This window comes from Numenius arquata, chromosome 2 (genome assembly GCF_964106895.1).
Source record: "Numenius arquata chromosome 2, bNumArq3.hap1.1, whole genome shotgun sequence".
Lineage (NCBI taxonomy): Eukaryota > Metazoa > Chordata > Aves > Charadriiformes > Scolopacidae > Numenius > Numenius arquata.
Window position 1 is genome coordinate 98,458,764 of NC_133577.1, and position 72,089 is coordinate 98,530,852.

The 72,089-nt window shown below is 41.4% G+C and overlaps 1 protein-coding gene across 1 annotated transcript; it reads left to right on the plus strand.

The window, feature by feature from the left end:
* Positions 1-29,563: 29,563 nt before the first annotated feature.
* Positions 29,564-45,736, plus strand: SLC38A4 (solute carrier family 38 member 4). The gene is made up of 15 exons (XM_074144617.1): positions 29,564-29,699; positions 30,610-30,700; positions 31,985-32,100; positions 34,962-35,035; positions 35,166-35,258; positions 36,704-36,785; positions 36,872-36,954; positions 37,063-37,121; positions 37,512-37,790; positions 37,909-37,988; positions 39,098-39,198; positions 40,193-40,317; positions 42,990-43,134; positions 44,102-44,199; positions 45,635-45,736. Exons 1-15 carry the CDS (start codon positions 29,581-29,583, stop codon positions 45,734-45,736), a joined length of 1,647 nt encoding a protein of 548 aa, XP_074000718.1. The 5' UTR covers positions 29,564-29,580.
* The last annotated feature ends 26,353 nt before the right edge of the window (positions 45,737-72,089 follow it).

The following is a 72,089-nucleotide window of genomic DNA, read 5'->3' on the forward strand; positions in this document are numbered from 1 at the left end:
GCTTGCAGGGGACAGCCACCTGGAGAGGAGGGCAGTGCTGGGCAGCTGACAATCTCTGCATCAGCAGCTCACCGGGAACTTTACAAGGTCATTTTCCTGCCTTCTACACATTTCCCGAAGAACCAACAGAACCTTAGCCAAATATTTCCCAGAGTTTGAGTTTGGGATTTTGTGGTCCACAGCCTGAAAGAGCTCCAGGGGCAGAAGCCTTTGTTATGCATCATTACCTTTTCTCTACCCGCTTTAATAAATGAGAAATAAAACACAATGAATTACATGATTAAGCAGCTGAAAGTGGATTCTGCCAAGAGCGCTGAGACCCACTGCAGCCTGAGAAGTGCCTTTGAATACAATCCTGTCTTTGCCCAGCCTCCCCTGTTAGCATTTTCCTAAGAGCCTAGTTCTCACCTGTCAAGTTCCCCAGCCCTCCCAGTTGGCAGCAGGAATAATTGCAGCTTCTGAAAATGACTACAGCAGTCTCTGCTTCCATCTTTTTTGACTGTTGTCAGGCACTGCTCCCTCTCTGCTCTACCCACACTTCTCTGCCCTGTGTAAACTCCTGTTCTCAGCAAGGAGGGAGTCCTTCTCTCATGATGGGCTCCATGGCAGGAGGGCACTAGGTCCCCGAGTCTGAGTGTATGCGGGTGCCTGAGCCCCACAGAGACACCCAGATCGCAAAGGAATCTAGGCACCCCAGAGTTAAGTCTTCATGCTTCATCCCAAAGCACTGCACTTCCATCAGACTCTCACTGCAAAGATATATTTGCCAACTCCTACATGGAAGGCTGACTTTCAGAAACACAAATTTTGGAAGGTTTTGTAGCTAAGTGCAAAGAACTGTCTATATGTTCCACTTTGACCAGGATTGGGGAAAAATAATTAGGAAACTGCCTTCCCTAGATTTCATTTGATGTCCTACAAATACAGCAAGTACAGAAGCAGAAGGCTGAGCATATAGTCCTGACGGCGCAACTGTTTACAGAGCTGTCTTAGTACCTGGCTCAGAAGAGGTGAGCCGGGGACTTCCACAAAAATCCATTCCAGCTGATGCACAGAGCAGTCCCAGTTCCAACATGAGTGCAGGGGTACAATCAGTTAGGAGAGGGCAGAAAAAGCTGAGTCCAGCACTGCTACCAGGGAAAACGGCTGTGCAACAGATGCCTCAAACACCTCAGCTTCATTGATCTGCAAGCTGATCTGGAAAGATAAAAGGGAAGAAGGGAAGGAAGGTTGCAGAGGAGCATCAAGCAATGAGACGTCAAACCCCAGCTCTGCTACAAGTATTTGTTTCAAACAACAGCTGTTTTCCATGAAGCTGACTTGAAAATTGGTATCTTCCTACTTCTGAGAGAATTTGTTCACTTCATCTTTTTACTGGCAAAAGTACTGTTATTGCTTTTCATTCCTGCCAGCCCTGCAGAGCCACCTCAGTGCTGGGGAGGTGAACTGGAGTCTATTTTGGCATAAAGCAGAAAGAACACAGCTTGAGCTCAGATCCCAGGGTGAATTTTCAGTGCTGGCACTCAAGAAAGTTATGGTTTTATTTGTAAATTAAAAGAGAGGTCAACAGGAAAGTCATTGGGGAAAAAAAAAAGAAAAAAGCAAATATGGGACCCTACCATGCCATTTATAGTCTCTTTATAGATGAGAGCACAGTTTATGTAATGTAATTTGAGTTATAAATAATATTATTGTTTGTTTCAGCCAAAAAGCTGTAGCTCATTTAATTAAGAGAATGGATGTGTTTGTGTTGTGTTACTCATTACTTTACTGTAAAATATATCTGTAATGATAATCTATGGAAAAGGCATGGCAGTGGCAGAGAAAAAGATAGTAAAGGAACTTACTCAAAGTATTTCCAGTAAGAAAAAAACCTGATGATTATCGGATCTCTTTGTTCCTTTGAATCAAAGAGCTGAAAAAAAAAAACAAATTCTAAAGAGAAAGAAATAAGGAAGAAATGTGATTTGACAGATTTAGTTTTGGAGTGCAATGTTACAAAGGGACCATTTGTACCAATAAGTCTGTGAGAGAGGCTTAGTCATTTTCTAAATGTGTGCAACACTCCGGGTGTCCCATTCCCTTGGCTGGTGTGCAGTGCATACTCAGCAGTAAGCCATACAATATTATATCAGTCTTTAATGTTCACTTATTTCAAGCACCATTGATGAGGAATTACTATGTGACGTGAAACAGAAATGTTCATTGCAAAAGAGAAAGAAACATTCATTTTCAAATATTGTAAATTGAAAACAACACGCAAAAACTCTTATATAGCAAAGAGTATGTCACACTGTCCAGAAATCTGAAATGGCAACAGCGGAAGATTTGTGGTACTTCTCTGAGCCACGTAAATGCTGACATTTAGTTTTTACAAATCTGATGTTAACTGCTTTTTTTTTCCAGAAAGAAAATAAGAAATGAGGTTTTAAGAAAAATAAAACGTTAAGCACTACAAAACAATAATGTATAACATCAGGTTGCAATACATGGAACAGATTGTTTCCATCAGGAGTAAGGCAGGTGGGGGAAAAGTGAAAAAGAAATACATTCTTGTGAGGCAAGGTTAATGAAGCAAGGGGATGTGATTTGATTTTTAATTAATGGATCCACGCAGTGAATAACTACAGCAACACATATAGCAGGATGTCATGAGCTATTTCCGTGGCTCCCTATCGTGGCTACCCCTTTGTGTGGGGAAGAGGCAAGGGATGGGAGACTGACAGGGCTTTCCCCTTTGGGTCCAGAGACCAAAGTCCAAGCTCTGGTCTGTACTGGTGCCAAGGGCCGTTTTGAATAAATCCAGTTATAAATAGAAACTCGTTGGTTGAAGCCAGGGACTCAAAGGCAACTGAATGTGATGCTGGCCACATCACACCCCTGGCTTTCACTAGTTACAGAAAATGGTATACTTCGGTCATGCTTGTTTGGAGAGCCACATAGGCAGACCTTTGACTCGTTTCAATACAGGTTGTGGAGGGTTTAGTGACCTGGATTTACATAAGCAGGGACAATTAATGTTATAGATATATCCCTGTGATAGTTAATCACAAGGATGTCAAGCTAATAAAAGAAAATCAAAGCCAAGGTGGCTAGGCTACTTCCATCATTTAAACTGAAGTAAATGTATAGACCTAGGTCTTGAAAATTAATCTAGATTGTTCTTATTTTATAATAAGATTTGGCCATTGTATTATTCCAGTCATCTGAGTACCACAGCCAGCAATTCCTAGTTGTGGGAGCTGGCAAACTTGTGGTGGATGTATGTTGGATCAATCAGCCAGGCTGAAACCAAGTCCAAGTGGTATCAAACATAAAAGGAAAACAAAAAAAAACCACACACACACCCCCAAAAAAAAAAAAAATTAAACAAAAAAAAACCACCACCAAAAAAAAAAAAAAACCCACAGAACTGTAGAGATATCATTGCTTGGGAAGAAGGGCTAGAGAAGTCAGGAAGCCACAGCACAGCTCGCGTACCCTATGACAAACTGTGTGTGCTGCCACAGGGTCACAATTTACGTTATCCCTATGTTGAGCAAAGGGGCAGTCAGAACTGAGCACAGCAAGCAGCTTAAAGAAAATTCTGAATGAGAATGAAGGTGTAAATCGTCACACAACTTCAGAGGCAGGCACTCTTTGACAGGGCTTCACCAGTGCCAGCTGAACCATCCATTCTCACCAGAGCAGCAGCACGTTTTGTACTGATGAGCAGTCATGGCAAGGGAGTAAAAATCAGAGATTAAATAGGACAGCACATCTGGGATGGAGGCCACCCATCCTGGTGGGGGTCTGGGCTGGAGCCTGCCAGGGAGTGGGCACCCATCCTGAGGAGAACGGAGCCAGGGTGGGGACTTCACCCAGCAGCACCCAGGCCCCAAGGAAAGATGTGCCCATGAGCCCCACTGCAGCCAGGGTTATCTGGGACCATGGCATGTCACCAACGCACAGCAACACTGGGGACCATCCATTAACTCACTGTGCATCGTCCCTTACCCCAAATATAAATAATCCTCTGTGAAAGCAAGGAAATAGAAAACCAGTGGGGAAAAGTTGCTGTAATAAAAATAAATTACATCTGAGATGGATGTGCTTCATCAGTAGATTTCTACATCATTTTTTTAAACATCTTCACTGAAGAAACAGGTTAGTTCATAAGAAAAAACCACTTCCATCTGATGAAATGGAGACATGCTGACTGATGATGAGGCTTATTGAAATACTTCAAGGCTTTAACGGAATCTCTGCCTCTGCTACCAAAAATATGACAATATGCTTGAGGTTTTTGCATTTCTGTACCACAGAGAGAAGACCTACCTGAACCATCTAATTTTGGAATAGCGTGAATTCTCAGGACCAATGAAGGGAGCATGCCAAGGTAATAAATCGTTCACTACTTAGCAAAGAGGAAGAATTTGGGGACTCTGGCATGGCAGCAGAGACTTTATAGAATTCAGCAGGAGTTTTAACCTTTCAACTTGACTGGAGTGGGCAGTTTCTGAGAGCCCTTGAGGGGTACCTAAGAAAAGCTTTTGTCAGTAGGATCAAATTCACTGCAGAGAATCCTTACTTATTCAAAATTCATTAAAAGTCTGCAAATTTAAAATAGTTTAAAACTGTTGGCATAATAAGCCAGTAGTAAATGTGAGCAAATCAGGTAAAAAAGAAGAAATGAAACTCATTAATGTAATTTCCAGAAGAAATAGCACAGTTTAAAACAAAGGATAACATAAAGATTACAACACATATTTATTTTTATTCTAAAAGTTGCTGATTATTTCTGCTACAAAATATGCAAAAACTCATTTGTTCTGAATGATGAATGCAAAAACAGTGTGTATAATATTGCTCTGGTCTGTGTTAATTGATCTTTTGTACTCAACATCCCACTAGCTTAGATTTCCATAGTCATCCTAACCATGAACTTCTGTATTTTTGACAAGTCTTTAGGGTCTGTATACACATTTTTAAATTAGTTAGTTCAGCACAATTGCTATGAAAACCAAACAGAACGATATGACATACTCCGAGATTGACTAGTTTAAGGCTGAGGAAGACCTGTAAGGTATATCATTAATCAAACAAGTTTAGATCTTTAGTGAATGAATGTGTTGAGCAACATTGAATACATTCAAGTGATCATATGTCTGGGGAGGTATACTGTGTTTATAGTGTAAGAACACTCTTTGAAAGATTTATACCCAAATCCTGTTGGTTGACTGGAGCTGCTCCAACATTTAAAGGCAGGGAAGGCAGTAGATGATTCCCCTGTGGCCTGAAACAGTGCAGCAGAATGGACACCACAGGTCAAAAACCAACAAACCACCTTATTATTACAGGGGAGTTTGCACACTTAAAGAATAGTATTTCATTAAAACTGCACCTACTTTATACCGCCTTGGCATATTTCCCTCTGTCTTTTGGTATTAACTGTAAGCTACATAACATGTATTTATAAAAAGATGAGTGATAGTAGTTTGGGTCCTGCTAAAGCCACAAAGTTAATGGAATTGCTACTGCAACAGCAGGCGGGACAAGCTTGGGGAGAGAGGGAAAGGGAAAGGAAATGTTGGAACCTGCTCAGGGCTTTGGTGTGTTGGCATCCCCCATTAGCATGGTGAAAATAAGTTTTAGCCATGTAGAAGTTATCAAAGCTATATTCCTTGACATTATGCTCTTTTGTTCTCCAAATTCAGCCACGTAGGTCCAAAAATTCACGATTCTGAGTTTTCAAGGTTGAAAGAACACCACTTTTTGTATATCCAAAGAGAAATTGTATTATTTGAGCATGAAAGACAATGTATATTCAAAGACAGAAATTCCAGCAATTCAATGACAGTACCATTTTCAACTTGATCTGTGTCTGTTGGCATGTATTTCTCAGTAGTAGTGTGGACAGTGTAACCAAGGACATCCTGCTAGTCTTATTCCTGCTAATTCACTTCATCTCACGCTGCCAAACCAGAATCCCTAAGAATAATTTGAGCCCGTTCCAAACAAATCTTTTCCTGTCTCCTCTATTTATGAAGATCCCAATTTCTTTAAATCACATCCATATATTTTGAAAATATTACGAAAAAAAAAAAAACCAACCAGGTTACACTTCTTAATAGACTCATTGTAATAATTATTACAGAAAATACAATTTTTGCATTTTAATAAATGTATTAATTCTTCTGGTATTTCTTTATTTAGATCTATGCCATTGGAAGTGTTTCTGAGCACTACAATAGTCAATTGATTTCACATTCTTTTTCTGGCAAAAACACAAGTATTTTTTTAATTCTCAGTTGACATTTTAGCATATTTGTTTGTTTTCTTATAGCTCAGAATTTTTCACTCTTCGTACCTGAGACATGTATAATAATTCTAACACATAATTCAGAAAACTGAATGGAAGGATATCAATCTAGATTATATCTGAACTGTTGGATCTTCTCATTTCTCCTGCTTGGCCTTACTTCAGCATTTCAGAGAAATTTCATATATCGAAGGAACTTGAATATTTTGCAGTAACATCTTCTTTTCTCTCCTTATTAGTCCCAAGAATGTGGATTTCATTCATTTATTGTTTTGTTTAGGTGGCTGAATTCTTCGTGCAATTTATTCTGCTGAATTTTGGAAGGCTTGAAATATTATTAAAATGGAAATAACAATGGTAGGTGAACTCTTACGGTTCCCGTATGACTAAAAATAATGTTTGTCAGACCTGTTATTTTAGAAAAATAGCAACATTAAGTTATGTTATTTTAGCATAGCTGTGGACACAGGTCTATTAGGCTAGCCCAGGATTCAGTGTTTATTCTCTCATAAAAGCGGATAGGTGTTAGAGGGTGGCAAAGTCTTCTTAAGGGAAACACCTGTCTGTTGGTCTGGCTGATGTTGCAGGAGAGACACTTCTGAGGTATAAAAGAACGACCAAGTGTTGTTCATGTTTTGTGCAAAGTGCAGAGCTTTCTCTGTGAAATGTAGAAAGTAATTGTTATTGATGATTACACTGGATAACACTTCAGAGGTTTAGCAGGCAGCTGATTCAGTGGTGATCACATAATGATACTAAGTTCTGTTAGTTTTGTGGTATTCTGTATAAGAAATCTGTAGGCGTAAAGCCCTACCGTTTCCATAAACTATGAGCATCCAGGTGCATTATGGTTCAGCTTAGTAAAACGGCTCTAGACAAGCACAAATGTATATGTCAGTTTGCATCTAAGTTAACCACTATTTTCAACAACACTATGTCTATCACAGGAGACTTACTGAAAGGATGAAAACATTTTAGAAATAAAAAAAAAAAAAAAGCAGTGACTTTATAAATATGATGACATTTTGCATTTCATGCAAAAGATGGAAAGCCAGGCTGAATAAAGACAAATTAAAGGGACATATATTAGCTGATAAAATTCGTGATGAAAACTAGGAACATAGGAATAATGAAGAGGAAACAGTCATACCCCTAAAAGTGGGCTAGAAGGCAGTTCAGCAGTAAACCTACTTCCAATCTTAAATGTATTCACATACTTCTACTGAATGCCTTAATGGTGAGCAGTAGTATTTTTGCAAGATCTCAGGCCGTCAGAAGGAGGAAGCCTGAAAAGGACAGGTGAGTCTCCTGGATTAGTAGAGAGTGTAAGGATTCACATTTTGGAGGAGCTCAATAATGTATTTGCCACTATTTTTGTCACAGTGAGTTGGGGAGTTGTCTAAACTTACATTTCAAGGCAATAATCACAAGATGAAGTCCAGTAATACATTAATAATTCAAATAGCATCAAGTTATGCTCCTTTTTGCTGTACTGGAGAGAAAAGTATTTTCGAAACACAATTTGGAATTGATAGATGTTTACCTAATATTCATGTGTATTTCTTCAGAAACGTTTGCCGTATCTTAGAAGCAGCATATCCGCAATGTGATGCAGAGGTTGCTATGGTGAGTTCACATCTCTTATTTAATGCTGTACCTGAGTAAATACACAATGTAATAACCTCTGTTAGAGGTGCTATTAGTAAAGTTATGTCAGCAGTTCTATCAAAAATACTTGTTTTCCTGTTGCAACTTGGACAAAAGACAAAGAAAACCAAATCTACAGAAGTCTTTGCACTCTTCTAGTGTATCTTTTTCACAGCTTCAATTATTTTCTGAAGACCTCTGTCATAAAAAATCAAATAAAAAATCAGTGGATTTGTTTCTATTCTAGTAGCTAGTGATTTTGATGACAGTTATGGAGCTTTTCATTTAGAAAACTCTGTAGAAAAATTTGGGGGTTAGTTTTCATTTCACTGTTCCAGTCAGTGCCAGTGGGCATTCAGTCAGGCATTAATTGCATTACTTGTTTTACAGCCCTTCTGTACTGCCAGAGTGGTATAAAGACACTTTTGTGTAAAGGAGAACTAGGTCCTTAGTTCTTGTATTTAATAACTCAATTTAACTAAATGGCACCAGAAATTTAACTTGTAGACTCCAGTGTATTCTTTTTAAGCAATTATTTGAGTCACTCTCCAGGATAACACAGAAGAAAGGAGTGCATTGCTGGAAGTAATTGAATATGTTTATCTTTTTGGCACCTGTTTATTTTTCTAATCATTTACTTTGAAAAAGAGTAAGTAACTTTCTGAGAATATTTTCCTCTATGAGCTCCCTTGTGTATGTCAGGATAACTCTTGCATTATGCATTTGTATAAATTTGTAGGTTGACCTGATTAAATGTTTTTCTTTCATGAGGTGTGTTTTTTAACTAAAATAACTTTTGTAGGAAATGTCTATATTAGGCAAAACCCTTCTACAAAATAATAATATTTTTGAAACAAAACTGCTACAAAAGTATTCCTAAATACACATATTTTTGCTCAAAAATCGTGGGTTTTAAGGACCTGAGTGGGAAAGCCAAAATTTACAGTAAAAAAAAACCAAAGAACCTTTTCCAATTTGCCCATAAGGTCTGATTGTTATACTGGGACTTGCATATGTGCTTGTACGTTCACTTTATGAAGACTATATGTTTAAGTGGAATGGTTTCTTCTGTGCTTCATGTGAGCCAGTAAGAGAGGATACTCATTACTGAATTGGCTGAACAGTGAGGCTGAACAAACACATCTTTCCCATAAGTCGGGAAGAACACGGTTGAATGGAGAAACTCAAACAGATCATAAATGTACATCATTAGCTGGTAATGAGAAGGGAAGGCTATTTTTTGAGAATTTACTCCTATGGTCAGAAAGAGAGAGATGCGATGTGTTTCAGATACTAAATCTATAAACGCATATAAACTATAAAAGCTGGGTTTTTACACAGCATAAATCAAAGCTCTTCATGTTCAATTGAGTCATAGAGATCCTTGAAATAATTGTGGTAGTATTTGGGGGGCAACTCTTTTGAAGTGCTACAGTATTTGAATGTTACTGCCTAATTTGTTGCTCAGTTTCTGCAGTGCCATATAAGAGGATAGAACTCAAGCTCCATAAAATCAAGTATTAGAGCACTAGAAAATGAGAAACAGATCATGCACTTTCAACCTCCTGTTGTAAGGCCTTCTTTCCAAATACAAGCCAGCATCTAACATTGCAGCACTCAGGGCCAAAAGCTGCAACACTAAAAAATTTAGAAAATACTGTCCGGTAATATAAATAAAGGAATAATAGAACATAATGAATTCTACAGGTCTTATGGCACTTACCTCTGAACACATTATGACTAAACACCAGCCTATCCACTTTTCAATAGAATTATCAGCATGAAGCACTAGTAATTCATCTTTTTATCCCATTAAATTCCTGTATTGTTATTTTGCGTACCAGTTGTCTTCAGTCTTATTCATCAACGTGCAAAGAAATCCTTCTAAGACAGCAAGTCAGCACATTTTTTCTTTCTATCTCTTTCCTTCACTTGTGCATATAAAACTGGGGTAAGGAGGACTGGAAGAAGAGGGCTAAGTTCTACATTTAAGGGTCTTCATCAGAAAACAGTTTTCAGATCTCAAGGGTGAATACCCATATAATATCAGCTGAGTAAACCACTGAAGCTCGTTCAATCTTTTGCATGATAAGACACAAATAAGTGGATCCTACAATGTAGCATTTGAGCTGTCTTTAAAAAAACAGCAGAAAACAGTGCGTGATGCATCAGGGCAACGTGCTAAGAGCAACCTCTCACCATCCCTCAGGAGGTCAGTGCCTACACGTTGAAACAGTTGACACTTCTCTGATTTCCTTATGGACAGTACCAGCCAGTATGTATTCAAAGTATAACCTTGAGATGACAAACGTATGGATTTAAAAGTCCTACAAGAGATGGAAAAAATCTTGGTCCACACTTAAAAAGTTCTACCAGTGTGATATCATTTACTGTATGTACCACTTTTCTGAGGCGCAATGTATTGTTTTGAAGTTAACTATACATTTTCATTGCTTTTGTGATAAATCTAGCACTTCTTAGTGAAACTTAGTGGTTGCTAAGGCTTCTTCTTGTTATTTTCTTTATTCTTATGACAGACAATTTATCAGGTTAATCTGGAAATACAAGTTCACCTGTTACATCTTACCAAAAGTCCTAAGGACCACCAGTGAGCCACAGACTCTAGATCTTGAGAGTCACATGTGACAGACACCCTGGGTACATAATTTGACAGGATTTAAGTTGGTGGCTGTAAACTATTGGCACCAGAAAGCAAAAATTCAGAATCACAGTGTGATAATTTTCATCACTAATAAAATCAATAGTAGTATCCAAGTGTGTATAGTTCAGAGAAGGGGAGGATTCACCATTTTGTCAATATTTTGAATTTCAGTTTCAAATCATGCAAGGCACAGTCTTGTGTAAAATATCTGCTGCTAGACCGTGTCATAGCTGAAGAGTTCAGCATTTGAAGGAAGAAATAAAAAATTTAAGAATTATTAAGAAAAATATTTTAAAAGTTTTAAAATATGTTTTTAAGGTCAGATGTACAATTAAAAGGTGAGCTTTGTACAGAATTTTATCAAAATCGAAACATTCTACAAGCACTAACTGGTTTTCACAAAATCATGGTGAAATAAGGAGGAAATTATTAACATACTTTTCCTCTCATTAGAACTGAATATTAGGATGTCACTACCACTAATGATTTTTGCAAGTAGTAGTAGTCAAGATTACCATCTACTCTTGATGATTTCGATTCCATAACCACCATGTACAGTTTCTCTATACACTATTAAAAATGGTAGTTTTTCTTCAAGGTAAAGTTTATTTCAAAGTAAAAAGAAAGTTCCATAACATGGCCACAAAAAATGTAACAACTTCCTGTTTCTCCAGCAGTTCATTACCGTAATTTATAGAACACTTTTGATTCCTAATATAGCTCATTTTTTCATTTTATCTTAAATTTATCGAGCAACTAGGTCTGAAAATTTAAAAGTCATATTTCAGAAATTAATATTAAAGACATTGCAGAGGAGGAGAAAAGACAAGGTAAGTTAACAAGAATCAGAAAATTCCATTATGAAACCAAATGCTGAAATTTAAATCTTTGCTTCTCAAGCCCACTACAAGTCCTGTTAGGAAGTATGGTTTTACCATTCTCGTTTTTAAAACAGATTAGGTGGTAATGTTCTGGTTATTGAAAATGGGAGGAGTAAAATTGCTGTATGTTGCAGCAATATGGTTTTTCAGAATTTTTCCTTTTTACAGGGAAAAAATTAGGGGATGATAAGGTTACTCAGACAGATCTTCCTTTGCCAGTAATAAGCATTTAGACTGAATGAGTATTTCAGGATCCAGTCCATGTTTCTGCTTATCATTTACTGCCTACAGACACCAATGCAGGTAAAGACACAAAAGCAAACGAAAGGGGAAGTGGCTGATGGACACTTCTAGTTTTGTTTGAAATAGGTGTCACAGAACTCTCACACGTCTTAAAAGCATGACTCATCTTGTACTTCTTTGTTTCTATTTTAGTATGGAAAACAACATTCCTGCTCTGAGAAAGTTTGCTTTTGTTGCACTTAGTGTACTGTTAAATTAGCTCAGATCTTCCTCCATGTGAGAGTGAAGTTGGTCACGTGCGTAAATGCTGCCCACAGGAGTAGAAGGGACATTGGATCAAGGGATCAAGCCCTTTCTGACAATTTACATCACTGGCCAGCAGTGGAGGAGAAGAGCAGTGACACCACCTCAGTCATGGTTCACTGATGACTTGCCTTTTGTGTTTCCTGATTACTTTTTTTTTTTTTTTGGAGCTAGAGTGGTTGCAGAAATAAACTCCAAGAGGGAAGGAGCACTTTGAGAAATTTCTTCAGCTAATTAAAGTTAGGTGTTGACAGGCTGAAGGGATTCCCATCCAGACATTGGCAGAAGAAAGGCTAAAACAGAGGCCAGAAAGAAAGTATAAAGAGTGACTGGTTCAGGAGACACAAATTTTCCCCTCTAGGTCAAAGCATCAAACTTAGCCCGGAATGGGGGCAATGATTGAAAAAATCTGTTATCACTGTTGCTGTTCAGGATGCTGTGTGAAATTTTCTGATAGCTAGTCCAGCTGCACACATCATAAGCCCCTTGTTATCATTCCCAGTTGTTTACACTTTAACATAGATCAGAATCAGATCCAAAACAAGTCATCTATCTTGAATTGGACTGATATTCTCTATACAGTAATTCCTGTTTCCCTCTTGCCAAAGTGGTGAAGCTAGAGTAGCCAGATCTTTAATATCAAGCCAAATATGGACAAGAAGGAGCTCTATACACAAACACTTCTAGAAATAGAAGTATATTCATTTTCAAATAGAAATGTCACTGAGCAGTGCACACAGACATTGCATCTGTATAAGAATATGGAAATTTCCCACCTTCGTATTTAAATAGGACTATAGAAAGAAAATCTCACTTACCACATAGCACTACTTGCAATAACAACAACAACAACAAAGAAAAAAAGAAAAAAAGAATTATCTTCTCAGTCTCCTTGTTTTGCTGGAATGGAGGTGGGGAGAAATCCAGCTCAGTTCATCAACATGTTTAAATAGTGCCTTTGAGAAAGGATTCAGAAGCAAATATGTACTGTCGCACTGGGCAGCTGCTCTTGTGGATTTCCAGTTAAACAAACATCTATTGCAAGGTATGTCTCGTAATGAGGTTGTTTTCTCTAGACTTTTTTTCTAGGGTCACGGTCATCACCTGGGAATTGTGGTTTTCAGTTTTACGAAATTGCTAATCGATATTTGTGAAAAAATTACACAATAATATAATAAACAATAGTGGTGTGTGAATGTGCAGGACATTTATGTAAAAGTAAAGTTAATTTCCTGTAAGAATTGTTGATTTCCAGATTTAATTCAAACTGTAGTTAACAGAGTCAAGCAGAGTAAGTGACAAACCTTATAACATGTTAAATAATTTTTAACATTTGAGAAAAAAAAAGACATGGAAACTAATTGTAACAAGATATAAGTATAAACACAGCTCTGTTTTAACAATACCTGTATATGTAATTTCTGATTACTTTCAACAGGCAAGAGTGAAGTAAAGCATGAGTCTTTGCAGGAATGGTGGCTGCTCATTGCAACATGCTCACAGCCTTCTCTGTCGTATTCATTCAGTCTGCTGAGCTAGGAAAAAGGTTTTATTAATAGGATATGTTTAAAAGAAATACTGATTGACTATTGGAAGTCAAGAATCACTTTTTCTTTAATACTTAAAAAAAAAAAAAGCTGATATAGTAACAGATATTCTCATTAAATATCATTTTAACCAGTATGGTAAATACATTTGTCTTCAGCTTCAGAAAGACAAAACTCTCCAATTTGGACTTCTTTTGTGAATGCTTTTACAACTATATGGAGTTACAACAGGGTCTCAGCTACTGCCGAGCCTCTGTGCTTGCTCCTGAGTTAGGTGCGCAAATTGCAGTGAAGTGCCTGGCTTCATTTGTCTCTGATTTTTAGCAGCTGTGTTTGAATTGCAAGCTTGATTGACAATTATCTCACCTTGACAGAAGCTTGATTACTTGGGCTATGAAAAGATTCTTTACACTATTTTGTGATAAACTGTTACTTTTTTATCCCACTTTTTGATGTTAACTCTTACTTGTTCCTGAACAGCCATAGCTACAATTTTTAAAATTAAGCCAAAAACATTAGGTGGTTGTGGCTGGCATGACACTCCAGTCTCTTGGAATGTTAGTTCTTGAATTTTCCTATGTGAATGAAGTTTTAGCACAGATAAAATTTAAAATCAATTTTTCTCCAAGAGTTCTACCGAGCAAAGATTGTGATAAACTGTTAATTTAGGATTAAAGAGAGAATGAAAAGCCAGCAATAAAGGTCCTTTGATAGCAGTGGGGGATGAGTAATGGAAAATGTTCTTGCTGCAGACTAATCAGAGTGTAATTGCCAAAGGAACCAATCTTTCATTAATTGGAAAGGCAGTAAACTCAATCAGTCACAGTGCCAAAATATTGCAGTTCCGTTGAAGGATTTTATTGAACTAATTGATTTAATTGTTTGAAGTAATGCTGTTATAAGAGTCATTCTTAAGAAACATTATTCTCCATATCATTTTCTGAAACAAAAACTTTTTATGAGGCAAGTGATTTTCATTTCAAAAAAAATGAGACAACAGTTTTGATTTAAGAGAGCAACTTGACTTGGTTATGTTTCATTAGAAATTATCAGTACTTGATTTTGGATGTCATCAGGGATAATGTGAAACACTTTGTAAGTGAAGGGTACTTTAGCTGCATTTAGTCTAGCTTAAACATTTCTGATGGCATTTTCTGAGAGTGAAAAAAAAAATGTTTTTTTTTATCTGCCTAATCCAGGTATAACAGACCAGGGAAGTCTGCCTCCCACTTTTTCACATCCTCCCTCCACTCCTCTTCAGCCCTGAGGGAACGTTGTACAATTGCTGTGGGTTACTCGCTAGCTCCACAAACAGTTTAAACTGGAACAAGCAGTCCTGGCTTACCTTCCAGTCCTCTGCCTGCTTATTGCCACTTGCATCTCTCTCTCTCTTCTGCCAGATGTTCGTGCAGCCACATGGTGAGTGGGAACGGCAATGCTCTGGGTTAAAACTAACTTCTTTTTTTTTTTTCCCATATGTATTTATGACTATTTGCAGTCACTGGGGAAGCAAGGAGAGTGAAAACAGTAATTGGGTCAGTGGGAAGCTGGCACTGCCTCTTTTAGCATCAGCATTTGCTTATGTTGACTTAAGGGAGCTGTGGGACTATAGTGTTAGCATCGCTCCTCTGGGGTTCAAACCCAGCTGGCCTCTGTGGAGCAAGAAGCAGGAGCCCAGATACGTCGGTCACTGGTTCTCTTCCTTTCCCAACAGTGTTTGGGCTGATTGAAAAACCCGTCTCATTGGCACCAGTTCTGATGCAATATCTCTTAAATTCAGAAGGGGAGGGAGAGTGCTGTATGTAACCCTATATGAACTGCAAGTGTAGCGTCCTGGCCATGTCTGTGTAACCTTTCTGGGTCTGTGACAGTGACAATAAATATTGACATCGCTGCAATGCCAAGCAAACTGTTTGGTAGGTTTTCATGCCACAATGAACCTTTAGTGTGTGTCTAGCAACATCCCATTGCTTATCGAATCACAGTCAATCCTGACAGTGCAAGATCTGTAGGGGAAGGTAATGTAATTCACTAGATCCAGTGCCAGAATTCATGAAGGAACATTCACATTTCCAGATACCAAGTCCAAAAGGTAGAGCTTGTTTGTCTTTTAGATATGGTCCACAATCAAGGAGATATCAATGGTGACTGAGTTTTCCTATAAGGTTACTTTCTTTGATTGCTATTTGTGTTCAGAAAGTTGCTTGGCAGACTTCTTGCCATCAAGCTGTGGAGTCAGTGTGGCTCAGGGGTCCAAAAGGCTCAGTTAAGTGCCTGGAAAGCTTCTCAGCCAAGGTTCTGCACAAATTCATTGCAGCTGCGACATGAAAATAGGGTTGTCATTACTGTTGCTTTATCACTGTTATTTTTAGCTGTTACATATGTCTCCTGCAGCTTCTCCTCTTGATCAGATGCTGTTATATTAACAGCCATACAGGCAGTACATGACCATTTCTAACTCACATGTTTTTAGGAAAGAATACAGCTTAAAACTCAGGAAATCTCACAAATTAGGACTGGAATTCATGAAAGTATCTTCCCCATGGAGTGTCTCTCAGGATTAAGTGCAGTACTGAGAGGTGGAGGACAATCTGCTGGGTCAGATACTGGCTGCCATCACGTGAGGCTGTTGAACTCGCTGGATCAATGATTTGATCAGAGAGGACAAAACCTTGCAGAATTTTCACAGTTTGGTCAGAGCAAAAGTATGTTTTGCACAAGGTAGCAGGAGGGATATAAAAACATAACAGTGTAATAAACATGTTTCAGCTAGTATAATAAACAGAATTTTGGAGCCTTCGAAGCAGAGCCAGATTTCTCTTTTAAAAGAGGAAAAATGCACAGCCAGGCATTTTCTCATATGACAAATGATAATAATGAGCAATAACAATAACATGAATCATTGTTATAAGTCATCTGGTGATTTTTAATTTTTTTTTAGAAACTAATAAAGCATTACAAAAAGTCACTACCATGGGGTAAGGAACACCATCAAGACAAGTATGTGGAACTGACACAGACAACACTTTTCTAGATATGAAGTTTCAACAGAAGAAAAAGTAAAAACAAGAATGTTTCACATAGAGTATGGTTTTGATCTTTTTAACCCTTTTTTATCTTGTCTTTTTAATGTGGTTTTATTTGTGGCCAATTTTCTCTGAGGGCCTACATGCTCCTTTGCTGCTTAGCCCTGAATGTACTTATCCCTGTGATGTTCAAGTGAAATAGGCATGTACTGTACCCCCAGTGTAGCAGATGAAGGACTGGGAAGCAGAGAGTGGATTAGATCCATTAAGGACATCGAGATGTCTTACTCTGAGCTGTTATGAGTTTGTCTACAAGGTGTATTTTGGGCAGACATGCACTGACACTTCCCATGCTCAAGGTCAGTCCAATCCATGAAACCCTTAGGAGTGGAGCAGAGGAGAACTGAAGCTTTGTCTTATACTGGTAGAGGGGGTGTAGTATATTTTGAACAGATTAGGCAGACTGAACGGTGAGGAAACTTTGACTTTGTAGAGCCTGAGTTGTCCAGGTGCTGAGCTGTTCAGCCCTGCCCAGGTGGTGGCTGTGCCAGAGAGGGCTCTGTGCACCTTGGGGACCTCCCCAGGGAAATTGTCAGTGCCTAATGTATTGGTGTGAGCTCTGACTGCCACCCTCGTGTCTAAGCTCTCCAGGAATGTTGCCTGAATGATGTGTTCAAGATGGCAGGAAAACTGCAGCAGAACCAAGAATTCAGTTTTATGCCCTGGAGTAACCATGAGGCATCTGGGGAAATCAGAACTAGGTGTACGGTAACCCCCTCTCACAGCCAGAAAAGAGTAATGGGCTCACACTCTACTGGACCAGGACTGCATTGGTTTCATCTCTTTTTCATTCATTTTAATAAATAGGAAATCCTTGTAAGCTGTCAACTCCCATAGGTGTCCAAAGACATTCTTTTCCCCTTCTGTAAATATATTTTTAAGAGTAGTACCTCATCCTGATTCCTTCTAAAGAGCTGACTCTGCTCTCAGGGTCTAAGTAATGTTGTTAAGTAAGTGCTGCAAAGTATTATACACTGCTCAGACAGCACAAATAACAGTATTGCTCTCCCACAGAGTCTGCTAATGAAAGGGAAATCTGATTGTTTTCACGGGCTGATTTTAATCTCATCTAGTTTATACGAACACGTTGTTATTTTTATAAATAGAGAGGTACTTGCGGGACTCTAAAGATTACGGGTGAAACTAAGTTATCATGGCTCTTTTTGCATGTTTTATAAAAATTTGTTGAATCCTAATGTAACAATGACCAAAACACAAATGCCAAATCATCGTTAATACAAACACGGCCAAGGACACACTAGACAAATGTCTGTTAGGAAGAGCTTGCCCACTTTTTCCAGCTAGGTCAGTGGTCCGATAAAAGTGATGCCCTATTCCCTACCCACCTCTTTCCTTTAGCTCACCATGGGAGCTACAACTGTGCTGGTGGTCTCAGTCAGGAATGACTCAGGTCTTGCTATACCTTACTGTGGGTCAACTGTGTTCAGTGCCTCTCTGCCTCCAAGGAGAGCCTGGGTCTCTCTTCTCCATATCCCTATTAGGTTGTTGCAGACAGCAATAATATCTCTTCTTAACCTTCTTTTATACAGGCCAAGTCAAGCTCCCTCAACCTCTTTGTATGCCTTGCACTCCACCATCATCTTGCTGTATTCATTTGGGATGGCGGGACAGGGAGGGCTGGAGGACAAAATTCAAAAGTACTTGATAGAGAGGAATAATATCTTCCCTGCCCTTGACCTGCTGGCTGCACTCTAGCTAATACAATCCCGATGGTTTCATGAGAGTTCTTCCAGGCCTTTACCCTGTGGCCCTGAGGTGAGGAGTAGTGGTGGCCAGCTCTTCCGTCCCAGTACATCATGCCATGGCACATACGGAGGCACTCAAGATCTGTACACTACTAACCAAATATAGGCTTCTCTGTCTGACTAGACATGAACGAAAATGTGTGTGTGTGTTCCCTGTAAAATGATGAATGGTGAGCTCTCCCCAACCTGTGTGACTGGAATTGTATTAGGTAGATAACCGTGGACACGTGCCATGGTGGACACATGTCTGGTCATGCAATGGGACAGGCATTGGGCCCCAGAGAACAGGGAGCCACAAGCAGGCTACTCTAGTGAGTAATCCTACTGGAAACTTTTCCTCACTTGCATCTGAAGGGCCTCCATGAGAGGTGACAGCAGAGATGGGGACTACCTGCATGAAATGTTCTGGCAGGTTGGACCTGAGCTGGGCTGCTTCTGATAAATTGCTCAGGATGCAGGGGCCATTGCAGCTGCTGCAAAAATTTGCCTCCTCAAATGAAGATGAAGATCAAAATATCAAACTAGGCTTAACTCCTTTTCACCCAGCAGATCTGGACCTGCAAGTTTTCCAGATCTTGAAAGAAGCAGAGGTCCCAAAGACATGCCTAATGTGCAGCTCTGGATGCTCCCAGGGCCCCTGAGCTCAGCATCTCTTACTGCCCAAGTCACAGGTGTCAAACCACTGGTACATTTGAGAGCCTGAAATCACTCGCCCACGTTTGGGCAGGACATGGCAGCAGCTATGAGAAAGCAAAGGCACTCTTTTCATCACCATAAAGGGCAGTTCTCTACACTTTGCAAATGGCAAAATTGCGATATATAGCTCTAAATAACCACTGATTTTAAGACTTCTTATATATATCAGTATAGAAAGGAGCTAGGCTGAAGTGATCTAGAACCTCAATATTCCTCAGTGAGCTATTATACTTAAAAACTTACAAAACTATGGTATTATATTAAAACTTATGAAACCATGCTATTATATTGCATGTTATCCAGCCGTGGCTATTGTCTAGCTAGTAAATTCATCATTCCTCCGCCCTGCAGCTTTGTTTGTTCACTCTTGTTCTATGTAGAGCATGGACAATATGTTCTTTCTAGCACACGTGGGCACTTTCAGAGCAAACAATAGACACGGGATTGCAGGGAAAATCTCCAGGTAGCCCCTGCCTTTGCTCAGGCAAGGCTTGAAGCCAGGAATAATTGTGCTGACAGTGCAAGATGTTCCCGAATGTGATCTGAAAATAACAGAGGGGGGATTGGCACCACTGAAGTAATCGTTTTTATGTGAGGGTGTGGAACAACAGAAGGCCTGGGGTAAAAATCTAGAGAGGTTGTTTTTGTCCTTTCCTTACATCATTCAAATAGAAAGAAGGCAAAACAAATTTTGCAAGTCCTTCTTCTAAATAGTATACATAACATGAATACCCAGCCCAGACTCATACCATCAATCTTTAAGCACCTAACTGAAGTGTATTAAAGAAGCCGGCTGGTGACCATAAGCCCCTTCTAGGTGGGCTGAATCATTTTCTCAGATGTTCCTGTCTCCCTCCATTGAGATAAAAGAGACCCTGAGGCAAATTGTCTCCTTTCTTAGTCATTGCAGTGAAATGCCTTTTGTTAGGTGTTATGAACGTGAACCTCTCTGTCTTTCCTTTCTGCTTAAAATATTGGGCAACAATGAATACTTGCACTCTGCACTGGGAGGAATCATTACAACAGGGAGATGTGGTAATGTCGCAAAGAAAATATCCTGTGCCATCTGTAGTCATACTTAATGTTATAAACACACCAAGTCAAAAAGCACAGAAGTAAAGCAATTAATATATAGTATATTATAGCCATTATTCTGAAACTTGTGTTTATTATAAGGAAACCTATTTCTTAAAATCACTTGAGTTTTATTTAGTATTCTATTAACTTTTCCTCAGTTCACTGTAGTCAATTGCAAATGCAGTTCTTCATATTTGCCCTGTGAACCTCATTATTGCCAGAGAGATTGGAATAAACTTAAGGATAAGAAGAAATTATGTTTTCTGAAAGGAAAAACAGGATGTTGCAGCCCTTTTTTAGCGCATACTGGTTATTCTGCTACAGAGACTTTAATACATTTACCAACTATCCTCAGTTTTGTTTTGCAAAATCTGTATATATTAATATTTTAAAAGGGCACTCTGAGCTCTGTGTGGGTAGTTATGTATTTACAGTTTATGTGTGAAGATGAAAAAACTTCTTAAGCCAAAACTTGCTGCTCTTTCTCCAGTAAATCTCCTCAAGAAATCAATGGACTATTGAATTCCTCTCCAAATGTTTTTTTAACTTGCTTCTGACGCATGGAGTGTTGTTTGCTTAACGTCTGGCCATGTCTCACCTAATCACATTCCTGCCATCAGTAGTTTTGAGCGCATCTTTAATATTTTTGTGTTCCTGCTTGTGGCATTAAGCAGTTTCACAGACACATCAGAACACTGGTTGGAAGGTACCTGTGGAGGACAGTTGTCCAGCCACCTCCACAAAGCAGGGCTGCCACAAACACCTGATCAGCTCAGACGTGGCTTTGCTTCACAATGTCTTGAAAACCTTCAAGGACAGTGACTCTGCAGCTCCCCTGAGCAAAATGCTCCCACGTTGCACTATCATCCTCCTAACATCCAAACCTGAACCTCTCACACGCTGGTATGTGGCTCATGCCCCACGTCTGGGTTGTCTGGCACTACCAAGAAGAGTCTCCCTCTTTGTAACTACACTTCAAATAACTGAAACTTGCCCTCTTTTCCCACCTTAGCTTCCCCTCTGCCAGACTAAACAAGCCCTGCCTTCCCAACCTTTTCTGTTCTGAAAATCCAAATGGTTTAGTCCAGCTGGAGCCATGTGGTTCCTTGGATTTGCAGGATCTGCATGAGACTCCAGGGTGTTTGAGATGAAGGAGATGAAATTGCTCTTCTTGGCCTTGAACTTAGAAAACAGTTGAATAAGAGGTAATTTTTTTTCCTGTGCATTTCAAGGATAAAGAGTCAGCTAATACTGAAATGGTCCCTGTAAAAGGTGTTCTAACCCTTTGAAGTGTGGATTAAGACCTACATGTAGATATGTGTGTAGGATCAGATGCTTTGAATGCAGCTGGTTTATTGTCACCAGATTACTTTGTCTTCTAGTATACTGGTGAAGAGCAGACAGCCACAACAAAATAGCAAAATGCACTTTGCTTTCCTCTACAGACTGGCTGCCTCAAGGACAATGATGATGAGTACAGAGTGAAAACTGAACTCAGAGCTCCAGCAAAATCTCCTGCAACTTCAGAAGACAGTATTTGAGCAAAGACAGACAGACAGAAGGCTGCTGTACCAAGCGGAAGGTAGTATGAGTCAGAGCAGCAGTTACTTCAAAACAGGCATATTACCAATTTTGGTTTTTAGTTTATAGGTGAGAGCAGGATTTCCTGTTTGTAGAAAACAGGAAAATATTAATAAAATATTTAACACAACCTCGTGTTCTAAAAAACAAGGTCCAAATGCAGTAAAAATGTGCTTGGTATTTTGGTAAAAGCATCTCTTACACCTTCAGTACCAAGCCTATTTCACCCTATAAAGCCTTTTTGCCAGCCAAGGCTCCAGGCATAGGCAAAGTAGGCAGCTACAGGGGCAGCAGCCCAGCCCTGACCTGCTTTGACTAAGCCGAAATGCTGGAGGTGGCCGCTGCAGCGCAAGTGTGCAGGACAGCAGCTGGGACAGAGACAGGCAGCAGAGCCCACTGGACTTCCCCCATCAGTGCCCCAGAGCTCCCCATGTTTGGAACACCTGAGGTACCAACCCCTGGGCCAACACCTCCAGTTTACGTAGCCAGACCAGCTCTTCATTGCTCTTTGTCTCAGATAAGGGCTTTGAGCAATGGCTGGTAGGTTTTGCTCCATAAAGAGCACTATAGTGTTCAGAACATGGGACCTGTTGAGGTGGCGAATGTAGGAGGTTGTACCCGAAGCACAGGGACCACTGAACGCTATCTGATGCCACTGCTGCCACCACGAGCTCCAGTCCTTGCTGAAAACCTCTGCTCTGGAAACACCCTTCTAGATATAGAGAATTGCTTAGGGGACACCTTCTCTGTGCAGAAAATGTGCCCTCAGTCCTCGGATCTGCCATGTCTGGAAATCTTTCCTATAAATGGCAGCCAGTATACTGTATCATGTGTTGTCTCTATGAGACGGTAGCTAGCTAAAAGATACCAGAAGAAGCAAGTATAATGTACTGTCTACCAAATATCATATATCTAGCTGCAGTTGATCTGGTTGCTCAGAGAGTAAGCAGGGGTCTGGGGAGTGCAGGGGAAACACTCCCTGCTGAGCTGCAGGGTGCTCCATAGGCACTGAGATGACTGTCAGAGCTTGTAGAATGGTCCTACAAATTAACAGAGAAAGAGACTTGTTTAGCAGGGATTTGGGGGTTTTGGTCCAAAAGTAGTACACTTGGCCTTTCTTTGAATGTAAGAGAAGTTACTTTGGCTGCAGAATACCTGTGGCACAGACAAGTCTCACAGAAAGCCAATGTCAGCTACAACCAGGCATGGGTGTTGTGTATATCCCAAGGTTACGCTTTCTTTTGCCCACTGTTTCCAACATTTTAATCAGGAATTTAATCATATTCTTTGCCTGAAAACAAGAAAATATATCTTCTTTAAACTCGCACAACCTTAAGTAATCCTAGCAAATGGCAAAGTTTTCTTTAGAAACAGTGAAATCAAATTCAGCCGTGTTGATGACAAGACAGGAAGGACTCTGCTGTCCTAGGGTTATGATGTGCATCTCTTCAGTCTGAAGATTGGACACTGACATTTGTTTTGCTGAGAGAAGTCTTTTCTTTTCTGGTGAAAATTAAGCAGTGCTTAATTAGTTAGGGACAGACAGAAAGAACTGACAGCATCAAGAAACCCCATGTTAATACAGTTGGCTCCTTCTCTGCAGACAAAATTGCCTATGAGTGTGTGGATGCTTTCTGCCAGGCCCACCTGTCTGCAGACTTTATGCTGCCTGGCATCTTTGGGGCATCTTGTGCTGGGGCAGGGGCGCTGTTGAGCACCATCAGTCCCAACATCTCCATGCTTCCATGCACTGAGGAAAGACCCACCCAAGTACCCTGATGTGACTACAGAGAGAATTGTGCCACGCTGCTTAGGCTCAATGGGTATCAGACATAAACATCGATATCTGAGGTCCTTGAAAAGGAAAAGAACCCTAATCTTGATTATTATTTTTTTAATCAGGTTCAAAAAACGTATCATAAGTAATTTTCACAGCTGTTGCTGATTTGTTAGTACATCTGTCCCCAGATCTCCCTGCTGTTTGCTTTATGGTTTACAATCTTATTTTCATTTGTTTAAAGAAATGTTTTTCTCTCCCCTGTCGTTACATGAGACATCCACATGAACAACAGCGCAATGAGGAAACTGCCTATACCCACAGTCCTGTCAACTGTGCAAAGCAAACAGGCGCAAACGGAGCAGGGCTGCCTTCCCCAGCCCCTCCTGCAGCTCTGTTCCCCTCATCCTAGCAATGGCATAGAACAGTTTGATGCCAAACCACAGCTGAGAACTGCTTTAATTCATTAAGGACACCTATTCTTTGTTGTATGCTTTAAAGGGAGAGCCTGTTTCCCTCATTAGACCAGCTGATGCAAAGGAAAATACAGGCAGGTTTCAGACTCATAGTCCCTTCAGCCAGTCGAAGCCCAAAAATTTGTTAATTTTTCCAACTATGTGATAGGTTTAAAGCAAGATAGGACCTCTAGTTCCAAACCTTGCACCTCTTAATCTTTGGACTGTACTACTTTTGGCATCGTATGGCATGATGGGCCTTATGATCAGTCACATTTTCAGGGGAATGCAGAACTGAGGGAGACAGATTATTTTTGTTAAACTATTTGTCTGAGTCTATATCAGAACTAGGATTTTTTTGGAGGGGAGGAAAACAGCACATGACAGCCAGTGCCGGCAGCAAGCATGCTCAAGCCCTGCTCGCAGCGGAGCAGGGTTGGGTTCCCACAGGTTGTCACCCAGCCTTAGGTAAAGCAGTCTGAAGGGCTCTGCGGGAAACTCTAAGAATTAAAAATTACATCCTCTCACTTGCCTTCACAGTCAGGCCAGTCTGAAGGCTTTAATCACAAAGCCTACATGGGAGGTGGGGATGGAGGGTTGTTTGGTCTTTTTAATTATGGTCATGATGTAATTGGTTAAAAGGTTGTAAATTCTACAGTATTACAGGCACATCACAGGTAATGAAATAATTCTCCACGGGTCTATATTGCCCTTCAATGAATAACAATTGTCACTTGACATATACCTCCACAATTGCAATGACAGTAAATATTTCAACTGGGAAACTAAGGCACAGGTCAATCTATTAGAAAGCACACACTTCCGACCAGGTCGTGCTGTGCACACCTCACTGCCATTGCAAGATGTAGCTCTGTAGTCACCGAGATAAGAGCAGTGTGGGAGCCTTTAGTTATTTCTCCCAGGTCTTCTTTTCCAGGCTTATTACTATTGTGCTACTGCAAGTTTAATGTACGTGCATCATTCAAAAATCAAGACTATCGAGTGAAAACACGTTCAAGCTTGGGTGAAGCGTTCTGTGGATACGCATTTTGTAATAGTGTTAAGCTCGGAGAGCAAATAGCTCTGGTAACTGAGATGTTTGCCCTCAGTGTGCTCCAATAAACTGATTTACCTTTCTTCTTTTTTTTTCCCCTTTTTTTAAAAAAGAGCTGACGCAAGTTTGTCAAAGGGAGTTGTTGGGGTGTAGCAGCTCTTGATTGGTTCATCTGATACACTCCCATTTGTCTTTAAATCACTGTCCAACTGCTCTAGGTTACACAAGAGCAAACTTTTCATTACAGGTGCAATTCCTAAAAGATATAACCTGCTTAGCAACGGAGCAAGAAAACCGACTCGGCTCAGAGGTAAACCTAAAACTTTTTCTTTACAATGTTTGATCAATATATTTTAGACACTGGCCACATCTTTAAAAATTGAGAATTAGATATTTAATTAATCTGTAAATATAGGTGCAATGTGAAGGATGGGCTCCTTAAGATTTACTGACATGGTAACTTACGTTGGCAAGTGTCTTCAGTATTTCTTCAGGAATGAAATTTAGTCTTTTTTTTTTTCATACGGCAGATCAAAACCTAAGAAACCAGAGAAGCAGCAAAAGGGCTGCAAAATCGACCAGGCAATTAAGAAATGAATGCTTGCTTTCCTTTGCAGCCTTTGGCTAACTTCTGAGAATTTTTTTCAAGGCTCTTGATTTACTTGGCCAACATTTCTGTAAATAAATGAATTTGTGAAAGCAGGCTTTGCATTTTAATTGTTTATTTCAGTGACAACACTCATTTCATTTTGAAATAGCTATACAGACAATATTACAAACTCACTGTCATAAAGATGAAGAATCCAGCAAAATCTGCTAAATCAGATGCCATGACGGAGCCTACAAATCTTGATACTGCAAAATCCATGAAAATGTTAGTCATATCTGTGACCTGGCATTATTTGCCCAATGGTTGTCCATTCTCTGCAGTCCAAACTGCAGGCTGAACAGAAATCATTAACATTGTGAAATCAGATGCCAAAAATTTCTTCATCTTCGGAATCATTTCTGAAGACTGTTATTTAATAAATGATGCAGAACAGGACCCTATATTGAAAAGAAAAATAGTCTTATAGGGATAAATAACTTCCCTCCAATAATAGGTGAATCTCTTTTGCAACCGATATTTCCATTTTAATGCCATACTTTAAGAAAAATTTTTTCTCTTCAGCCAAATGCCACAGGAGACAACAAAACCATTGCCATGTTGAAGCCAAGTTTAAGGAACATTGTAGAGCTAAGAGATTTTTCTTGTATGTAAACATACGGAGTAAACTTATTGATTTTAACTAAAGGGAAGTAAAAAGAAGTGGAGAGCTTTTTATTTACTTCCAAACTTGCAAAATTCTTCTGTAGGGAAAGAAAGCCGGGCAGATCAAGATGGATTTGGATGTTTGAAACAGAGTTTAGGCACCAAATTTGGAACTCTGAAGCAGAAAGTATTAAAACCCAGGGTACTTAAAGTGGATGAACTTTGGTGTTTCTCCTCCAATATCATGTGCTAAGCTTCTGGCAGGGCCCAGGTCTGCCTGACCTTGGTGGCCATGCCCTGTCGCGTCATCACTGCCCTGGTGCCTGGTCAGCACCCAGGAGCAGAGGTCCAGCCAGTGCGAACTCCTGCAGGGGTGCGTCCGAGCATCCATCTACCAGCCCTGGCAGGGGCTTGGGCATGGCACAGCACGCAGCTGTAGCCAGCATTTTATTTTAAACAGACCAAGTTAGTGTGTCTCCCTTTTTCAAAATAATATCTCGCAGGCCTAGCAGCGACCCAAGAGGTGCAGGGCTACCCTGTTTCCTCCTCAGGTGAAGGGGTGGCAGCTCTGCCTCTTCTACGTTACTCGTGAGGAACATGCGCTATCGATACCTCAACATCCTCTCAAAACTTTCAGTACCTGAAGAAATGGACTTGTACCAACTAAGAACCAGTTCTGATGATTTCTGCTGAAGTTCAAAGGCACATTTGGTTGTAATTACAATTATTAGTGATTGCAGGACTCAAATCTAATAACGAGCCTGTTTCACAGATCTCATCCTGCCAACATTTATGCCATTGGCTTTCAACTCATGGTTTGCAGACCCCTTGAGCTCTACCAACCTAAAAAGTGAAAACTGCAAGAAACCAGGTCCTCAACAGATTTAATTTTTCCACCTGAGGCTTTGGATCTTCAACAGAAGACATTTAGGAATCCATAAATTTAAAGAAAAAAAAAAAACTGAAAAAAAATCTCTGCTTTATGCAATAATTCCACAGCCTTTTGAGATTACACCCATAAATCAGATTACTTGTGTAAATGTTTGACAGGGCAATGTCCAGATGATTCTTACGCTGTGATATGTATTTCCAGTCAATTTTTCCTCCCCTTTCCAAATTGTGTTTGCTGTGCTGCACAGACTTTCCTCTTCAGCCTAATCTCTGTGTAACTTAACTCCTGGCAACTTTTTTGCTTACTTTTCCTCTGTTTCCCAACTCTTTGAAGATCTGTATTTTTTGGACTGCCACTTCTGGACAAGATGCTTCCCTGACAAGCATTAGGCAGTGCGCACAGTGGGGATTTTACTCTTTACCAGAATAGGGCTAAACGCAGTCAGATTTTTCTGCCTGACTTTTACACTGCAGATTAAAAATAAGCATCAGGAATTGGAAAGACTCTATTCCACAGACAGGGCAGCGTCTGCGTTTGAAGACAGTTCTGTGAATGAAACCACAGTTGGGAAGTCTCCATTGGGGTTTTTTTTATTATTTTTTTGTCTCCCGGAGTTATTCATATCCCGAGCGGGCAGAACCCCCCGGCCGCTGGAATGTGAGTGCCGGCGGCTCTGTCCCAATGCCCAAGTCACTCATCCCCTCACGCACACTCTCCGCGCAGCAGCTGAAAGGAGTAAACACAGCCGCTCTCTCCGGTAGGAAATCTCCTGATTCACTGTGATATTGCTTTTCCTTTTCAGTTGTCTGGTCTGGGTGAATGCCTTCAGTAAGAAGCAAGGAAGCTGACTTTAATTTCTGGCCTGGGGTCAGGTTTAGCCTCCAGGACTGGTATTTAAAGTTTACATTTACATTTCAAGCACATGCCCTCTAACATTTCACCACTACAAATGTGTTTGTAGATGTTCTCAAGAACAACGTGATCAGTAGCAGAGGAAAGCGAAGGTCTTGTCATCGAGCAAGGACCTATACATCCATAAATGCAAAAGCGGGGAAAAGGCTGTTAAATAATTGAAGGTTTAGTGTTATAAAGGCCAGACACAGAAATTATTTGTTGCGGTGTTTTCTGATATTGTTGTCACATAGTGCTGAGCATTTAGCATGTGGTATTTATGAAAAATGTAATGGATCCAGCCAGTGTGCCTGATTGCAAGGCAGCAGGTAAAATGCCAGGAGTCAGCAATTCTGGCCCCAGGTGTGCCAACAATGTGCTCTCTGGTCTGTGCTCACTCCCTTCACCAGTGCACCCCTTTGACTCCTCAGCTGTGAAATGGAGATTTAAGATACCTCAAGGAATGTCTTTGGGAAGGGAAGAGTATTGTAAAACTGCAACATTTCTTGCACAGTGTTTTCCTTTTAAATCTGGGAATGAGCAAATGAATGTAAACGTGTGTCTGCACATGGGACTGTAACATAAAGTTGCTGAGATCCCAGAGGTGAAGTCCTCTGTAACTTTGGTCCGTACAGTTTCCTTTGGTCCATATAGAAATAGAGAGTTGAACATTTTTTCCTATGACACTTAAAAGGCAAGATTTTTTCTAACAAGGGTAAAGATAGTCTTGTATCCATGTAATAGTCCTGTGTGAGACAGATCTTCTAGTTGTGGGACAAGCAAGAATTTAACACAGATATACTGAAAACCAAAACCTGCTAGATCAGAATTGCACCTCCAAAGTATCAAAGGAGTGATCATACAGAGATGCTCACCTCTGTCAGATCCCAGTGAAAGGAAGAAACATTTAAACCTGTGATAACATTGATCTTATAAAAAATGATTCAAAACATGAGGGAGTTTTTTACTGTAAGGGGAGTATTTCCCTTAAGAGTTTGTATGTTTTGAAGCAGTGGTAGGAAAGTCCTGACATGCTCCCTTCATTGCTAACTGCATCACCATCCCTTACAGGTTCAAAGGCTGTAGTTCAAGACATTATTTTCTTGTGGCTTTGTAATTTTGTCAGATGCTGGACATCCACTGTGCATCTAGTGGCCCCTGCACTCTTTGCTATTTGAAGGGAGACAGAAGGGCCGAGTGCTGGCATATAAAGGGACATTATGCTTGCCCAGAATTTTCCCAGTCTGCAACGGTTTCCCTTCTTAATGCTATTACAAAGGACAAACAAACCCAACAATTCACACTGCTTTATCTAATTTGAGGAAAACTCTGATGAGTTCTGTTGTGTTTTGTTTGCAGAACAGAGTGTTCTGGCAGTCCCCGCATGGTAGAGAGGACCCACAAGCAGACGGCGCAGTGCTGTTTACCCTGAAGAAGCAAGTGTGTGTGCTGGAAAGCGCTGACCACTAATGGATCGCATGGAGCTGCAAAAAGTCAACATCGAACTTGATGATCAGAGCAACAGTGGGGAAAGCCTCGAAGACAACTACACGGAGCTGGTTGATTCGGAAAAGGCTGCAATTAGGAGGTAAGCGTTTACATGGGAAGGCTGTTCTGTTAAGGCTAGAAAGCAGCAATCAAAGAAACAAGCTTCACTAATGGTATCTGGGACTCAAAACTATTTCCTAGGTAGTACGTTGAAATTAGTGTGATTGTTTAGCTGGCATTTTCCCGCAGCACCGACTCTCCCTGCTCTGTGCCATGGAGGATGGTGTGCCCAGCACAGCAGGGGCATCCTGGGTCCCTCTCGCTGGCCACCACCTGGAGGGACCTCTGCAGGCTCCCAGCCCTGAGCACCCGCTCAGCAATTTCCAGCTAGTCCAGTCAGATATTACATGTGTAAATTAATACTCATTCAGGGCAGTGCAACCTGACCGCACTGCCTCTGTGCTTCAGCCCTGTGGGAAAGGAGGAACACTTTCCAGGGCAGGGTATGGAGGGCAGCAGCTTGGTGCTCCAGCAGGGACAGCCCACATTCAGGCATCTCCAGCAGGACCCACCATAGCACCAGCACTTGAGTGGCCTGAGAAAGACATGTCAAAACCAGCCATCAGCCTCTGGCTCTCAGCTTGCTGAACCTTCCGACACCCATCTCCAACAGGGCAGTTGCAAGGCATTTTGTTCCTTGGATGTGAAGTACGTGCTCAGCTTTAGCACATTGCTGGCAGTAAGGAATTGTTACTTTCCAACATCTTCAATCAGATATAATTGGAAGATTACTGGGTTTGAGACTAAATTCCAAGACGAAGAAAGGATCTTTTAAACACGCCATTGGACAGCAGAATCTTACAGGAGAAGAGAGGGTTTTTTTCTGAAAGATATTTAAATATTCATTGCAATGTCAAAGAAAAGTTTCCACTAATGGCAAAAGGCACTGCTTGAACATAGTATGTGTGATAAGTCTTATCTAATATTTTCCTATTTTACTTTGTGTTCAGTCCATTTGCTAGTGATGATGCAGAAAGTCAGAAGTTCCTTACAAATGGATATCTGGGTAAAAAGAAATTGGAAGAATATAATGAAGAATATGTAAGTTTTATTCATTTTTAAGGGTAATTACTAAGTAAATCTTATTGACCTGAATCTTTTTCCAAAAGTTTCAGTAAACAAAGTTACTCTGGAGCTTGATCAGCATAATCTTAGCTTTGGAGGAGTACACACATTTTCTAACAGTGCAGCAAACCCTTTCTGTTGCCTTGCAAGCAAAACTGGGTCTTCCCTTCACAAGTAATCAGAGAAATTCCTCAGATCAAACTTGGACTCCAGTGGCACCTGTGTCATCTCGCCCAAGGTGTTCAGCCAGGGGTGGGTCTGCACCCATATTTCTGACAGGGAATTTGGCTCAGAAGAACTTTTCTACTCCTCTATCAAGGTAGAACGGGGCTTTGGTGTGTGCGCACTTGTACTGTTTGTTTCCAGCAACAGTGTAAATGGATCCACATCCAGCTGCATTGCTTTAAAGAACGGATATTCGTGTTTGGCCTACAATGCTGAACATTACACACCCAGCACACCTCCAACTCTTTAGACAACTCCACGTGTAAATGGAAGCACAGCACCGTTTCCTGGGATGTGCCTGTGGGTACCTCTCTGCTCAGGATTTAACTTTATTCAAAGTTTTCATTAACTTGGTGCAAAGAAAGGCATTATCTTATTGGTCATGTTACAGGTTTTATTAGGTTTGATCAAATAAAGCAAAAAAAAATGTTATTTGTGATTGCAAGCTGAAATTAAGAGCCATACTCCCCTCCCTTTCTTTTCCACTTCTTGGCACATGTGACCATCCCCCCTGTCCTAGTCCTTTGTCCTCTTCCACTCTTCTGCCTCTGGTCTAAGCCACACAACACTCTCTTTTTTTCTCCCCCAGGCACACTTTTAGTTCCTGAAAGAAAGAAGCACAACCTACTTGGAGAAAAATTCAATAATCAATTGGATTAATTTTTAAAAATCACCTGAATTTTTTAACTCAATAATTGGGAAATCTGTTAGATAACAGCATGTACTTCTACAGAAGTTGGCCAACACAGCCAGCTGTTGGTATGTCACCTCAGTTGCCTGTTGGGGATGTAACCCTCCTCCCCACCAAGACAAGGGGAGAGTGAGAAGAGGCAAACACCTACCAGCACAACTAGCTTTGGGGGGAAAAAGGGACTCCTTATGATGGCAAGTGTCTCTGCGCTCAAGAACCTTGACAAAGATCCACCTCTAAGGATCAAGGAAGCCATATAGGGAAAACCAACAATAAGGATAATTGGTTTATTGTGCTCAACAAAACACAAATTAATTCCTGTTTACTGTTCTTGCTCTCAACAGCACCGGGGCAGAGCTTCGTTTGGAATGTCCTCGTTCAACCTCAGCAACGCCATTATGGGCAGTGGTATCTTGGGGCTCTCCTATGCCATGGCCAACACAGGAATTATCCTTTTCGTGTAAGTATATAGAAAGAAAAGAAAATAGAATATAAGCAATGAGCTGGAGCTAAAGTTTTTGTGGTTAGAGAGGTACATTAAGCTTGTTTTGTTAGCTGAAAAGTTTTATAAGATCATCTGTAATGAAAACATTTTAGCTGCACCGCAAGGAACCATCCACTGCTGACAAACCTTTTTTTTTTTCATTTTAGCCCTGTTTTGTATCAAGCACACAGCTGTGAATTGATACTGTGCAGTCAAAAAACAGAGGGGAAGAACAGTATACTGGTCCTAAAATAACACAGCAATCTTGCTGGTTCGGTATGGGAATTCAACAAGGGAAATAAATCACCCATAAAGTATATATTTACATCATCCCAACATTATAATCACTATGTAGAAATGGAAGAAGAATATTCAATATAAGTCTGAAATAGCAGCATGTTTTAAATGTAACGGCATTCACATATTTATTCAGATTTAATGTTGCTCCCTCAAGTCTACTTGTACTCAATGCGCACAGATGACAGCAATGGTATGTGGCTGACATACAGTATCTATACAAAATGAGTTTTGATAGACAGTAACAGATAACCATGTGAAGTTTTTCAACCTATGGCTAACCTTGTAAAATGAGAGGGACTGTGCCAAAAAAAAAAGTTAGTTTTCTTTTTTTAATAACTGGTTTTAATTTTAACTGAAGCCTTAACTTTAATCCCCCATGAGGCTGAAATAAAGCGTGACAGCGCTGTATGACAATAGACCATTGTTTCACATTACTGAAATCTAACAAGCCTTTAAATCAGGTTGCATGGCTATCTCTATACGGCTTCCTTCTTCTGGAGATTTTGTAACTACGACAGCACAGCATTTGAAACGCTACATGTAACTTCCAGTTGCTAAGAAACACCTCCTCCTTTGCCAGTAGAATATTTAACTGAAAATTAATTGTAGATGGAAATGCTGTCCTGGATAAGTACTTCCCAGAACCTGTGCTTAAATGGTTTAGATATAGTATTTGCAGATACAAAAATGGAAACTGGTTCTAAAGTTGACTTCATTAGAGTCTGAAAAATGTAAGATTCTTTTCTTCTCCAACTTTCCCTGAGCACTTTCCCTATCTAGTATAGCCACAAATTATCACTGGAAAGAAAAATGTATTACATCAAGCTGCATTAGTGGTGAAAAAATCTATCTTTGTAATATCTTTCTTTTTGAGGCTCTGTGCATTCACACAGATGACTAAAAAATCTGATATGACAATAATGACATTAACTCTGTTGGCAGTGCTAAAACAAGGACTATGCTAAAGCAACCCTATGGAGTCTTATGCAGCAAAAACAAAGGACACCTCCACCCTGCAGCTCATTTTCTTTTCTGTCATTCTTCCATACTTTCTGCATGAGAACATTTCCCCTTCTGGTAGATGAAGGAGTTTTATTTAAAAGTAAAAAACTGTGGGGGGATATTGTTACCTCCATGGCATGCATCCACTTGCCAAAGGTTCTTCTGTTTTCACAGATCATGGTGTTAGCGTTAGAGGGACAGAAAAATCCCATCTACTAAATGGAAACTGTTGGACATAAATTCTAATTTAGGCCATGCTGGCAGCATCATCTAAATTTTTGCAATTTGCTGTTCTCATGTTGCTCAACTGCTCTTGTGCTGGAAGATGTTCTACAGAGTGAAGGCAGAAGGAGGACTCCTAAAACTCAGAAACTCTGCAGAATTTCCCATTACATCCTCCTCTCCTGTGGGAGAGGTTTGCAAAGTCACATGGAGCACACACTCGAGCATCTCTTCTGCTGTCTGGCATGATCCAGCAAGTGCAAGCCGGGTGGCTTTGGTTTACCGCACCTCATGTATAAGGACATGGAGACCATGTCTCTGAATAGCAGCTGCATGGATGCCCCTGATCAGGAAGGATGCCATCTTGGCAGGATACACTGCAACCTTCGTTCTTCTCCTTACCATATTGCATGAGCCCACAGCATGAGGGATGACCCTGCTTACATGAAAGCACATCAGTATTTCCTAGCTCTGTCATGTTATCATCACATCCCTTCTGCACCAACACTTGTGCAGGCTGATGACAAGGCAGTTACGGTAATAAGATATTCCCCCTACAGTGTTGTGACCTGAAAATGTCATATAATGCTACATTTTCACCACAGTTTGCAACAGGCAGATAGCTGAAATCACATAGGATACAAATGTTGTGTGGAAGGAACGTGGCAGTAACCAGAATTAACAAATTCATGCACCAGTACCTTTAAGCAGACTGGACCAGAAGAGTATGCTGCAAGCGCTCCAAGAGCAGGTTTTCCAGTGTCACGCCGCGCTTTAACATTATGCAAGATTTCTAATGTACTTTGCAAAATGGGCATCTCAAGCTAAACTCCCCAACTTCACGATGACCTGGCAGAAGTCAAAAGCAGTGACTAGCCAGGAGCTGGCAGTCAAGTTGTCACAATCATGGTTTGGGAGGAGGCGGGGGAAGAAGGGGGTTGGATAGCTCTGAGTAAGGCGAGAGATTAAAATGATAGGGCTGTGAGCAGGTAAGATGCCAAAGACTGGACTCTTGCACAGAAATCTGTTTAGTAGGGTCTTGTTAAGATGTAAGATTCTGTCCTTGTGGAATAACACAAAATTGGCACCTATGTGGATTTAAACAAGCCTTGAGGGGCTTCTGGATTGTATAAGGTGCAACTGTACTCACAGGTAAGCTACAGCTGAAAATTATCTCTGCATATAATCCAAAGCACAACCAGCTGAAAACTATTTACACATTGAACTTCATGTGAATGAACAAGCATACATTCAAATTAACAGAGTATCTCTGATGTCCTGCTTGGGATTCTGATTTCTGCTTTGCCTTGCAGAGTTCTGCTGCTCAGTGTAGCAATACTGTCGCTCTACTCAGTCCACCTCTTGCTGAAGACATCAAAAGAAGGAGGTATGAGGATCAGGCTGTGACTGACTAAGAGCCCTGACTATATGCATGTATTTTACCTTGGAACGTAATTCATCAAGTGTGCCCAATGCAGTGGCCCATGCTTCTTTTTTGCTTTTTTTTTTTTTTTCAGGATCACTAATATATGAAAAACTGGGAGAAAAGGCGTTTGGTTGGCCTGGGAAGTGTGCTGTTTTCATTTCTGTTACAATGCAGAACATTGGAGGTAAGGGGCCAAAGTTTTCTAACTTCTGATGCTTTTCTACAGAACACAAGTGCTTTCTTTCCTCTGTCTGGCAAAATGGCATCAGAGATGAGCCAGGTACAGTATACACCATATTGTAATAAGGAAGGACAGGAGGAATTCATCTTGTCTTGTTTCAGCTATCTGACACTTCAGTGTCTGGTGAAAGCTAGTTGCCTGGGATCTCTCCATGACCAGTGAAGAGCCTTCAATGATGGCTAAAGTGGCTTGGCTGACTGTCCTCAAGGAGTTGTTCATTATTCTTCATTGAGTACAGCTCAGATAAGACATCATCTGCTTCAATTTAGAAAAAAATAATCTGCCTAAAAAGAACAGCACACGGTTCTGACTTCTCCGTAAAAGAAAGGCTCTTCGGTAGTTCGTTTTCCAGCTGAATTCTCTCATTGAAATGACAGTTGGGTTGTGATGTCTCTAAGATGCTGAGTGTTTAGGAGTGATTGTTGAAAGTATTCATCCACAAAGATACTTCCTGTGAAATATCTATCAAGTAACCTACATCCTCTCAGAACAGGAGACTTTACTTACTGATTTAAGTAGTAGGGGTAGGACTGTGCATTCATACAACAAAGCTTATTTCCTTTTACTACCCTGGAAGAAGTCTCTTAGGAGACTGGAGAACACCATATCTGAAAGCTCGTGGGAGCTTTTAATTTTTTTCCATATTTCTTAAGGAGAGGTAGTTGAAATATAAATGTCCTATTCCATGGCCTTCCTTCCCTTCCTCAAGCCTGGATATCAAATGTGGTTGAACTCAGGAAGAAACTTTGCTTCCCTGTTAGAGAGGAATAGCTGTTCCTCTAGTCGTCTTGTCTACTTTGATCCATAGCTCACCAGAGACCTCTCTGTGGCCAATGGAAAATAACTGAAAAAAGCATGCCTTCGGGCAGTACATTTAAATGAGATGTATACAAGTCCATCCTTCCATCAGGAATCTTGACAACTAGTGGTTTGTTTTTTTATATATGGAGAGGACTACTGGAAGAAAGAAGCTGAAAATAAAAGGGATAACAGAGATAAAGAGATTTAGAGGCAGTGACAACTAAAGTTACTACAGAATGTGGATGGACAGTGTTCATTGGAAAAACAACACTTAGAAGAGAAAAAGGAAAAGTTAAGAGTGTAAATTTCATCAGAACAGTGATTTGAGCATGTTGTTAATTCAGTAATAACCGTATTGTATTCTAATACTGAATGCTAGATGTCATTCAGGACATGCTAACAATATCAAAGGAGCATACTGTCTATTTAGTCACACTGTTATTTGAACAGAACTCATTTCTCTACTTCATCAAAAACTAGTTTCCCAAAACAGTGTGTTTTTCATGCAGCAATAATGTTTTTTAAAACAAATTATTTTTGTTGGAACTACACTCTGTTCTCTGAAGGTGCCTGTTTGTTTTTTTCAGCAATGTCAAGCTACCTCTTTATTATTAAATATGAACTTCCTGAAGTGATCAGAGCGTTTATGAAACTTGAGGAGAGTTCTGGGTAGGTACCTTTGCCCAACCTGAAACTGAGATTAAATTTTTTCACTATGATGTCAGTGATAATGATTGTTACTTTTCATTCTTTAGAGAATGGTACCTAAATGGGAACTACCTCGTCATACTCGTAACGGTTGCAATTATTCTTCCCCTCTCCCTTCTAAAGAGCTTAGGTAAGCTTAATGCCCCACTTAACCTCAGTTCTTATTTCTATTAGGATTGTGAATTTATATGTAGCTGAACTGTTGGACTGAACTGTTGGATTTTTTCTTGCTGCCCAGGTTATCTTGGTTACACAAGTGGTTTTTCGCTGACCTGTATGGTTTTCTTCGTCAGTGTGGTAGGTGACTGTTTTGGTATTGTCTCTAAGTAAATACAGAGCCTGTAAACTGTGAAACACTGTTATATTTCTTACTATGACAATTTAATGTGGATGTTAGAATAGCACCTGCAAGTGAACAAAATCAACAAGCCTATTGCTGAACAAAGCCAGAGTAAAAAAGATCAGCCTAAAAACCACTTGAGAATAAAAAATAAAGCAGGACAACAGCAGAGGCAGAATAGCAACAAATACTTGCAGGAGAAGCAAAAGTGATAGCTCTTGTTTTCTCGCTCCTTTTCTTTTCTCTCTCTTCTGTGTGCCTCTTTATATTTCTGTTGGCATACCCTGGATGCAAGTGCAATCTCCTATGGTGGTACTCTTCTGATGACATTGTCTACTCTTTTGTAGGTAATCTTCAAGAAATCCCAGATACCCTGTCCTCTCCCCGTCATGGACCATGGGGTTGAAAACTGGACAGCCACCAACAGCAGTGTGCCAATGCACCTGGTCATGTTACCAAATGAGTCTCTCAGTTCTGGTGTGAATTTCATGATGGACAACACAGCTGGGCACTTGCCGGGCCTTGAGGAGCCAAAAGATACCTCCCCCAGAAGTGGTGTAGAATATGAAGCACACAGCGACACTAGTGACCTGTGTCAGCCAAAATACTTTGTGTTCAACTCACGGGTAAGGGAGATTCTGTAGAATTTGTCTTTCGCCATTCGTACCACAGCTAAACTGCTGCTTGCCAAAAGTCAGACGTACAGCAATGACCGTTCTTACTAATGGGAGCTTTATTTTACAGACTGCCTATGCAATACCCATCCTGGCATTTGCATTCGTATGCCACCCTGAGGTGCTACCAATATACAGTGAACTGAAAGAGTAAGGTTCTTAAATTTTGTCGCATACTTCCAGTTAACCATAGCCTAGAGATCACTTTCTACATCTTCTGCCTTGATTGCTGGTGTGTAGACATCCACTTGCTAATGATTTATTGCTTTCCATAGCAAGCAGATATTGGCTTTGCTATGACCTAATAGTCAGATACTGGTGACAGAGAACCACTGTTCTGATAGCTGCATTAATCAATATCTACTTAGGAAAGGAGGAATATGGACAGTCCTTCAAATGATGTGAAATATACTGGGGAGTTCGGTTACACTGAAACAGATAAATCTGGTTTCTAGTAATACCTTAATGTGTCTGGGTCAGCTGCTGCTTACTCTTAAGGTTTCTTGGGATGCCATTGGTTTGGGTGCCATAGGCTCTTTACCCAGACTATTTTGCTTATCAAATATCAAAAATCAAATACATTTGCTAAAATCAGCACAGAGTTGACAGTTGGAAAGGGCTAAGAAAATGCATTTGTTCAACAGCAAGAATTACATTACGGGAGGTTGTGCTGCAAAACTCAAGGAGGCCAAGACCCATTACCTCCCATTTTGGCAGGCTTAACCTCAGAAGAAATAAAAACTCTCAGATGACTTGGGAAAATATTTCAAGGTCCTATAAGCTGAAGATTTTCTTACATCAAATCTTTAAACAAAAGATTTCTAAGGAAAGGATTTCACCTGCAGGAGGTTCTTGAACCTGCAGAGCAGCCCTATGTAGATATAAGGGTATGTTCATATAGAGCTGACTAAAAGCTCTTGTCTATTAGCCCTGTAATTTTAGCCACTCCATTTTTTATTTAAAATACACCATTTGAGATTGACAGTATATGAATAATGATATACAAAATAACATGGCACATTTATATGTTGTCACTAAGCAAACAGTAGAAATGGAGTTTCAACACACTTGTAAGTCTGTGCTGCACTTCACAGAGCTGTGAGGCTTCAAGTAAAGAGCTCTGTATAACCAATTTAGTTGCTGTGATCTTACTAGCCAGTGAAGGGATGTCAGTAGAGCTATGACTCTTTAGAATATTTCTTGTACAAATAGAGGCTTTATAAGAATAGCACAGTTACTCTCTTTCTCTCCCACTTCAGTCGCTCCCGAAAACAGATGCAGAATGTCTCAAATATCTCCATCACTGGCATGCTCATCATGTATCTTCTGGCCGCCCTTTTTGGATACCTTACCTTCTACGGTAAGTCAAAGCCCTGTTCTCTGCAGAATTTTCCCTCTCATTTTAAAGCAAGTGAGATGGTTCTATCACACTGAGGCTCAGGTGTTCACGTATTTTCTGTGGGCCTGAATCCAGGTGTAAGCATTATTCAAACATAATATGCAGTGTGCAACCTCCTGAATAAGCGGTGGGACTTATCCAGCTGTCAGGCCACAAGTTCGTCACCCATGAGAGACTCAGAGACACCTACTAGGGGGACCAGGTGTGTGTCTCTTGGTTTTGTGAACTGGGACAGCAAGCTGCTGTAAACTTGGCTCTTGGCAAAGGCCAAGAGCGACTGTACTAAAAATACAATAGCGCTCAACAGTTTTACATGATGCTACTAAGAGCTACAGAGCTACCCACCCTGGCTCTGACACCACTAATTCAGCTTCACCTCTGCTGAAAAACAGGTGCAAATCATTCTAGTGTAAAAGAAATATGGATGAGCTAGACTAACCGGTAGGTAAACAGAGTAGCCCCTGTATTAGCACACTGTCTTATGCAAACACCACCTCTTTTTACCTCTTTAGTTCCTCCATTACAGCAGAGAAGTGAATGACACAGCACAATCTGCTCTCTATCACTGGGGCAAGAGGGTTCTGTCTGAGAGCTGGGACACCTGGGTGGAGGTCGAAGGGGAGATGTTCCCAGTTCAGTCAGTTGTTTCCGATTTCGTATCAGAGAAATTTTTTTTACCTTAGGTTCCACCTCCACTTAATGACTCTAAGATAAAGTCATTTGAGATACTGGAGTACAGAACATCACCTCAGAGTTGTATTACCCTCATCGTCTCTGAATGATGGGCTTGCATCGGTCATGCTAGGAAAATTCCTCTTTCGTGCCTAGCCCCTAACGTGTATCTGATGACAGCAGCTGGGCCAGAGCTAATCTTATCTGGCTGCAGTATAAAGATCCTTTTGCCTGTGCAGATATTGCTTAAGTGATTTAACTCCTCTCTGCTTCCTTTTTGTAGGAGAAGTTGAAGATGAGCTACTTCATACGTACACCAAAGTGTACACCTTCGATGCCCTCTTGCTGTCAGTTCGCCTGGCAGTGCTGGTGGCTGTAACCCTGACTGTGCCCCTTGTCCTGTTTCCCGTAAGTAATGCAGCTGCTGAAGCTGAAATCAGGGCTAGCCCGTATACCCTGGCTGGATGTACTCAGCACAGGCAGACTTTAGCAGTGAGGAAAAGTAAGCCTGAGTTTTTGTTTGGGAGGGTCTGTTTTCTCATATGCTGTTTGCCCAGAGTAAGGACCTTAGGTAGTTAGGGTTACAAACTTTGAAAGACCACAATAAATCAGTCTTTATAAATAAATCAGGAACAAATCAGGAACAACTGTCCTGGCCCTCTCTGGCTCTCTCTGTACTATATTTATCAGAGCAGCAGTGTAAGTACTGAAGATTTGGGGATACACTGGAAGCACTAATGAGATTTCCTAATACAGACATAGACACCTACTATAGCATCCAAACTCAAGACAGGCACGTGTGGTTTGGGCCACGTGCTGTGCAGAACTGCCAGACCTGGCTGCCAAGGCAGAGGGACAGAGGCCCTGTGCACATCTTACATGTTTGAGCCTGTGGACAGGGGAGGAAGCCAAGTGCCAGAAAACAGAGGCAGTCAAGACTCAGCCATGTAGTCAGATGTTTGAGCAAAGTTTGGAGCTTCTAAGTGGTGTTCATGGGGAAAAATGTGATGTCCACAGTAGCAGGGACAGAAAGACGCATCTAAACACACCACTCTGCAGAGGAACTGACCCTCCTCGGGGATCAGTCCCCACCTGAAGAGCAGACCTCCAGGCTCATGAATGTACAGGACTGTCCCTCATGCCTTCCCTGAGCTGCTACACAGTAGGGGAGAAAATAGTTGATCCTGGTCGTTAAGTTTTGGGAGGCTGGTGTTCCATTTGTATGGTACATACAAGCCCAGCATCATGCTGCCAGCGGGCGCCCAGCAATCTGCGTCCCACCATAGTGTTCCCGTCTGATGAGGGCAGTAACCCTGGGGTCCTGTTGCTCTGTTGTCCTGGATGCAAACACGATCTCTGCATAGGTGCTCTTTCCAGGCTTGCTGACAAATACCTAAAAGCAGTGATCACCATCCAAGGTTGTCTACAAAAAAAAAAAAAAGGTAGTTCTGGTATAAAGCACCCAGAGTGATCAGTCCATCTAGCTTAGAGCACTCCAGGGCTCTGCCTTAAATGTCATGTTTAAACCAGTGACTAAATGCTTAAATTAGTCTTAACTAACTTAGTTAACTTGGTCTTAATGATCACTCTTCATGGGAAAGCAAGCTAAGGGCGTTGCAAAAGCCTCTATCTGTCAGATGTAACATTTTGCATTTTTAGCTTTCTGTATAACCATTTTTATATCTGAAGAGCATGCAAAGGCTTAGTAGTTACATACCACAGAACTAATTGCTCTATTAAAAGAATTGCTCTATTAAAAGATTTTTCTGAGAAAATATCATTTATTGTAAGCCAGCATATCAAAGAATTTTATATGGCCTACCAGGACAGCCAGATCAGCAGATCTAATTCCTCCAAATAAGCACTATAGTTGTATCAACTACTTATTTATGCAGTATCACATTAGTATTTTCTTAAAGTATTCAGTCTATTATTTTTAAAAAATAAATCATTGCATTGCTAAAAAAGTAAATATAGATCTATGTACCATTAGTGACTGTAAAACCTCAGTTTGATAATTTCATTTTAAGGATTATGTCACAGCAGGTATGCTGGCAATAAGCAAACAGGAATGCAGGCAGCACTTCTTTGGTGAAATAAAGCCATTTTACACCAACTCAGGAGCTGGACAAATTTTTTTTAATCTGCCTCCCTCTTCCTAATATTGGCTCACATCAACCTGAAAAACATAAAATGCAAAATTCATGCTGTGTTTTCAAATGATGGACTCCAAGTCTGACAGAACGCCATACATTTATTGAATTGCCAAGCACATCCAGAAACAGTTGGCTGTTATTTTAAAACAACCAAACAGAAGTGGGTTTTGAGCTTTTTTCAGTGTAAAAACATTTTTATTCAACTTTTATATTTCAAATCTTTTAAGTTAATCACAGTACTTCAGAGTAACACTATCTTCTGCCACCAAAGGGATTTGATCTTGACCTTTTTTCTACTTGCCATCTTTGCTGATGAAAAAGCAAAAATACTCTCTCTATGTTGTGTGAGAAAGTCAGCAGAGCAAAAAGAATCCTCTGCAACAGCTTTTAGGATTATAATTTCTAAGTGGCATTGAAAAATATGCTTTTATTTTGAGAAATACATATGTGTATGTATATATTTAACAAAAGTAAAACAACAGCTTGCTCTTTCTCTCCCAAAAGTAAATGACAGAACTCCAGTGGGATTTTCAGAGGGATCAGGTTCATAAATACAGCAACTCACATTTCACTCGTGCATTTTTTGTCTCCTGATTACTATTCATAATGGGGGCTTCTTTGGGGGTTTTTTTGCTGATATTAGCATCTTTTAGTTGAACAGATTTCATGCCCCTGATTTTACACCCTATTTACTTGACTTTCTTCTACACTGCAAATATTTGAGTTTCTGCATTAAACTGTGAACCCAGTTCTCAAAAACCTACATCAGAGTGAGATTACATTGAGGGAATCAAAGACTGAAAACACAATTCTTCAGTCAGAATTTCTCACAGCAAAAGTAAATAGCATAGATCATTTTAAAAAGTGAAAAGCAAAGATAAATTAATTGCTGTTTTGCTTTCCCTGCTGGTTTTCATCTTACAGATCCGTTCATCTATCAGTGCGTTGCTGTTTCCCAAAAGGCCATTCAGCTGGATAAGACATTTCCTGATTGCAGCAGTAATTCTTGCTTTTAATAACCTGCTTGTAATTTTTGTCCCAACTATTAAAGACATCTTTGGATTTATTGGTAGGTTTCATAAATACTTTTTGTTTACTCTGTTAATCCTTTCCATAACATATTTACATTCACAGACTGAACAAAAGTCTGTTTGGGTTTTACAGTAGAGTAATAAAAACACAGATTAAAGTTAAAAGGGAAATAAAAAATCTCAAACAGCTGACAGACAAAGCTAAACTCTACCCAACTTTGTTGCTACCTTGCTGTTAGGTCCAGCCACAAGGAATCCAATAATCCCAGTATAAAAACTGGTAAGGAATTCCCATTTTGATAAAAAATAAAAAGGCATTTAATGCATGTGGAGGAGAAGGAAATCACCTTTGGTTTTCAAGCGCTTGTAGCCTGGAAAAAATGTATTCACTTCCGAACTGTGATGTTAGGAAAAGGAGAAAAGTGACACTTTTTTTTTTTTTTTTTTTGACATTCACAGTTCTCTCCCTGACTCTTTGTTTTGGTTAGTTTTGGCCTCTGACCAAAGAGGTCCATGAAAAGCTTCCATGCTCTGGGCTGCTTGAGGACTCAGGGATGCAGATGCCCTTGAGAAAGACGCCTCCATAGGGTTTCTGCCTTTTTCATTCTTTATACCCAACGCAGGCAGTTGTTTTGTTCCTCCCTGCATTTTACACCCAGGCCACCATGCTGGGCTCTGCTGAGAGGAGAGGAGTAGGCACTTCCAGGGCACAGTTCATCCACCCTCCTTTCAGGGTCATCACACCCTGGGAGTGCCTGTTTGTCCTCACTTCACCAGCTCACATGCAGCCACAAATTCTCTCGGTAATGAGTGCCTCTTTGGGCCCCGGGCACTCAAATAAGTGTTTGGACACCTACAGCTCCACACAAATGTTGTCTACAGAGAGATCCCTTTGTGCAGCTGGGCTTGGAAAAGCAGCTGCCTCCCCACACGCTCCCTTTTGCAGGTGCACCTCGTTGCTTATGTGTCTGACGGCAGGATACCCAGCTCTGCTTTCTCTTCCAGGTGCCTCTTCTGCTACCTTGTTGATTTTCATCCTCCCTTCTGCCTTCTACTTGCGGCTCGTTGAGAAGGAGCCCCTGCGGTCTCCCCAGAAGATCGGGGTAAGGGAGCTGGCAGCAATTGCAAAAGGAAGGATGGGAGGGTGTGTTCTTTCCCCTGGTCAAAAATACTCAGACCTTTGACTTGAGATGTCTGGCAGTTGCTGGTACATGGTAGTGTCTCCCTCAAAATACAGGTCAGGCAGCATGATTCACCTTAGCGTGGAGAGCCAGGCTTCACAAGCCAAAGCCTTTAGCACCCTACTGCTACTGATACACAACAGTAAGTGTCTAGCTTAAAATGTGTCTTAAATCACTAGTAAAAGGCGTTTATTTAATCCAATCTAAGCTAGTTAACACCTGCACTTGTATAAATAACACCTAGACAGTGTATAAGGATCTCTTGGTTCATGTTAGAAGGCCAGCTGTGGATTAACAGGAAAATTTAAGATCAAGGTTAAGAAGGAAGTTATACTGCAGAGATAATTAAGTAATAGTGAGCTCCCCACTGAGATAGATCTATACACCTACAGAAGACATATATGAAGGTCTATCATTTGTACACAGCATGTGTTTATACATCATGCTGGAGTGCCACAGCAGTACCTTTCATCCCGAGCATCAAACGTTATCTGCACATTTAACAATATCATCAAGGAGATGTCCTTCAAAAATCCAATCGGAAAACTTATTGCTGAAACATATATGCAGGCACATAATGTAAAAAGATGTACATATATATATATCTATATACTTATTCACAAAAAAACATCGAAGTGGAAGTTCAACCAATATATACTGCAAGTATAAAAGAAAAGGCTTGTTATCATAAAATAATTTCTGTCAATTACTTTTGGAGCTGTTATTAGAGAGAGACTGTGAATATTTGTTCATGTCTCTGTTTATTCTTCACGTTGCTGTGTGTTAGGCACATCTAGAATTCCACACCCCCCACTGAGATCACATACAATATTCATCTTTGTGTTGCAAGGCAGAATATTGTTAGGTGTGGACAGATTACAGTAAACTAAAGCCCCTCAAAAGCAAAAGGTGACTATAAGCGCCTTAATCACTTGAATATATACAGAAATGCCTTCAGAGAAGAGAGACAGACTTACCTGTTTGTCTAATAAGGACAAAAAGGATTAACTCTGAAGCTGTTCTTAATATCAGAGACAATGATCATTCACTGAAAATTGGTCTGTTTTTAAAGAAAAAAACTTGTTCCTCTGTTATATTTTGTATAACTATTCATAGTGACAAAGTGGGGTTTTTTCAGATCTAGTCTTGTAAAGCTTGGCTCTCTTGGACTGAAATTCACACAGAACTAACTTTGATTCACATAACCCTGTGTGACATTACTTGGGCTTTAGTCACAGGGAATGACCCAAACTCAGTTCCTGGGTGTTTCATAAATGCAGTTCCAGCGGGACAGTCTGTGAACTACGGTCTGCTCAGTCACTTGCTTTATTAATACAGTCTCATTTTCCAATTGCAGGCTCTAATTTTTCTCATAGTTGGCATAATCTTCATGATTGTGAGTATGACTCTTATTGTAATGGACTGGATTTACAATTCCCCAAGTTCCAGACACCACTAACCTGTGGAGACAACCGAGTGCTTTTTATACCATAGATATTTGTATTGTGTGCTCCAAAGGATACCTAAACTGGACTGTTATTCCTAGCTAGTAACTGCAGTATTTTGAAGACAGTTTCTGGTAAGGTCACCAGAACCCAATGGAGTCTATGTCATCCTTTTCACTAAGGATCATTATTTATGCATTAGGAACCTGAGCTTAGCATTTCTGGCCAGGTTAAATGAAATGTGTGGTGTGGATGCTTTCTGTTTTCAAAACCAAAATAACTGTATACATAGTCCTCAAAAATAACTCGATGTCACCCTTTTCAACCTCTCCTGTCATGCCAATAACCACAGTTCCTAGAGCCCTGGAAAGGCAATGGCCAGAAAACCAGCTAGCGCATTGTTTTCTATCTGGAGCTCGTGGGAGTGGCTGCCCTGCTCCAAGAGAAAGGGTACGGTTTCTGTAGGAGATCTGAAAGGCTACTGCTCCCTACCAACCTGCCTATCAGAAAGGCGATGGCTTTGACAAGCCAGTGGACAAAGCTGAGCATCAGATTAGTTGCCCAAATTTGTTGACCTCAGCAGTGACCACTGTTGTACAGAATAAAGCTCTTCTGGCACAGACTCTTGTGCTTGAAGAACAGATAAGCATTCGCGTTTTGTTAAAGATGTCTGTGCTGGAAACGTCAGGCATTTCTGCTGTGGGTGTTTTTGGTTTTCTTTACTTTTTTAATTCTTGTGTGAGCTTGCATCACTGAACAAGTTGTACCCTCTATAGAAACTTGTCTTCCATTCTCACAGGAATTTAAGGAGACCACAAGGTGTGGCTAAGCACCCTATCCAGTATTGTTCAGTACTTGTGTATTTGATAAATGTTCAGTGCAGGAAACTGTAATTTGCTATATATAAAAATATATGTATTTATGTACATAATTTTTTGTTTTCCTCTAGTTATATAAATGTTCCCCTGTGGTAAATGATTTTTGAAATTTTTTTATGTGTAACTGTTTTCATAGCCACACCCTTAATATTGTTTTGAAGAAAACATATTGGATTGGTGGGTTTGTAAAAGGTTCGTTTTTATTCAACAGTGTTTGAAATATACCTGTAGCAAGCCCTGTTATCTGTGTAAAAGCACATTCAGATGTTTACTACTTAAGTTACAATAAATTGCAAGATGTTCTCCTCTTGAGAATTTTTAATATGTGCCTCAAAGTTCTGTATTACCATTGTACACCACAAATTTGGGTAACTTTCTCGATTGCTGTATCTTAGTTTTTCTATGCACATGCTATCATTCAACAACATACATAATTAAGGTATTTAAAGGAAAAGACATTACTGACAATCTCTCAAGTGCATCACGCTATGCAGCTGTGCAAGACAGAAAAAAAAAGGTTAAGTTCTGTGTTATATGGATGCTTAACTAGCACTCAGTACCCTCCAGATTGTGTTTTTGGCTGCACTGTGGAGTACCCACTACATATGCTCTCTGTACACACCAGGGAAAAATAGGCAGAAAAGTCACGTTAACTCCATAGCTGAGGGAATGAGTGGGAAGGTGTGACTGTTGGTTTCAACATGCTTACATAAATCCAGGCTTATGTAATTGGAGTTTTCATTTTCCAACTTAGAAATCTGTTGAGTACACACCTGTGAGCCCAGAAAGCCATAAAGCACACAAAAAGTTGTCTCTGCTCACTCCTCAGGTTCACACAAAATTGTGTGTGTGTGTGTAAATGTGTGTACGCTCACAGGTTAACTGGAAAAGAATATCAAATATATATTCCATGCCAACTGCTATCTTTCTGAGCAGTATTTTATGCTCACTTGAGTACTCTATCCTTAATATACTGGGGCACGCTTCCTCACAAATGCCAAGTCTGGCTTTGCATTTTTTAAAGAAAAAGGTGACAATAATCTTTTGTTCTTTTTTAGGCAGACTAATATAAATAATGCTGTATTGTTACTGAAGAGACCTTTAACATGGACTAGAGTTAATAGTAGCACACTCACACACCTCTCTTCCTGTTACCTTCATTGAGAGTTACATATATGGAAGAACTGAACTGTAACTGCAACTTTGCTTCAGAGCAAAAGCATGTATAGTGACTGCAACTGCATGTAGAGACTTAAGAATTCGTGTAGCCCATCTAAAATATAGATGGCCTCAAGAAAAGTTACAGAAAAACTATGGAACAATGACATAACTCTGCCTTTTCACAGCACAAAACTGCTGGTGTCCAAAATAGAGGTAGACCATTTGTAAAATATCATTTTTTCAAGTTAAAATATGTTGGTTACAGCAATATGTAGCTGCTGCACACACTGGGAGTAAGGGTAATATTGCACACTAACTTATTAGCACTGCTGGGAATGGTGGGTATTGGAGTTTCTTGTTCATTTTGTAGTGTTGACAATAGGCCTTTTGAGGATTTTTATTACAAACCATCCATGGATGTACAATAAATGAATTTTTCAAAGATTGCAGATCTTTTTTTTCTTCTGTTTTAAGCTTAGAAGGAATTTTTTTTTAAATCAAGCAGGGTCAAACTGGTAGCTTTAACACAAGCGTCACTAAAACTGCGCTCCCTTCTAAGAGAGAAATTTGTGTATCCATGTATCTGCAGATGAGCAAGATGGCAGCCCCTTCATATAATAACCCTTTTGCATACGCTGTTTTGTATCTATTCATGGAGCTGCATAGACATCCCTGGATAGAGAATGGCTGGCGCTGGAAGTGAGGTTATCTGTAAGATACTGAATGCCCCGTTCTTTGGAGCGTGGGATTAGCCGGGATACACAGCATAGCAGCTAAGTATAGTCACTATTAGGAGCACGCACCAGATGGTACCGCTCTGTATAAATACTTCCTATCATTGCAGCTGTAGGTTTTCCTGCTGTTACATATTTGTCTGGTGTATAATAGTAGCCCAAAATATACTGGTCTACGCGCCATTCCAGCACCAATGAACTCATGTGAGAATCACGCTCACAGACCCGGCCAGCCAGCGTTTGCAACCTGCCCACTAATGATGGAGGCACTGAGGACCCAAGCACTTGCTCAATACCTGCGACATCAACATCCTCCCCAATTTTCTCCTCCCCTTATGGTTAGGTATCCTTGATTCCCTGCAGCATCTCCTTTTCTCTGTCTCGATAGCTCGAGTTATAAATTTTTTTGTGGCAGGAGGTTGTTTTAATTAAACAATTAAAATTGAGTGGAGTTAAAGAAAAGGAAAAGGTATGTCTTCAAACAAAAAAAGAAAGTAATGAAAATGTATTGGAAATTTTAGCGATCATAGAGGTGTGTCATTAAATGGACAAGAAAAGAGTGCAGAAATTATATAGAAAAAAAACAGAAGTAATGACTAAATATTTCAGCTCTGAATTTGGAAAGAGACAGAACAAGGGACACCCATTAGAGGGCAAAGTCCTCTCTAGTCCATAAATAATCAAAGATGATGTTAAACAACATCTATCTGAAAGAAGGACAGCAGACCTAGATAAGCCACAAAGCAGCTGCTCTGGTATTAGTTTTCAGTAAACCCTAGCATGCCTGGCTAGTTCTCAATGGCTGACATAATAGTAATTAGAGCTAGTCAGCAATTACTCACTAACAGGTCTACTTGGTGCTATAAGTGGAAAATTTCCATTCATTTGACTTTAAATTTCAATGGAAGTTTTACTGAAAATGTTCCATTGCAACACAATTCTGGCAGAGCCCAGGCAGACCTGAGTGGACACCTGCCTGGTTTTCCATTAACCCCCCTGGTAAGGTTTTGGGAGCTCCCAGACATTACAGGTCCTGACCTCCACCTCCCCTGGCAGCTGAGTCCCCCCAGGATGGGGACGTGCTGGGTCACAGTTTCCTTCCATGGAGCTTGGCCTCAGTGCTGCGGTGACAATCCTGCCGACATTTCCATGGTATATTGTGCTGTCCAGCAGCATCTCGAAAAAAAAAAGCACCTGGAAAATGTTTTTAGTTAATTAAATCATCACTTACTGCAAACATTTAAAAGCTTGTGCTGAACCTGGGTGATAAGATTGTTTTCGTAAGAGCATGGGATATATGAAGCTGGATATGAACCTCCTGTTCCACACCTGGGTTAGGTGACAGTCTTAGGTTAGTGTTTGCAGGCAACAACATTGGCTCCAGCTGCTCATTTCAGACACTTAGTAAACCATATGAAAAAAATTTAAAAATTGCTGTGCTAACTGGTCTCACCAGTGGTCAACCACTAAAGCCTGTGAAAAGGTGCTGTTTCCAGCTGCACAGGAGACAACACTGACACCCCAGTACCTTCTGGACGCTGAGGTGCTGGTGGGCCCGCATGCTCCCCTGCAGCTGGGACAGCCTGGTGGCATTCACAGTGCTGCAGAGCTGCTGCCTTCGTCAGCGGAGTGTAATGCATTGTATAATGATAAATAGCTTTGGAAATCAATAGACTGTCCTAATTTTGCAACGTAAAATGAGATGGAGATCTTGTTCTGTTACTAACAATAAAACAGAAGGTATTTATCTCCCAGCAGAAGCAAAACTAAATATAAAAGGACGCTCTCTTGGCTACGGCTCTCCCGGACACTTTGAAGTGGATGTTTCAAGTTCCGCATGCTCAAATGGAAAGTGTTCACGGCATTCATTCATCTTTACATGCAGCACATGCATCTCCTGGCACGTTTATCTTAAGGCTTGGGAAAGTTACCCTGTCCTAAGTAACAGATTGTCTACACATAATTTATTACTTAGCTGTTCAATCCCAGGCACCTGGGAGGGTCTGTACCTCCTCTCAGGGGAAAGCTTGCTGACGGCAACAAGTGACGGCTGCTTGCCATCAGTGTCAGCTTCTTTTTCCCTCTCTGACCAAGGCGGAACTTCTGCCTCCTCTACCACAGAGCACCCAACTCATCCCACCCTTTCTTTCTGAGATGTCTGGTTTTAGCTTTTACCCAAGCACTTCAAGCAATTGATCCAGTTTTCAGATTGCCACAGTCAAACTAACCCAACAAACAGCTTCATGGGCATGAGTTAATATAGGTGGTCACAGTAAGATTGACATTCCTCCTTTGAATCCCGGCCTTTAAATTGGTCATCCTGAGCAAACTTGGAAGGCTTAGCAGGAAATGTTACTGAGCTTCCCCAGGAAGAAGCAGCTGCTGAGGCAGACACCTTTTCACATACTCCAAATTATTTACTGTTTCCTACAGGTCGCTTGGTCTTCTCCCTTTGGCTTGCAACAACAGCTTCCCACCATTCAGAGGCACTTCAGCACAATATATCACTAGTGGACAGAAATAGGTGCCCTACTTATGTCCTCAAAGCCCCGTTGCAGGGGTTAGGAGCCACCTGTTTCCCTCCTTCAGCTACAGAGTGATATAAATTACATATATCTGGAACCTGCAATGAACTGATATAAATCTTCCGATAGGGACTGGGCTGTCTTAATACACCCCTTTGCTCTTAGTAATGCTTTTTCACTCTACAGTTCATTTTATAAACCTTCTGAAAAATGACATTCAGACCATTTTTTAACCCAGCCTCAAAGAAAACAAACATTTGAATTACCCCTGCTTTTACACCCATGAGTAACCGGGCAGATACAGGGTCAATAGAAAATTATATTCCCCATTATTTTCTCCAGGAAATCTTATGTCAAACCCTAGGCTGTTGCAGGGAACGTGATTCCTTGTATTGCTCATTAAGAGTCTGCCACACACTGAATACTGCTACTAACCTCACCCGTAGTGAGCTGTGCAGCCATCTGCACAACATCCAGCTAAAGCAACAATAGGCAATTAAAGCATCTTTGCTTCTAGAAGCTATTGGGAAATCAAATTCAAGATTAGTCAGAGGGCAAGTTTCCCTGAAATTGTTTCCAGTTCCTGAGATCCCATAGTACTACGTTAAATACATCAAACTGCATTCAGTCTACCACCATTCATGGTGGTGTGAGTCAGGCAACCTAGTCAGGGATAACACATTTCCTTATATACACTCATACACCTTGCCAGAGCCATAAACAGACTTAACAGACTTTTGGTATCTTACATGGCTTCAGGTACAAAAGAAAGACAACGAAAAGCTCAGTATTTCTGTAAAAAAAAAAAAAAAAAAAAAAAAAATGAGAGTATCACCGGCATCCTCTGGATGGGATCAAAACTGTTTCCTGCCATAGATACTGTGCCACCAGCAGCAAAGGGATCAAATCCTTAAATTCAGAAGTTGGGAGCGTGCAGTGAATACCCGTTCAGTCTGTGCTCCCGCCTCTTTGAAGCACAACAGCTCCCATGAGGGCCAGGTCACTTATTCTGTACAGGGGAAGTTTTGCTAAAACACTGGAATCAACTAAAGTGCTGACGTCTTTACCCAGCATCTTCCAGTTTCAATGCCAAACAGAGAAAGGCTTCTCAGCTGTGTGCCCATGTGAAAAAGGGGGTTTTTTATGCTACTTAGTACAGCCTGACAGAATATTTTGCTCGGTTATTGTGGTAAACACCAGGAAGCAAACAACTATAATAGAAAACCTCTCCTACAGTCAAACTGGATTGTTTCCATTCCAAAAGAGATTTTTTTCAGTTTCACTTTCAGTTTTTCTGTTAACCTGATGCCCCACGGTCAGTGAATAACAGGAACTGTGCAGCATACAGGCAGTAGCGATGAAACGGGAATCCTAGGAGAAGAGGGCCTGCAGGGCACGCTGAGCATTGCCTTCTGGCACCATGGAGCCAGATACAGCATTTTCTCTTCTTTAATCAGCAGCTTTTTTGCCCTGTTGGACACAAAATATTACAAGTTGCACAAGAAACCATTTGAAACTGGTGGCAGGTCACCCCTGCTTGTCACAGAAAGCTGTGCCATGCGCTCCAGCCTCAGCGGCAGCTCCCGGGAACAACTTTCTTTCTCTGGGAGCTCCAACCAGAAATTGCTCGTTGCCATCTAGATTCCCCTCTCAAAAGCTAAAAATAGCTTTCCTGCAAACCTGCTTGGGGAGAAAAACAGCAAAAGACAGAGAAATAGAGGGAACTTCAGAGCTTTTAAACATTTTTACTGACTGACTCTGGAGGAGAGAGGAGACAAGCACTTTTAGCCCCTGTAATACAGCATTCAGCAGGTGTGAAGGAGACCTGTGGTGTTTGTGCTCCCAGTTTCCATGAGTTGAGATTTCGACTGAGCACTGGAAACTACTCCATCATCTTCTTAGACTCTTACGTTCTGGCGACCTTAATTCTTTGATATTTTCTGGTGTCCACACTGGAGGTCTATCCTGGTTACTAAAGCTGTCTAAACATTACATCTTAGCACCTATCTAAAAATCACCAGGGAGAAGCCATTAAAAAAACCACTAGTTATATGTGTCCCCTTAAGGAACAATGAAGAAAAACCTGTTTATTTGCTCTGATAAATCTACCAGTACATTCACATTGGATATATGTGAACAGAAGACAAGGGACAAAGATTGCCCAGAATGACAGATTCCACCATCTGACCCTCACTTTGGATGAGAAACATGAAAACCCCTCTTTCAGGCAGAGTGCAGAAGGTAGGGAACTAGGAAAATGCTGACTTTTCTCTAACATCTGCTCAAATATAACCCATGTGCTTTGCTCTCCTCATTCCTGAACACAAAATACTTCATTCATGACAATTTTCGTGCAAGGAGATGGCCTGGAGAGTGCCGATGTGCAAATGAATTCACCAGAATGATTGCTGCCACTTTGGGGAAACATGAAATCTGTGAGGGATAGTACACAAACACATGTTGCTATAGCAACACTCACACTAAGAGATGTTTGTACAAAGGTCCAATCCCCGAGAGACTCATTTGAGCCTTCATGAAAAGTTTCAGCTCGCCAATGAGAGAGCAGGCACAATCCCACGAGATGGAGACAGCCAATGCACCATATATTGCGCGAATTACTGGTCACTTGGGACTGAAACAAGTGACGGGAAACTGTGAGAATCCAGCATCTGACTAAAACTGTCCAGAACTAACTAAATAGCAAGCATACTCATAAAAATCCAAGTCTTCCTATGACAATGCACAGAATCAGTAAATATGGAGCTAACTTCTTGCCCTGAAGACTTAGAACATCTCTGCTAAGGTATGTAAACTTGATACACCATGTACCTAGTACCAGCTGACTTGAAGTTACTGCAATAAAAGCAAATAGAAAAAATCACATGCACCCAAAGACAAGGGGCAACCAAATCACAAGAAAGAACATATTAAACATGTTCCTGAAATAATCTCACTTCTTCTGTTTTGAGGATCCCCATATACTATCTTTTAATGGAAGAAAACCATGCAAGCACTAATACAGGTTAACTCTAAGTACGTGCTTTATTCCATCATGTCTGTCACAACTATATAAAATACCAGTTACAGTATAATCCTCTGGGCTTTTTTGTGGTCTGTCATTCTCTGATATTCATTGAAATCAGGAACAGAAAATGTGATGTGTCAAGCACCTGATATACAGAACAAAATGTGCAATGTTTCTAACTTCTTAGTTAAAATCACCTTATATTTACATTTATCCTGCATACAGAGAATTGAGTTGAATGTCAAACGATATATTCGGATCCAGTTTCCACTAATCTAGTGATAATATTAATGTGCCCGTTGAAAGCATTCAGCTCAGTTACATCCAAAGTTCAAATAGATTTTAACGTCAGTGAGGTAATAAAATCCCAATCAGAAACCAAAACTATAAGGTAGTAATAGTAGAAGTAGTAGTAATAGTAGTAGTAGTAGTTGAAATTTTGTCCCATCTTCAGAAAGCCTTTTTCACAGCTATCCTCTCTCACATCTGTCCATAGTTACACCTTCATCGAAGGACAGGCAGAAGGAAGGCAGGAGTGCAACCTGACAGCAGAAAGCTCATGAATCAAGTCCTGAAGTTTATGCAATATAAGGAATTGTATTTTGCATTTTCTTTTTCAGTGTCTCTCATCACACTGATGAGCCTCAGCCTAGAACAATGTCATTTTTAAGACAGCCTATGTGGGTGGCTATTTTAAACATTGTTGGACAAAGCTATATATGATAGAGGTCAACAGGTTGGAGGAAGCCATGTGCACAGTGTATTGTTGACACAAGGCAAGATGTCTTTGTTTATTAGGCACTGATTAGATCTTTTTTTGTGTTAAATACCCTTTCCTAATTGGCACTGCTCACCAACATGCCTCCACGTGAACTGTTAGCCCCAGCAATAGTCTTTAGTGGAAGGAATCAGAAACAGCCAGACACTTACCCCGATTGGTGCCTGTGGACAATCCCACTGGCACTTCTGCCTGGAGAAAGCATCCAGCCACATATCTCTGACAAGCGTTTTCAGCATTAGCAAAGGAAATATAAACAGCTAACTGTCAGACATTAGATCTTTCCACGAGAGGGGAGAGAAGAGAACCCAGCCACAGCAGGCATGGCTGCTTGCCAGCTGTTGGGATCCCCTACCCCAGCATTGAACCCAGCAGTGCCCAGACACCCAGTGCAGCCAGCTGATCGAGGGAGGTCATCTTCCCCCTCTACTCTGCCCTGGTGATCCACATCTGGAGTACTGTGTCCAGTTCTGGGCCCCCTAGTTCAACAGAGATAGGAAACTACTGGCGAGAGTAGCCGGAGGGCTACAAGCATGATCAAGGGAATGGAGCATCTCTCTCATGAGGAAAGGCTGAGATACCTGGGTCTGTTTAGCCTGGAGAAGAGAAGTCTGAGAGGGGATCTATCAATGTTTATAAATATTTAAGGGGCAGGTGTCAAGAGGATGGGGCCAGACTCTTTTCAGTGGAGCCTGGTGACAGGACAAGGGGCAACAGGCACAAACTGGAACACAGGAAATTCCATCTCAACATGAGGAAAAACTTCTTTACTTTGGTGGTAACAGAGCACTGGAACAGGCTGCCCAGAGAGGTTGTGGAGTCTCCTTCTCTGGAGGTATTCAAAACCCACCTGGATGTATTCCTGTCCAACCTGCTCCAGGTGAACATGTTTTGGCAGGGGGGCTGGACTAGATGATCTCCGATGGCCCCTTCCAACCCCTACCATTCTGCAATTCTGCGTGATTCCATGACACCCTTTCCAGAGCTTGCCGGCATGGCTTTAACCCAGCAGGCTGAGTGTGCTCTGAAACTATGGACGAGGGCTCACGTGTCCCTTCCCGTGGCTCTGCTGTGCAGACTGCATTTCCAACAAAGGGCAGTAGCATCGCAGAGGGCAAGTGACATTTCAAATGCTGAAGCCCTTTCTCCAGTGAACGCGTGCCTGTCCATCATCATATGCAGGGTCACTGAAGGCAGCTGCCTGATACCTTTAACTTTCAGGTTATGAATAAAGTCGATGCTGAAACAAATCAACTGATACCTGTTCTCTGAGCTAATCTGTCTATTGTAACCAACAAAACTGCTTCTGCTTGCATTTGATTCTCTGTATGAGGAAAGAAAATTTCTCCTGGGCATTTCTGGCGATGTCACACAGCTCTGCACTCAGTAGGACACAATGTGCACAAGAGAAATAAACATTTTGGAATAATCTCCACGTTGCTGTTTCCTGATTGCTCATGCCTGTGTAAAGAGTGTAACAGGTTCCTGAGTTCCTGCAGAGCATGACATACTAATCCTCAAAACTACCACAAACAAGCTGAGGAGGAATTTCTGCCGTACTCACTCCCGTCCCTTAAAGTGTCACCTTCAAACTGATTGAATAAGAGGCTGGTACAGTGACAGATCATACACAGTCACTGCTGCTCTATGCCGCCTTGCAGAGAGCAATGGGTGCTGTCTGTCCAACCCTTTGACTCCTGTTTTGAGGAAGACGCCATGAGTTGCTGCATCCAGGATAATTTCACGTAATTTCTGAGGCGTCAGGCAGTCAGCAAAGGTGGGGTAGCAGAAACAAAGCTGATTTTAAAATGACAAATTTCCCACAATAGCTGCTACAAGAAAAAAAAAAAAAGAAGTTTCCCCAATTATAACTCAGGAAATGCCAGGCCAATCCCTAGGCTAATATGCCATTGAACTGGGAGGGAGCAGGTGTGTCTCTCTTGACTCTATAGGGAAAAGATAGCTTTTATCTGACTGTTTTCAAGGAAGGAAAAAAAAGAAAAACAACCACCTTTAGGTTGGATTTATAGGTAGAAAAAAACTATAGATGTGATGGTACACAAGTTCAAAATTTCTATCATTATAGTTTTGGTTACTGCTGCCATGAGTAGCAAGAAAGGTAATAGAGCATGAAGCAATTACATTCAAGTGCACTAAAATCCTGATTTTGCCTTCACTGGGAAAATGACAACATTCGATTTGTTAAAAAAAAAAAAACATTGTGAACAGCACTGAATTGTTGAGAAACCAAGGCTAAGCTCATCACAATAACCATAATACTGGAAGAAATTATTCAAAACCAAAGCAAGATCATCTCATTTGTCCTACAGGAGAGAAGATTCACTCGGGCACTGCTGAGACCTTCCACAAGCTGCATCGTAGTGTAAATAGGGGAGGGGACACTAATAACCATGCAGATGGGGCAGCAGAAGAGGGGATCCCTGAGCAGTTCACCCCCTGAGTGCTTACCCAGGGTGCCAGACCAGTGCTGCAGCCAGAGCTGCTGGGGCTCATGCTGATACCAGTGCCTGAAAAGGTGAAGCCACATAAGGTGCAGCCATGCTGTGGAGTAGAGTGGCTCTGCAACCACGCTTACCCTCAGCAGCACCATCAGCTCAGTCTGCCCTCCGTTACCAGCCAGTAGATATCTGGTGGGAAGAACCACCAAAGCTGGCTCTACTCAGGGCAGTGTGGCTATGGCTACGCTGGCACAGAAAATGCGTCTGAACAGTACCATATAGCTCATGTTCGCATGGACAAATTTGCTTCCACCCTCAGTAGAGATAGCCATGACCACGCTGCCTCCAGCCCATGCTCTCCAAACCGTGCCTTGGTCTGCAGGAGAGTTAACTGGCAACAGGGAAAATCATACCAAGTGTGTGAACAATCAAGAGCCACTGTCCGAGTCTATACTCTGGCCCTAATACTTTTCCCACAGCAAAGATGTCCAAATCAGGTTCGTTTGGGTCAGGCACGGCTCTGCTCCTGCTGAGCCAGCTGAAAGCAGGAGGTCTGCAGCCCTGGAATACAGCAGCAGGAGCTGGTCAACCTGCACTGGCTCTGCACCTCCACACCCAGCTCCCTCCCGCTCCCTGCTCCAGGAGCTCAGGATCAATGCCTCTGATCCCACCTGAGCTGGCTTCCAGCACCCATGGGCAAGGCAACACACGTGAGCTGGGAAGCCCTCCCTGAATGAGTGCGCCCACCTGGCAATGTGATGCAGAAAATCAAGCTGGCTTTACGTGAAGCTACCTTGGGAAGCCATATTGCCTGTATGACAGAGGTCTCTTCCAGCCCCACTTTCTCCTAGACAACAGAAAGCTGACAGGATACAACAGCAGCAAGGAAACAAGTAAAAGCTTAGGCTACAGAGCGCCATCCAGGAAAGCAATTACAATAGCACAGATAAAACTTTAATTTGCAGTTTCAGCTTCCATTGCAGGACCTTGGTACAGTTTCTTTGTCCTTCACATACATTTTAAGTGATGTAGGGTCTGATCCTGAAGCTGTTATGCATTCACTTGTTTTGAGTGTCTGCTCCTGCAAAAAAGGTGTGGCGTACAGGTACTTGCAGGACTAAGGTTTAAGTGACTGTTTCTGTCTCCTTGTTTGTGTGATATTGATTATCTCTTTGTACTTTTGCCTTATTTCCCTGGCAAAACGTTTCAAAGCCAAAGGAAATGAAACAATACTTCCCTCTACTGGAAGACACAGGAATTCTGGAAATTAATGTGAAGTGTTACATTTTTTTGAGCTACTTTTGCTAGATTGAGAAGACAGACCACAGCAGCAGGGGACTGAGAAGAAGACAGAGGGGAGTTAGAATTTTTTTGTTTGGTTCTTAGCCCTGGATTGAAGCACTGGAGACCTCCTATATAACGCAGTCTTTTTCCTCCAAGTTTTAGTCAATGTGCCATGTTTATTATTTTAATTATCAATGCACCTCTGAAAATCCTCATCTCATGCCACTCAGGCTATATGCTGAGATTTTTTTAAGTCTCACTGTGAGTGCAATTTTCTGAATCTGATGCATGGTTACTAGGTAGATTTTTTCTCAAGCTGCAATTGCATGTCTTATTCCAAGACTCAAAGAGAGTTTTGGAAAAAATATCAACCACCACCAGCTTTGAAACTCCCATTGGGGGTGTGAATCAATGGCTAGCCAGGGGAAGGCTCCAGGGAATATGGAAAATTTCACTTGTGGCGTATAGATCTTGTTGAGAAGGCTGTTCCACAGGGCTGGAAAGGGTGATTCCCACCGGAGTCATGGGAGCCCTAAGTTTTCCAGCTTTTTTAATAAATCAGGATCACGTAAAGCAAGGTCAAGCACCAGCTGTCCCATTCCTGATTTCCAGGCATCATCTACTGGCAGCTGTCCATAAGCTTTTCTATAGATAGATAGATTTCTACTGGTTGTGGAGGCCAACAGGGAAATTTGATAATAAGAGAAATTTATACTAAGTAATTCCCAGATACCTCTATTCCCAGTTTTGTCTCTGTCCACTTGTCTTCCATAGGGTTCTGCACAATAGTGACATTACCTTGCATACCTTCAGATCATGCATAAATTACTTGTATAATCAAATTAGGCTCACAAAAGTAAGTCTGATGAACAGGCTTAACATCTTAACAAATATATCTTCATATGAAATCCAAAGCGTCCTGAATTGCTCTTTAACTGACAAAGTATCATTATCTAACACCCCTTTAACCGATGAGGTAACAGATGAGATATTTCAGCCGCTAGTAAATGTTACCATTTCTGGGCTGAAACACAGAACTACACAACAACAAAACTACAGGCAGGGAAAGAGCTACAAAACAGATCTGTCAACTGAAAACAAAAGGAATTATAGGTAAGATATCCATGGTCAGATCCTGAGACCATCTTTGGTATGCATCCAGCTCGTACTGAAGGAAAGCTTTTACCAATTCAGTAGTAGTTGCTCAAGGATAGCTGCTCTAATCCAGGGCTCACATTTTGCCAGGGCTCTGGAATTAACACCTGCTGCTTTGGAAAAAGTGTAGTGGCATCCCTCAGGGGCTAAAAGAGGTCAGACTGCACCCCCCTGCCTCATAAGATACACTTGAATCACTGGGTTAACAAGCTGGCAAAAAAAAAGAAATACAAAAGGTAATAACACAACTTGATTCATGGGTTTGGCATGCTCAGCTGAGGACTCTTCCCCCCATTTTTGTTCAGTTAGTCAGTTCCTCTGTTTCACAAGGGACCTCAGATACTGTGTTTCTTTCCTGCATCCAGGAACATACTCACCCCGAGTCTGAAAAGGAAGGAAAATGTTCTGTTGCTAAAAATGACCGTACCATCACTTCAGGCAGGTCATGAGCTCTTTACGCCAGCAGCTAAGCAGTCATGCTCAGCTAGCTCCATTCAATGAAATCAGGTTGCATGTATGAGTAACTACTTAATCAGCCTCGTAGAGAATTCAAAATCTGGTCATTTAAAGTCAGAATCAGAAATGAGAAGACCATAACAGATCACAAGGCCTAAGTCACATTGTAGGAAAGGACTTTGTGTTCTTAATTCTTCAGAGCAGTGGGACCTCAAGACTTGGCATCTTGCATTGAGCAGAAAAAAAGGGCCTCTTTGGTAGGAAAACAGCACACCAACCTCTCCAGAACATAGCTGGATTGAATAGAGCTGGAGAGATTTCCTTTTAGGGCAAATCTCTCAGCCATTCACTGATTTATTATTAACATTCGTACTTTTGCTGTGCTAAAAGGCTCCGGCTAGCTTGGGCTCCACTAAGAGAAGTGCCATACCAATGACTTTATCTTCACCTCGGGGCTCACTTCAGCCTGTAGTCCAAAGCCCTAAATCACTGATGCTTTGCCCGGCTGAGAGGTGACCTGCTGGTCTTTAAGCCAGGAAACTGTGACAGAGAAGGAGAGGTTCCCAGGGGCGGGCTGTCCCTACAGGTAGCACAATCACTGCTAGCTCAATACCTTTCGTTCTGAAATTGGGACTGAATTTGAGAAAAACAAGTGAAAGCCTCAGTCTCTGCAGACTTTCACATCTGATTCTTCAGTGCTGTATGCCTTGTTGCAGAAGACAGGGATCCATCATTCCCCATGTATAAATGGGCATTTGCAGAAATTTCAACCAGCTTTATAAGATACTCCTGAGTGCAGCTTTCAAAAAGTCTGATTTGTGGCATTGGTCTCGCACTGATTTTGCTCTCTGTGGGTAATGAGGTTATAAATTCCATCATTACAACACATGGGGCATTTTTTTAATTTTGTGACCGTTGCACCCTTATTGAACTTGTTGAATCATGTTCCTCAGATGCCTGGACTGACACATCCCCAGCGTGACTGGAAAAAGTCATGTGTCCCCTCCATGGTACCACCAATGACTAGCCTGCCTAGTTTGGCCAAGTTTTACCCCTGAAAAGGCACAATCTGAGGCAATAAAGTCCTGGAGCTGACTTCGCTTGGCCTCTTGGTCCCTCTGATGGCAAATACCTGGCAGAGTCCTGAGGGAAAACATGTTCCTGCTGTCCCACGACTCCCGTTGCCTCTGCTGCACCCTACAGATATACTGCACCTTGGCCGTAATCAGCCTCACAGAAAACCGAGCACTCACTGTTCCCCACTGTGTGTGTCTTTGGGCACCTTGAGCTTATTCTTTCAGGCTGGAGAGCTGTGGAAAACATGGCTTACAAGCAGCTGGGAACAGCTGAAATAAGTCTTTTCCTGTTTGTGTACTTGAAAGAAAAGATGTAGGGTCCCAGGACTTCAAGGAGAGGCTGCAGCACCTGGGGGCTAGTTAGCAGTATGTGTCAGGGGTGCCAAGCATCAGCCTTATGGGTGCTGCAGGGTAGCATGAAACAGTCACGGAGAGACTAATCCTATATAGCTTCATTTTATAGTTCTGCCTCTGGGTAACTACAACTGATGAGTTTGCTGTAAGAACAGGATTTTGCGGATATATACAAACAATAAGTATGTTTAAAAAAGAGTCGAAGAAAGCAAAGATCAAGCGAATAGCATGTGGTATACTCATAACATCCGTGAAATCATAAATTGAGCACTTTAAGACCCATTGCCCTTTAATGCCACCCATTTTTTTCCGTTTCCTGGCTCCCAGGCCATGAAAGGTTGGCCACTCCAGAGCAGGCTATTGCTAAACAGTCTTCAAACAGCATGTAATTGCCAAGACAACCCCTTTAGATTTTACATGTCCTTGTGAATTTTTAGACTTCACTGCACAAAGGAGGCTAAGAAGAGCCTTTGAAGATAATATCCCATGGGTTAGGCATAGCCTCTCTTTGCCAAGTCTCTAATGACACTGCCTTGGGAGGAACCCCTTGCCAAAGAGTCTCCATTTCCTGATGCAGCAATATGGCACAACACTATGAAATCCACTTTTTTATTTCCTTGTCATAGACACTAGATGCCACATGTTGCCAAGGCCACAGGACCTGCCCGGCCCATCCCCACCCAAGGTCTGAAACCCAGAACGCCAGAGCAGTTCTCTGGGAGCAAACACAGGGGTCATGTCATCAACAGCAACAGAGCTGTCCTCCTTCCAAGAGTTTATTTCAAGGTGGTATGCCCTTCTGAAACACATGCCCTAGGCATCCACATGACATTAAATAAAAAGCAGGTTTTGCAACAGGAAATTCTGAGACGTGTGCTAATGTGCTATCCAACCTAAATATTCAGTGCAGCTCATTATAATGGCCACTCTCCATATTACTTTTTTTCTTTCTCAGTTGTCTTAAACAGAACATTCAACCCAAAGAATTAGATATTCTCTTCAGTCTTTTTCACAGGGGCTGTTTTCTAGACCTTCAGGAGTTTCTTTTTTGTCCACCTCTGGTCTCCATCTAATTTGTCTGCATTTTCTATTCCAGATCTTGCTCGTATGCTCCAGAATCATATGTGCAGCCTTGAAAATAGCAGAATAAGCTTTATACAGCAAGTCCACAGATTGGGAGAATAGGTAAGCAGTCTATCTCAATGCTCAAATCACTTCACAGCATGCAGAAAGGAGGGGCAATGCCTCCCTGTGCTTTCTACTCTGGTTCTGCATATGGCTGACTGCTGTTGGGTTTATGCTCCATTACAACCCCCAGATCCTTATTTGCTTTGTTGTTGCATAAACGCCTGCACCTTATTGGTAATTGTGCATTTGATTTTGCCTCATTAGACACAGAACTTTTTACTCATCATGAAATCAATCAAATGAAGTTTAATAATGACATTTTACCAATTTATTTCATTTTGAATTCTCCTGCACTCCACAGTAATCTGCATCCCTCTTAGGTTGCTTGAGTTTCGCCTTTTAGATGAGATTATACCTCTTTTAGAGTCCTTGTGTTTCTCCACTACCTAGTGATAAAGTTCATCAGCCCCTGTTAAGACAACTAATTTACCAAAATATTTGCTGTTCTAGACCATTCTCTGAGCCCCTCACAGGTAAAATTGTGTCAGAACCAGAAGTCTGGAAAAATACCAACTTAACAAATACTTCAACCTCTTCTTGTCCTTTACAGGCTGGTAAAAGGAAAAAGATCGGCTGTTGTTTTGGCACATCATATAAAGTATTTCATCCTATTGCAAATAAAAGTTTTTCAGACACGATTAAAAAATTTAGATTTGGGGATGTTAGACTTGGTGTCCTGATTTGAGGTGATTTGGTGTCCTGGTTTGAGGTAAAACAGAAGTACATAAGTCTGGATGTACTAGCAACACAGGTATTCTGTTTAGTCTGTTACAGTTCACTAGCCTTCCCCATTAAGAAATTAATCTACATGTTTCTTCCTGTAGCTCAAATGTGTTTCTAGAATTATTATGCCATCTGTAAACTGTCACACATTTTCTTCTTAAATTCTCTTTCCTCTCTTATTCCATACTAACTGATAATCTCATGAGAGCACAGAGCAGAAGACTCCCTGGATTCCTGTGGAGAAAAAAAATCAAACCCTGAGGTAAAGATTTCTAGTGTTGGAGTATCTACTGCTACCATAAGCAAACAATTCCAATGCCTTATGCGGGTAAGTAAAAGGTGCCTTGACATGTGTCCCACAATCCAACAGCAGCATCAGGAGAGCTCAGCTGTCTCTTGGCCCCAGCATCCACCTCTCTTCTCAACACCACCACCTCTGAAAATCTAGTCCTTTCCACCATGCTTCTTTGGCTGCACCTCTGCATTTGAAACTGAACACAACCTACCAAACACTATTGATTGAAACATTATGTTATCATATTACTTTCAATAGCACTCTACTCCAAACCAAAATAGCATTTGCCTTTGATCCGCTGTACCAGATGTTTTCACTGAGCTATCCACAATGACATCTGATTTCCTGAGTAACTACAAATCATTTCCAACTCAAATTACTCTTCCCACATGCATATTCAGTATTTAATATGCTACTGTATCATTGTGTTGGGTGGCTTAGTTTGGTCCCTCTTACTAGTGAGTCACACAGTATTTTTATTAACCTAGGTAAACCGTTATCTGCAAGATTTATGTCTGATCTTCATTCCCTCTTCCACCAGCTTAAGAAGACAACATTTTTTAAAAACACCAGTCAAGACAGATCCATGTGTTATCAAGTCAGCTCCTCCTGTTTTCTACCCAGTTACACAATCGAGCCTGACCTTTATCCACTTTCTTACTGAATAGCTAATTGTGGGCACTTTTGTTAAAACCCCTATTCAGAAGAAGGCATATGCACTATCACTACATGACCTTGTCTCTATAGGAAGAAAGGTGACACCACACTAGTAGAATAGTGTAGAAACTTCCCATTTCTTCCTGGGTATCAAATTGTTGTTCATCTTCTCTACAGCACAGAAAAAAAAAAAAAAAAAAGAAGAGGTGTTTGGAAGGATAAAACAAGAAAGGATTATTTAGATTGCCTTACATAAGTATTTAGAACACAAACACGTAAACTTGTTAGATAGCCTGAAGCCAAAGATCACATCAAATGAAAATCATGGTTTACCAGTACTGTTCGTGGGAGGACACCTCAACTTAGTGAAAATTGACTACGTACCCCTAGGATGAGGGGTGATGTTTTTAACCTGAAAGAGGGGAGATTTAGATTAGATATTAGGAACAAATTCTTTACTGTCAGGGTGGTGAGACTCTGGAACAAGTTGCCCAGAGAAGCTGTGGATGCCCCATCCCTGGAAGGGTTCAAGACCGCGCTGGATGGGGCTTTGAGCAGCCTGGTCTAGTGGTAGGTGTCCCTGCCCATGGCAGGGGGGTTGGAACTAGACGATCTTTAAGGTCCCTTCCAAACCAAACCTTTCTATGATTCTATGAATTTCTCACATAGGATCCATTGGAAAGCTTCTCTGAAGCTTTTGTCTCATTTCAAGGTGCTCCCATTCAACAAGAAAAGGATTTGGGCATGTAAAAGTAGGATCTAGACACTTTAGTCACATAACACATTTCTTCACATCTCTGTTGAGTTTCCACCTACCCTGCCATACACAAAGTGAGTGGGAGTGAGAGCTGGCCAGAGAACTGCTGCTCTGCAGGCTGGTCCCCTGAGAGACCACAGGGACAGCTTTGCTGGCACAGGTGTGAGGGTCGGGTAGGCTGGTAATGAGCAGCAGATGGTAGAGGAGCATGAGGGCATAAAGACACACTGGAAGTCACAGCCTGCAGTTCCACAAATCATATTATTTTTTATCTATTCTCACTGCTCAGAGTAGACTGATAGGATAAAGATCTTCACATTAGGCTGGGTTCCCATGGAAATTAAGATTATGCAAGTTCCTTTTCTCTCTCCTTTTGTCAGCTCTTCCTGCTGTTTTTCTGGACTGATTTTTGGCCCATTTTGGTGCAAACTGAGAAAACCTTATCACCTTCAAGAAATTAATGTTTTTAAGGGTTGCATGAAAATTGGCATCTAGAGAGAGAAGAGATCCAAATCAGGCCTTTGCCAGGGGAAAGGTTTCAAACTGAGCTTTCTTCCTCTGACCTGTTTGGCCATTTGGCCATATCTCCAGCCAAACACAAATTGTTTTGCCTCTTGCCCAGACAGCAGTTAGGGGAAAGGGCAGGGTGCTATAGATAGGTTTAAGGAACATGGTGGGAAAAACGAAAGATCGCCAAGAGCTACAAGCAACATTATTTCTGCAGACATAGAGGAGCAGCCCAGCTCAGTTAGCACAGAGGCAGCTGCTCCCAGCTCCCCTGGGCTTCTACATCCAGCAGGAACTAGGACCATCTGAGGTAAAATGCTTCTGATCAGACAAAACCTCCAGCTGCGCCCTAAACCAACCTCACTGCCTTCCCCCAGCATGATCTCTGCCTTTTCCACCCATTCCTTGAGCATGAGTAACACGGTGAATGCCATCTGAACCAGCTCCAAGGTTTTAGCAGCAAGGGCAAAGTCAGATTTTGCCACGCTGTGTTTGAGGGGCTGGAAAGTGGCTGTTCCTGCCATGGGAGGAAGAGGAAGAGATGGCATGGGGTGGAAAAGCCAGGCTGTCCGCTTCTACAGCCCACCATGATGGAGGGGTGATGGGATGACTGCTGCTACTGGCAATGGCCAGACACAAGCTCAGCATCTAGCCCAACGCATCCCTAAGTAGCAGAAAGCAGCAGACCTGGCTTTCCAGAGCTGTGGCTTGGTCCAAGCAGTTGATAAGACCAGAGGTGTTTAACCATCCTAGGTATCTGCCATCCTCAGCTGTTGTCTGCCTCACCTGGGTGTAAAGCCAGGTCTGGCTTTCTCCCAGAAGACAGCAGCTGCTGCTTCCCTTTTAGCTGGATCCCGAGAGCAGCCTTTAACTTTGAAGTCCTTAAGCTTGTTTTCTGAAGTGGTTCTACTTTGCAAGGAAACTTCGCTGAGACCAGAGACAGAGGATGTTCACGGTGAACTTTGTAGCTTCTCAACACTTAGCAAGGCAGGGGGAAGGTCTGGGCTCCTGTGCAACCACCGAGAACCAGCTGTGCATTTTATCCAAACAGTGCGGATTGTTAAAGAAAAGAATCTGTTGGGAGTGTTCAAAACCAGTTTGTCTGATGCAAAACATTGTGCAAACAGGAGCAGAAATAAAGTAATTTTACAGTCTCTATTTCTCCTAATTCAGTGAATAAAGTTAGCCAACCAGTGTCATCTGAAAAGCCTCAGATATTTTGAAGAGTTTTCCTTGCCCCCTTCAGTGACAGCAAAAGTAGGACACACAAAAAAAAAAAAAAAAAGAAAAAAACCCAGCTTTTCAACATGTGTTTAAGGAGAACACTAGGTAGTGCTTGAATTCACATCTGTGGTAGAATGTTTACAGCCAAAGGTCTGATAAGTGGTTTTGCTACACAGAAAGATATTCGGGGGCGGGGGGGTTGCAGCCACTAAAATGATGCGTTTCTGGTGTGGATAAACACTGCATTATCTGAGAAGCTGAGTCATTATTCCTCAATGGTAGTGTTATGACATATTTTTAATTGGGAGCTTTTGTTGATAACAACTAAAAGCGCATCATCTTTTCCAGGAAGCTAGCCTAATGCAGAGATCCAGTTGATTTTCTGATTTCTCTATCGACTTTGTGCTGTATGCCAAAATAACAAGTCATGCCTTCATGTCACCGCTAGAAATGAGCTTAGCCAGAGTTCATCTCCAGACAGAAAACATACCCAGAGTCTGAAGGGATTTGAAATCACTAAATCATAAGTCGGGAAACCGCATCCAACAGCAGAGTTCAGAAGAATTTGGGACGATGGGAATAGAAGAGGCTGGGGGTGGGGTAGGAGGAAAGAGCAAGAAATTGTAAGAGAACTTGGAAAAGGAGATCAATAAAAGCACTTTAAATGCAGCTTGGTTATGATACTTTAAGTAAGTAAAGGCTCCTGAATGTGACCACGAGAATTAGTGCCAATCTGCTGAAAACATCAAGAAGGAGTGTGCTATTCCCAGCGCTGGTGGGGGAGGGATTTTAGGGCTGGTCCCGTTAGCCCTCCTGAGCGCTGCTGCTGCTGCTGCTGCTGCTGCTGCGCAACGCACCTGGCTCCCAGCCAGCTGCAGGGGTGGAGAGGGCTCCCTCTCACTACTGCAGCTTCACTTTTTTATCTTGCACCAAAGTGAAGCTGTAAAACTTTGCTCTTAAGAAAGTATCTTAGTCATTCATGGTGAACAACCCTGAAAAAAATGTGGATGCTCAGCTGTAAGAATATCTTGAAGTATTGCAACAACAGCACTCTCCAGAACCCTCTTTGGTATGTCTAACAGCAAAGGCCAAAGCAGATGGCAGTGACATTGTGACTTGGCTAACACATATAGGTGCTACACGTTATACCCACGGCTTGGATGATACGTGCAATAACCCTCCTTCCCCCAAGATAGTTACTCCAAGGCCACATTCTGCCAACTCTCCCGAAGGCAGGCAGAAAGGGGTCCCTGTTTCCCACTACTGTGCCTGTGCCGCAGGTTTGCCACTAGAGGACACTGAATCAACATGAGACCTTGCTGGAGGGCTGGACTGGGGGTGCTGCTAGGGGGACTCTGTGGGCCCACACCAATGCCTTCTCCCACTTATGAAAACCCTGGGAAAGCTGGGAAAAACCCTGAAAAAATCACTCCAGCTGAGAATGAAGAGTTCTCAGCTTCGCCAGCAGTGGTTTGTCACTCGAGGCTATGACTCTTAGATGTTTTCCATCCCTTTGGGATTCTTTCATTTTATATTTGGGGTGCATTTTTTATGCCACAGGGGATGAAAACTGGGAAATCAATGTTATTTTGCATTGTGCAAAGCTCGATGTGTTTGTTTATGATGGGCTCTTTACTAGGGAGCCCATTCAAAGGGAATTGTGAAAGAAACCAAACAGGAAAGGGTGGAACAATGATCTCGATAAGAAGCATCACAGGCAATGCTCAAACACAATAGTTAGATTTACAGCCTGGAAGACGTGACAGCTCTGCCCCAACCCCAGTGAAAATGTTGTTTTTCTAAAGCTGTAGATCTGGACATCAAAGGGTAAAGATCAAGTCTGCAGAAGGAGCAGGGGAGAGAGGGCTGGAAAAGCTCTTTTGGGCTCATGAGCCTGATAGAGGCATGAAGTCTGCCATGAAGTCTGCCCTAGGCAAGTTGTGACTTGGTGTCCAAGAGAACAAAGTCTCATCAACTTGTACAAAGTCCCATCTACTCATGGGCATGAGGGAAGTGCTGAGTACAGGATGTTTCTGCTGTTTTAAACCAATGGCTCAGAAGTCCAAGTACTTCGGACACATAAGTCATTCTTTGTTATGAAGAAGCTCTTTAATGTTAGGCAGCAACCCATAACTGTCCATGCATGCTCTCAGGAGGGACTAACTACCCCACCACAGATGTTGGTCTGTGATGGGTATCACCCTTCATGAGTGAGCAGTTGGATCCTGGGCACTTCTTGGGGGCTAGCTGGAAGGGGCTGCATCAAATGCCAGAACTAGCACTAGGGTGTATCAGAAGCAGGGCTGGCTCCTGGTATAAGCAGAACAGGCAGCAGACTACTTGAGGAGAGCAAAATAGACCAGGCTTCCCTGTTACTTGCTCTCTCTCAGGATAGCTTGTGTAGTTGCTGGTGCCAAATGAAAGTAAGTCCTGCAGGTGAGTTGGTAGCTATCACAATTAGCCAAGACCCTCCCACAGGAGAAACCCCTGCTTTCCCCCAATGCGCTTGTCTCAAACCCCCTTGCCAGAGGGATCTGTGGCTTTCCAAGATCCTTGGCAAGGCATCTGAGAGGGAACCTGCTGAGACCATCACCAAAATTAAATCACCATGTGAATGACACCAAGTCATCACCACCGCCTCTGGTAGAGGAGAATAAAAATGTTCTCCATCAAAAGCATGACTCAGGCCTGGTGACAGCAGAGAAGGACAACTCTGTGTGTGTGTAGAAGGGGACAGCCACTGCAGCACAGTGCAGCTATGCTGGCAGTGCTACTGTTGGGAGGGAGGACTGTCCTCTTGGCACCTTTCACATCCCAGCATTTGTAAGCCCATGCTGAGTTTGTGGGAGGATTCATAGCACCATGGTGGGCACAGAGTACCTCAGAACTGATTTTGGAAATAGAAGGTCCTTTATGACACTTCTGTGCCTTTTCCTTCTTTGAACAAACACATTAGGACAGAGCCGATTCCTGTTCTTCACCATTAAGCAAAATGGAGCAGTCTTTGCACCAAATATTGCTACTGGTAAACAACTGCAGATACTAAAACCTACAGTAGGGAAGGGCAGTAGGAGCGTGGGGACAGGATGGCTCTCCCCAGCAGCTACCAACAGCCTCTCTCATGATAAATGGGAGTTGAGGCACACCGAAAACAGGAAAATGGAAGAAGAAATTAATTTAGAATGTTTTTTTTTAAATTGCTGACAAACATTAACTTTTATTCAGTTACTGTATTTTCCATGTCACCAGACAACACTGTCGCTGCAGAAGCTGTGGAAGATCATCCTCCAAATTCCCTATTCCCCAACAGTTAGGACAAGATCACAGAGGGGGAACAGGTCCAATTCAGAGGAGGGCTTCAAGACCCCATCTCAGGAAGCATCCCATCCAGGAGACAAGAGGATATTTGATGGGAGAGGGAAGAAAAAGGTTGACTCCACCTGTTACCTCCTAAGCCCTCGGCTTCTTTTTTTGAATCTTTCTATGTAGCAGATTTGATTAATTTCTGAAAAATCAAACCAAACCATTCAGACAATTCTGAGAAGTCCTTCCATGTTCTATTCATCCATACTGTTGCCAAGCTTTCCCCCATCCTATAGGCACCCACTGCTAAGCCTAAATTGCATTTGCAGAGCACAAACTATTTGATGAGATAAAAAAAAAAAAAAAAAAAAGAAAGAAAAATCCAGCCTGTTTTAATATCCAAATGGATTTTAAGACAAGCAACAGTGATTTATTTTTTCAAACACAGACAAAGAGGGAAACTTTAAGAAGTAAGTTCCTGGAAAACTTGCCCATGTCAAAAACCTCACAACCACCAAGAGGCAAGAACACAGCTCTAAATCACAGCATGAGACAGGAGGGGCTGCACATCCTTGTCACGCACAGCCAAAATCAAGAGACTGGAAGGAGTCTAGATACATCCCATATTGATGTAACTCATACTTTCTTTCACCTCTCCAACCCCATCCCTCAGGACTGTATCAAGATAGATTCTAGCTAGGTTATCCAAACTCTGCATTACTCAGTTCTGTGTGGGTGCACCCCCCTGGCCTCACCCACCCCTCACCTCTGCTCTCTGGCCCCTGACATCCAGGGAAGCTCAAGGTGGAGTCTCTCGCATAGCTTGAGTCTCTCTCCAGCGACTGTCATGACAACATCTAATGCTTGTTTAACTTCTGGGATTGCCCAAAAGAGCTATATTTAGGAGAAAAATCTTAAAAGTTGCCCCTTTGACTTGTGCTCTCAGGAAGTTCCTGGCTCCTGCAAGTCTCCTTGTACCAAAGCTAACTATCAAGCTCTTGTTTTTGCAGCCCATTTCAGTAACAGCAATTGCCCAGTAAGCATTATATTCAAACTACACAAACCTTCTGGAATTCACATTAACATATAAAGGACATTTTGCTCTATCAAAACACTTTCGCCTCTTAATTTTCTACTGTTATTCACATACCTGAAAAGGGATAATTGGCAGCCAAAAATAAGTTTCACAACTTCTAAACAGTAACAGTTGTATCAAATATTTCAGATATCTTCCTAGAAGCACATGTGTTCACATTTTTAGTATTCATTTCTGGCTTATTTTAAGAAAAATGAATTGAAATTAGGACACCTGCTGGTATTCACCCTCTACCTAATTTCAATTATTGCAAGCACATAATAGACAAGCAAATACAGGCAGTTTCAAATAGCACTAGCATTTGCTATCATATTCCAACTCTTGTTGCAAAGTATGGTAGCTGGAATAGGCTATTTTGATGGAAAAAAGGTTAATTTTATGTTCTGATTTCATTTTTGTTGCAGAAGATAGAGAAGTACAAGACTTCAAAGACTCCCAAATTGAACGGTTTTACAACGCTGCAGCACAATTACGATCTCAGTTACATGCATATTCAGAAGCAATGAGCAGCAGATTTTAAGAGATATTCAGAAGTGTACACTCCAGTTATGGGGTGCGCTTTTGTAAGCAAAAACACCATCTTGAAATTATCAGGATTATTCATTCACTGCTTGTACCAGAATTGACGTTAGCGAAAAGAGCTGTGAAAATCCCTGTCCCAGCTGGTTTATTTCAGGCAGGAACATCAGACACCTGATTTGGGTATATGTTAAAAATAATATAAAAGTCTCA

Coding starts and splice junctions, on each gene's coding strand:
- SLC38A4 (XM_074144617.1), top strand. CDS start 29,581: ATGGATCGCATGGAGCTGCAAAAAGTCAACATCGAACTTGATGATCAG. Junction 36,955..37,062: donor CTCCCTTCTAAAGAGCTTAG/GTAAGCTTAATG, acceptor CTTGCTGCCCAG/GTTATCTTGGTTACACAAGT. Junction 39,199..40,192: donor TGGATACCTTACCTTCTACG/GTAAGTCAAAGC, acceptor TCCTTTTTGTAG/GAGAAGTTGAAGATGAGCTA.